This window comes from Henckelia pumila, chromosome 4 (genome assembly GCF_033568475.1).
Source record: "Henckelia pumila isolate YLH828 chromosome 4, ASM3356847v2, whole genome shotgun sequence".
In the NCBI taxonomy this organism is placed as follows: Eukaryota; Viridiplantae; Streptophyta; class Magnoliopsida; order Lamiales; family Gesneriaceae; genus Henckelia; species Henckelia pumila.
In genome coordinates, this window is record NC_133123.1 from 27318021 (window position 1) to 27389084 (window position 71064).

At 36.1% G+C, this 71064-nt stretch overlaps 10 protein-coding genes across 15 annotated transcripts in view; 2 read left to right on the top strand and 8 right to left on the bottom strand.

The window, feature by feature from the left end:
- The window catches only part of LOC140866878 (cystinosin homolog), a 2788-nt gene extending 1022 nt beyond the window's left edge, over positions 1–1766 (bottom strand). For both annotated transcript variants that reach the window (XM_073271941.1, XM_073271942.1), the window contains exons 1-4: positions 1562–1766; positions 1319–1451; positions 1071–1160; positions 225–349 (exon numbers count right to left, since the gene is read on the bottom strand). In XM_073271941.1, coding sequence (XP_073128042.1) covers positions 225–349; positions 1071–1160; positions 1319–1451; positions 1562–1680 — 467 coding nt within the window. In that variant the 5' untranslated portion in view covers positions 1681–1766. The remainder of the gene's footprint in view (positions 1–224; positions 350–1070; positions 1161–1318; positions 1452–1561) is intronic.
- A 21624-nt stretch (positions 1767–23390) lies between these two features.
- LOC140860722 (uncharacterized) lies at positions 23391–28402 on the bottom strand. Its single transcript, XM_073263729.1, has 4 exons — positions 27602–28402; positions 26199–27536; positions 24195–25943; positions 23391–24143 (listed from the first exon to the last, which is right to left on the bottom strand). The coding sequence occupies exons 1-4, from the start codon at positions 28400–28402 to the stop codon at positions 23391–23393; spliced, it is 4641 nt and encodes a 1546-aa protein (XP_073119830.1).
- Positions 28403–35191: 6789 nt separating this feature from the next.
- Positions 35192–35647, bottom strand: LOC140860723 (uncharacterized). Its single transcript, XM_073263730.1, has one exon. The coding sequence runs from the start codon at positions 35645–35647 to the stop codon at positions 35192–35194; it is 456 nt and encodes a 151-aa protein (XP_073119831.1).
- Positions 35648–36257: 610 nt separating this feature from the next.
- Positions 36258–37500, top strand: LOC140867553 (protein NOI4-like). The gene is made up of 3 exons (XM_073272625.1): positions 36258–36384; positions 36752–36952; positions 37112–37500. Exons 1-3 carry the CDS (start codon positions 36376–36378, stop codon positions 37133–37135), a joined length of 234 nt encoding a protein of 77 aa, XP_073128726.1. The 5' UTR covers positions 36258–36375; the 3' UTR covers positions 37136–37500.
- Positions 37501–37724: 224 nt separating this feature from the next.
- On the bottom strand, positions 37725–38246 carry LOC140860724 (early nodulin-like protein 6). Its single transcript, XM_073263731.1, has 2 exons — positions 38123–38246; positions 37725–38029 (listed from the first exon to the last, which is right to left on the bottom strand). The coding sequence occupies exons 1-2, from the start codon at positions 38244–38246 to the stop codon at positions 37725–37727; spliced, it is 429 nt and encodes a 142-aa protein (XP_073119832.1).
- Positions 38247–38838: 592 nt separating this feature from the next.
- On the bottom strand, positions 38839–41639 carry LOC140866401 (protein LOW PHOTOSYNTHETIC EFFICIENCY 1, chloroplastic). The gene has a single exon (XM_073271382.1). The coding sequence runs from the start codon at positions 41319–41321 to the stop codon at positions 39039–39041; it is 2283 nt and encodes a 760-aa protein (XP_073127483.1). The 5' UTR covers positions 41322–41639; the 3' UTR covers positions 38839–39038.
- A 2083-nt stretch (positions 41640–43722) lies between these two features.
- Positions 43723–46559, bottom strand: LOC140866405 (uncharacterized). 2 transcript variants are annotated; one of them, XM_073271389.1, is made up of 4 exons: positions 46081–46559; positions 45601–45985; positions 44199–44372; positions 43723–43924 (listed from the first exon to the last, which is right to left on the bottom strand). In XM_073271389.1, exons 1-4 carry the CDS (start codon positions 46512–46514, stop codon positions 43901–43903), a joined length of 1017 nt encoding a protein of 338 aa, XP_073127490.1. In that variant the 5' UTR covers positions 46515–46559; the 3' UTR covers positions 43723–43900. The 2 variants fall into 2 exon arrangements, with proteins under 2 accessions (XP_073127490.1, XP_073127491.1); XM_073271390.1 differs by having other exon boundaries at positions 43725–43924; positions 44199–44369.
- Positions 46560–48073: 1514 nt separating this feature from the next.
- On the top strand, positions 48074–50044 carry LOC140866404 (pectate lyase-like). Its single transcript, XM_073271387.1, has 3 exons — positions 48074–48374; positions 48642–49524; positions 49648–50044. The coding sequence occupies exons 1-3, from the start codon at positions 48244–48246 to the stop codon at positions 49867–49869; spliced, it is 1236 nt and encodes a 411-aa protein (XP_073127488.1). The 5' UTR covers positions 48074–48243; the 3' UTR covers positions 49870–50044.
- Positions 50045–50428: 384 nt separating this feature from the next.
- On the bottom strand, positions 50429–51251 carry LOC140866406 (uncharacterized). Its single transcript, XM_073271391.1, has one exon. It carries the CDS (start codon positions 51085–51087, stop codon positions 50680–50682), a length of 408 nt encoding a protein of 135 aa, XP_073127492.1. The 5' UTR covers positions 51088–51251; the 3' UTR covers positions 50429–50679.
- Positions 51252–52103: 852 nt separating this feature from the next.
- LOC140866402 (E3 ubiquitin-protein ligase RGLG5-like) lies at positions 52104–56804 on the bottom strand. 4 transcript variants are annotated; one of them, XM_073271384.1, is made up of 12 exons: positions 56669–56804; positions 55555–56092; positions 54596–54680; positions 54371–54511; positions 54169–54282; positions 53997–54094; positions 53506–53585; positions 53317–53422; positions 53107–53234; positions 52794–52977; positions 52596–52652; positions 52104–52503 (listed from the first exon to the last, which is right to left on the bottom strand). In XM_073271384.1, the coding sequence occupies exons 2-12, from the start codon at positions 55996–55998 to the stop codon at positions 52423–52425; spliced, it is 1518 nt and encodes a 505-aa protein (XP_073127485.1). In that variant the 5' UTR covers positions 55999–56092; positions 56669–56804; the 3' UTR covers positions 52104–52422. The 4 variants fall into 4 exon arrangements, with proteins under 4 accessions (XP_073127485.1, XP_073127486.1, XP_073127487.1 ...); XM_073271385.1 differs by having other exon boundaries at positions 56558–56678; XM_073271386.1 differs by lacking the exon at positions 56669–56804 and adding an exon at positions 56213–56305.
- Positions 56805–71064: the final 14260 nt, after the last annotated feature.

Sequence of the window (71064 nt, forward strand, 5' to 3'; positions counted from 1 at the left end):
TCATAATTGAGGAAGCATGGTTGCAGAGGACATATCACATGCACGCCTATCTAAAGAACACTTGAAGATCACTGCTATGTCATTGTTTCTGTTTTTTTTTTACAAAAGAGGTTTCAATTTTTATGGTAAGAATAACAATAACGAGGATGTAGAATACATGTTCTATATGTATCATTTTTTACAATTGTCCAATTCATATGTAAAGAGCTCTTAAAGTATCTTACTTGAAGCAAGACACCAGCCAATACCAAGAATGACTGGGCAGAGCCACAAAAACACAAACTGCTGCCGAAACCCAGGCGAGAGAAATAACAGTAATGGCAATTTTCGATAGTTTCTGGTTTCCACGCTGTAGAAAAATAACAAGAACATAATGTCAACAAAAGTAACTCTATTGTTTAATATAGCAGAGAAGATTATCAGAAAGGGAAGAAGTTCTTGTATACTTGATACTGCTACTCAATCAACAAATTACATCCCTTATCCTAGTGTTGTAAAACCGGTGATGGAAAGGGTTTAGATTGAAGAAACAAAAGAAATTTTGACCGAGTGAATCAAAGTAAATGACTAAAGAGTGTTCTTGTCTTGTCAAAAATAACAACTTGATGCAGGATTAGAAGCAAAACAGTCCCCAATACAAGGTTCCAATAAATATCTCTATGTATTTGTCAATGCTAGCTAGCGAATTAAGAAGAGAGAATAGGAAAAAAAAATCGCAACGGACAAAGAAACACTCATCTTGGGAGAGGGTATCGTCGTGATAAAAGGTAAAGAAAGGCAGAGGATACTCACATGGGAGAGTCTCAAACCATAATATGTATCAAGCAGCACTAATGAGACACAATAACAATAATAATCAATGAGCAATAATAACTCACACTGAACTTGAATGGCTATGAAATTTTTGGGAATCGATATTTGAAATCCACTCAATTTCGACTTTAAATATCCAAATTCAAAGGCATACACCCAGAAGTAGCATCTTCATTAGATTCCAAAACAAAATGGCATTCTCATGACTCATATTAATCAAACAAAACTTTCATTCAATTGTGAAATCCACCACTTACATCATAGATCACAATTTGAAACAACGTTAAAGCAATCAACAGTACAGCGTAGATTGAGAATGCTACATCATTGGCAGCAACAGGTATCATCTGCAATGAAGAAATCAAAATCAAAAGGAAAAAATATTGAGCCCTTCTGCATATTCCATCATGCAATGGAAGAAATCTAATGAACTCACGTCCCAAAATCATAGCAGATTGCCCATTGATCCTCTTTCATAACAAAAACGTAGTTAACAAAAAAGTACCTGGTCAAAGCCAAATTTCAGGTGGTACTGTCTCTGAACGGAGGAGCTAAAGAAGAGGGAAGCATTGTATATCAAGTAAGATATGTGCTTAGTCACAGTAAACCCCACAAAATCGAAATTTAACCCCACCACACTGCAGAAAAACAAAAAAAAAACATTTCTTTAAGCAAACCAATCCAAACCACTCAGCGCCAGAAGCATGATTTAGGAGGAGGGCGGCAAGAAATTGAGAGAAACAATTACCTTTTCCTTCGGAAATTCAAAATGAATTGAGGGTAAAAACAGATAGCCCATGAGCAAAATGCAATCCAACCCAAAACATAGTACGCCACTTCCAGTCCAAATGAATTCCAAGCTGCCATTTTTATTTCTCACTCGAAGATTTTGAGCCAAGCACTGCCCGGGCTGTTCTATGCTACTGCCGGTGACGAGCTTTCCATTGCCTTTGATTGACACCTGTCCCGGTTCTGTTTTTTTTTTTAAAAAAAAATATAAATTTCTTCTTTCCTGTTTTTTTAAAATGTTTTCTTGTTACCCAAAAAGTGTCAGGTGCCCCTAATCAATTTTTTTATTCTTTGTTTTTTTTTTGTTTGCAATTAATCGTTCTCTCCTCCTTTTGTTTATTTTCAATTTTTTTATTTTATCCTTTTATTTTTTATATTATTCTTTATTACTTATATATTTATTATTTACTATGTCTTATCCATGTGTATTCCTACAAATTTGATATTATCTGTCATTTTAGGCACCGTTTGGTTTGAGTGATAGGATAAATAATATATAAATAAGTAATATAATGTAAATTAAAAATAAAAAAAAAATATTAATACATTATTTGATTTGATATATAGATTATAATTTATTTGATTTAATTGATGTAAAATTATTAATTAATAAATAGATAAATAATATGACGAAAATAAGGCAAAATTAATTAGGATAAGTTATACATAGATTAATAATACATCAAACCAAACAATGTCTAATGGTTAATATTAATATTTTTTTGCGATAGCTAATACTAATATATACATACATGGAATTTAACTTTGGATCATGAAACTAAATATCTTAAACTTTATATGATAAAATGTAAAAATTATCAACAAGTTGCATCTATTTTAAGAAATGTTGTAATCATCCACACAAACGGAACTTCATTATAATTACTTTCAATTTTTCAAATTTCAAAATATCTTTTTGTAACCTTATGTTGAAAATGAAAAATTAAAATCAGATATTTAAAATTACAAAGAAAATTGAAAAAAGAAAAAGAAAAAAGAAAAAGGAACTGCACGTTGAAACTATTTGTGAAATTAAATATTGTGCTATGCAAATTCAAGAAATAGTAAATTTAATATTGATCATCAAATTGTAATTTTTTTGTGAAAAATTATTAAAATTGAAATAAGGGAAGAAACAAGTTTATTTATTTTTATTTTTTATGATTTCTCATGAGACATTTTTTTTTTTAAATCCCTTATAAACTTTAAATTGTATTATATAAAATTTTATATTTTATTTCCACCAAAATTTAAGAGAACGGCAAATTTTATAGGAATAAAATGGTTAAAAGGAAGAGTAAATAATAAATAAAAAAATGAAGAAAGAGAAAATATATATATATATATATATATATATATATATATATAAGTGACACATGTCACGTTTTGAAGATAGGGGGAGTATATCTCCTGAATATAGGGATGGGCATCGGCTGGTTTGGTTTGGTTTTACTCTATTATGGTTCGGTTTTTTTGGTTTCGGTTTTCAAAATATTTGGTCCGAAACCGAACCATTTTATTACGGTTCGATCCGGTTTTTTTTGTGATACGGTCTGGTTTTTTTGGTCGGTTTTATACGATTTATGTAATGAATTAAATTTATTTTGCACGACTGCAAATATTAGTTTAGGGACAAAGAAAATTATGAATTTTTTAAAATAATTATGGATTTAAAACTAAAATAAAAACCAAAATATAAAAAGGTTACTATTTATAAAAAATTAAGAACTAAAATGATATCTCACTTGATGCATCTAATACATAATAGAAAACTAATAACAATAAAACATAAATTATTTCATTTGAATTAACAATATGAACTTCAATTAAAACAATAAAGCGACTATCAAATTTTATAAAAATCATATTTAATTAAGATAGACTTACATCTTGTAAGAAAAAAACATAGAAGTAATAAAAAAAAAGGCCCATTTGTAAGACCCAATAGTCAATATCCATAAAATTATTATTTTAATCAAAATTCGACCGATTCGATTTTTTCGGGGCATAAAACCGAAAATCAAATCGAAAAACCAGTTTTTATACATTTTAAAATCGAAACCGGCCGAAAAACTGAAAAAACCGAACCAAATAAACTGAATTTTTCGATTCGATCGATTTTTCGGTTTTAACCGAATTGTGCCCACCCCACCTGGAGGAGCATAGACTCCCCCAGCAGTCACACCGTAAATTGGGATTGTGGGTGAACTTTTTCATGCCACGTGGCAAAATTTACAGCTCGGGTGCGTTTAATTACTTGATTGGATGGAAAAGAAATCTTATGTTACAAATTGATAATGTTACACCAATTACTTCTTGCTATGTGTTTGGTAGAGAGAGAAATTAAATTTTAATGTAGTGGAATAACACACACTTGTCAAAAAATGATTGGTGTAACAGACAATGTTACACCAATTTGTAACAGAAGATTTTCTCTCGATTGGATGGGATAAAATCATATGCTACACTTGGTGCTACAAACCGTGCTACACTTTGCTAAAAACAACCCCGTTTGCACAAATTATTAAAAATTAAATTCATTAAACAACATGGATGAACAAAATATAATTAATCATTGATAAAATGTTCGATTCACCTATTTTTTCAATAAAAATAGGCAATAAATTGTGTCCCAAGCATGATAAATGAGTAAAACAATTTATTGATGATTTTTTTTAATTGAAAAAATAGGTGAATTAAAAATTTTATCAATGATTAATTATATTTTGTTCATCTATATTGTTTAATGAATTTAATTTTTAATAATTTGTGCAAACGGGGTTGTTTTTAGCAAATTGTAGCACGGTTTGTAGCACCAAGTGTAGCAGAGGATTTCGTCCCCGATTGGATGGGGGAAAAAATTATAATTATTTACCTGAAATTACAATTACATTAATTATCATGAATCAATCAAATTAATCAAGAGAGGGTTATTTACACTTCAAATTTTGTTAATCACGTTTCGCCTACTTTTTAAATTCATAAAGTAACCATAATACCCTTTATCACTCTAATTAATTTTTGATATAAATAGAACTATAAAAAACACCAAGAAATACTTTCCATTTTAACTAATATAATTCCATAATATGAAAATTCGATTTTCTTTCAATTAATTTTTTCTCAATTTAATATCAATAACATTTTTTCCTAATTTGACGTGTATGTAATATAATATTAGAATCTACTTTCAAAAAGAAATTTATTATATTACATGATATCATATTCAATATTTGTTTTATATTTTAATATAAAATCACGTCATTTGTGTTTCAGATCTCATTTAAATTTTACTTCGTTTTTTTATTAGCTAATTTATCATAACTACTCAACTTTTTTATTAAAAAAATATTTTTGAAATTATTTGTGATTAATTAAATCATAATTTTTATTGAGTTAAAAAAAAATTCATTTAAAAGAAACATGTAATGGTTCTTCTGAAATAGTTTCAATTTAACAAATTTTAGAATTTTTTTGACATTTTTATTATTCATTAAATTTAATTTAATTTTTATAATTCTAAAATTATTATTCTATTTTTATTGAAAACTAGAGAAATTATTGCACGAGATCAAATAATTTAAATATTAAAATAGATTTAAATAAAATTTATAATATGAAATAATATTGAAGATATTAATATTATTATTTAATAAGTATACATATTATATGGACATAAATATTGGCATGCTGTAAAAAATATTTTTGGTTATAGTTCATTAATGGGTAAAAGTAAATGAAATAAATTAAAAAATCATGTTATGAAATTTTATGAATAAAGTTCACGTATATTTACAAGATTTTTTATTGGGTGTATTTATGAAAAGGAATTGATTAGAATGATAAAGGATATCATGATCATTTTATGAATTTAAAAATAAAGTTGAAATGTAATTAACAAAATTTGGAATGTAAATAATAATCTTCAATTAATAAATATAAAAGTAACTCTGTCTGACTCTGAGTTATTCTGGTTTTTTTATTAAATTATTATAAAATAAAAAATAATAATGAAAATAATGCATTCTACAAAATTTTAGCGATCTATGACGATCCGAGATAGTCTTTCCCGATTCAACTTAATAAAATAATAAAAAAAAAAGCAAAATCGACCGGATTCAACTTAAAAATCGGCTGGACTGCCCAGCCTTGGTCCAACCGATTTTGATTTTTTTTTTATTATTATTAAGTTGGATCAGGGACAGTTTATCACGGATTCAACAGAGATGTCAGATTGTCAGATATTTCTGTTGACTTCGGGACAGACTGTCCCGATTGGAATAGATCAGTAAAAATTTTTAGAATGCACTATTTTCATTATTATTTTTTTATTTTATAATAATTTAATAAAAAAGCCGAATTATTCTGTCTCGATTGTTCCACATTTATAATCTAATTTATGTATTTAGTTGTATTTTTTGTTTACTAATATATCCTTATTAAACTAATTTCAAAAAAACATGCGACAATTTTTTAAGATAATTGAGGGAATAACGTCCAAAAAAATTTTGGGATAGAGGAAATATATTTATTACATCCATTAATTATTGTAATTTCATTTTTTTTCTCAATTTTAATCCACCAAACTAAATATATCATTATTTATCCATTACTTTTTCACATACAACTCAAATATTTTAATAATCATATATACATACATATATACAACTCAAATATTTTAATAATCATATATACACATACACAAATATATATATATATATATATATATATATATATATATATTTATATTTCTACTCTAAAAGAATGAATGGAGGGCAAAGTTTTTTATTGTGTATTGTCATAATTGCCCAAATTTTATTCATTGGAGTGTTAAATGCAAGGGGTGTTTTTTAGAATTGCATGAAAATTATAAGGACATTTGAGGAAGCACAATAATTCCTCTCTCTCCCTACATGGATTAATGGGTTAATAATTGAGTTTGTATTTATTGTTAATAATTGAATTTTTTTTATTGTGTCTTATTTTTATTGGGTTTTAATTGATGAAAAGTTTTTTTATTGTTGTTAATAATTGAATTTGTTTTTATTGTGTCTTATTTTTATTGGGTTTTAATTGAGGCAAAGTTTTTTTATTGTGTATTGTCATAATTGCCCAAATTTTGTTCATTGGAGTGTTAAATGCAAGGGGTATTTTTGAGTGTCTTATTTTTATTGGGTTTTAATTGATGCAAAGTTTTTTTATTGTTGTTAATAATTGAATTTGTTTTTATTGTGTCTTATTTTTATTGGGTTTTAATTGAGGCAAAGTTTTTTTTATTGTGTATTGTCATAATTGCCCAAATTTTGTTCATTAGAGTGTTAAATACAAGGGGTATTTTTGAGAATTGCATGAAAATTATAATGACATTTGAGGACATTTTTGGGTTTTTTTAATTGGATATGCTCTTGTGGATTATGTTATAATTGAATCATTTTTTTTATTATTTTTAATATTAATATTTATAGGTAATAATGATTTTTTTATCTTGAAAAATATAGAATTATGAGATAAATTAAGAGTAAAAAATTGTTATGACTATAATAATATAGTAGTAAGATACTAATAAAAATGATGAATTAATAATATTGAAATAGATAATGAATTACATAAGGATTGCAATAAATATAGAAATAGAAGAATTCACATACTTTTTGTACTATGACAATAAAATAACTAATAATTTAAAATATTTAATCAATATTTACACTTCTACAAAGTTTTTTTATTGTGTATTGTCATAATTGCCCAAATTTTGTTCATTGGAGTGTTAAATGCAAGGAGTATTTTTGAGAATTGCATGAAAATTATAATGACATTTGAGGACATTTTTGGGTTTTTTTCAATTGGATATTCTCTTGTGAATTATGTTATAATTGAATCATTTTTTTATTTTTAATATTAATATTAATATTTATAGGTAATAATGATTTTTTATCTTGAAAAATATAGAATTATGAGATAAATTAAGAGGAAAAAACTGTTATGACTATAATAATATAGTAGTAAGATACTAATAAAAATGATGAATTAATCATATTGAAATAGATAATGAATTACATAAGGATTGTAACAAATATAGAAATAGAAGAATTCACATACTTTTTGTACTATGACAATAAAATAACTAATCATTTAAAATATTTAAGCAATATTTACACTTCTACAAAATTTGTGTATAATATAATATATAGATATATAACATCACCATTAATTTTATGAAGAATAAGTTTCGTAATGTGATAATCTGTTAATAAAAGCATGATATATTAGAAAGAGAATAAAAAATAATATAAAATTTTTTGAACTCTTTAAACACAACATTTTAATTGGTTTTTAAAATATCATATTGCATTTGTAAAGTTAATCATATAATATAGCAATATAAGTGAAATCAAAAAATAAATTATTTCATATAGTTTTTTTGTTATTACAAATATATTATGTCTATTCACCTCTTATTTAATTATACAAATTCACCTTCAATGAATTGGTTTGAATAATTTTCTATCAATTTAAGAATACAAAATTTAAAACACATTTTGATAGGATCGAACACGGTGTGTAGAGGGGGGTGAATACACACTTTAAAAGATTTTTTGAGCTACAATAGCTCGGTTCTTGAAATATTTAGCACCGATGAATTAAATCGAGTTTGGTTTTCAAACCAAGCGGAAGACACTCGAAATAATCCTTCGTAGAAACTAATTTATCATTTTGTAAATCATTTTAAAAGGATGCAAGTTGATAGATGAAAACAGTTTAGTTAAAGCATTTTATCAAACACATAAAATGCTTCAACAATGCAATCTAAAACAGTAGCAATGAATAAATGCAAGAAATAAAGAGACTCAGATTTGTTTATGGATGTTCGGAGATTTCAACAACTCCTACGTCACCCCTTCTTCCTCCTCGGAAGGATCCACTGGAAGACTTTGATTTATACAAGACATTTGTACAAACCCAATCCAAGACTAGGACTTACCATTGCCTATCTTAGAACTCCTAGCCACCACTCGATTGTAGGCCGCAACCTCACAATCCGCATATAGTTTTACGTCTTTATGCCAAGACTACAAACACAATATTTAACGTCTTTGTGTAAAGACTCTCACTCAACTAATCTATGAAATACATCTCTTTTTTATATGTGAGTGTGTTGGGTGTGAAGAACTTGACTTTTCACGCTCAAGAATTTTGATGGGTTCTTCACACCTTGGGTTTTGCTCTCAACTAGCTGATTTCTTTAAGTAGGCTGCCCATACTTTTGATCTCCTTCAATAGCTTATGTTTGAACTCCAAGATGTTGTATTTATAGGCTCCAAGAGTGATATAGCCGTTAGACACAAAAATAGAGCCGTTAAAATACTTTTGTACTGTTTTTGTACCTTTTTCTGGAGCTAAACTGAATTTCACTAAACTGGTCTTAAGCGAAACTGATCTTGCTAAACTGAACTTTGGTGCGAAACTGGACTTGGAGTAGTTTGGGTGTTGTAGCAGTTGAGCGATCTTCAGTTTGGGTGGGTAAACTACTCTTGGTAAACTTCAGTTTAGGTAGTAGTTTAACAACTTCCGAGACATGTGATCAGTCTAGCTCTATATCTCTTGATTCGTTGATTTTTGGGCAAAGTGATGAATACAAAAGTTGTATCCCTTGATCTTAGCTTTCCAACGCCACCAGAATCAATCAATTCAGAATTCATATGAAAAATTTATGCTTGAAACACCAGAGCTGCACAAAATTTCGGTTGAGCACAAAATCAGTTTAGGAGCTAAACTGATTTTGGAGCAGTTTAGTAATCATACAATCAGTTTGGTATCATATCTCTTGATTTGTTGATTTTTGGGCAAAGTGATAAACATAAAAGTTGTAGACCTTTATCTTATCTTTTCACGAAATCAAGAATCACTCAATTCAGAGTTCATATGAGAAAGTTATGCTTAATAAACCAGATTGTTCCAGAAATTATGCTTTGCAGAATTTCTGTTCCAAACCAGTAACTTCAACGTAGTTTAGCATCTCCTTAGGATCCGATTCAGTCTTCGACTTGTCAATATGATTTGTAGATAATTGTCTCATATTTCCAACACATGGTGAATTGCTCCATTCGGATAATTGAGCTGCAAGATATGGCCAAATTACCAGAACTGCTTGAGGTAAACTAATGGTGTGTTTGCTGCTAAACTGATCCGATTCAGTTTGGTATTGCGACGTGAGTTTGGCCAAGATAACATCCGTTTTTGCTCAACTGACGTGGATACAATATGTTTCAAATTGAGTTTTCTTTGTAGTTGCTTTGGCGGCTAATCATTTGGATCACTGAGATGTAAGATATCATTGAAACACTGAAGCTCGCCAGAAATTCAGTTTAGCTAATTTCGAGTTTTGACTTCCATCTTGAGTTGACAATTTCACACTATAGTAAATATGTTAGAAACACAATAACAAGTTTTGTTATCATCAAAATCAAGATTGCTTGTGTTCCAAAAACCCAACAATCTCCCCCTTTTTGATGATCACAAAACTTGGATAAAAATATGAACATTTAAACTTAAGTAATGCAAAAATCATATTTTTATCTAACATATTTCTCCCTTTTTTGTGTGAATCAAAAAGATTAAAAAAAAACTCTCCCCCTTAAAATTATAATTAGCTCTCCCCTATATTTTATAAAGGTAGAGGGGTGACTAACTCATGAAAATAACTTCAATTAAATATGTATGCAAAAAATAAATTTTCATCCTCACTTGATTATTTTGGTAAAAGAGATCGCATTTCGGGACAACAATACCGAAACAAAAAAAAAAAAAAAGAGGGAAGTGTTTGAAAATATCACATTCTATGAATTTTAGTCACTCACAAAGATCAAGAGATAATTAAAAATTGACTTGACCAAATCATCTTCCATATTTCTCTACTTTTGCCACCATATATAGTCAACAAGTATAAGTAGATCAAAAAGTTGTAAAATATCATTGTGATCCCAAAACAAGTAAGCTTATGATGTGTCCCTTCAATGAATGATTCTAAAAAGATTTAAGCATGTAGATGGTATTCACATAGAAAAATAATGATCTCACAATGATATTATTTCTCCTCTTTTTCACAAACACAAGTGATTAGTTATGCAAGTAGAGAAAGTACATTGGAACTCAAATCATTTTTCGAATAAACGGATTTGATATTTGAAATTATAAAGCGCAAGTATATGAAAGATACAATTGCAAGTCAAAAATCATTACTCTCCTTATCTTTATAATATGATCATAAAAGAATTTTAAAGAGCAAACAAAAAGTGTTGTAGTATATGACATTTCATAAATTTTAAATTTTCAAAAATATGAAATGCACAAATAGTTTCAACACAAATAAAACAAGTTGAGCAACTAGCAAACTTCATCAAAAATTGACAAATATAACTCGAACCGCCAAGCAACACAAAGTCAAGATTGATATACCAACTGAAATATTCATAAATCATTTAAGCGTCCCTTTTATATATTTAAGCACAACTATTGATGCAAGGGAATTGACTAGACATGCTTGATATCAACAATATGCTAGCACAAATAGAACATCATATTGGCAGTCAACTCAAGTGCTCTTCTCAAAGCTAATTTAAAAAATGAATGTACCGAGTTTTCTTGACAATGTATGGCTGTGATTCAAGGTAATAAGTCTCTTAAATTGATGAATGCAACATCCTTGAGCTTCTGGACAAAAACACCAACTCATGTCCTATGCTCTGTTTTCTGCGACAGCACACCGGTTTGAATTCAAAGAATAAACTGCTTTTTTCTCGTGCATAACCAGGCTGCAAATTTTATACCGCTGCAATACTATACGAGTCTAGTTTTCAATGCACAAAGCGGTTTGTCGTTTGGAGACTTGAGCAGAGAGTTATGCCATTTTTCCCAAAGTCGCTACAAGTTGCCAGAAAACTCAACTATGCATATATATGTTAGAAAAGTAATGAAAAACGAATTTTTAAGATCAAAATCAGTTTCAAGTTCTATTTCAAGAACAACCCTCTCTGATACCAATTGATAGGATCGAACATGGTGTGTAGAGGGGGGGTGAATACACACTTTAAAAGATTTCTTGAGCTACAATAGCTCGGTTCTTGAAATATTTAGCACCGATGAATTAAATCGAGTTTGGTTTTCAAACCAAGCAGAAGACACTCGAAATAATCCTTCGTAGAAACTAATTTATCATTTTGTAAATCATTTTAAAAGGATGCAAATTGATAGATGAAAACAGTTTAGTTGAAGTATTTTATCAAACACATAAAATGCTTCAACAATGCAATCTAAAACAGTAGCAATGAATAAATGCAAGAAATAAAGAGACTCAGATTTGTTTATGGATGTTCGGAGATTTCAACAACTCCTACGTCACCCCTACTTCCTCCTCGGAAGAATCCACTAGAAGACTTTGATTTATACAAGCCATTTGTACAAACCCAATCCAAGACTAGGACTTACCATTGCCTATCTTAGAACTCCTAGCCACCACTCGATTGTAGGCCTCAACCTCACAATCCGCATATAGTTTTACGTCTTTATGCCAAAACTACAAACACAATATTTAATGTCTTTGTGTAAAGACTCTTACTCAACTAATCTATGAAATACATCTCTTTTTTATATGTGAGTGAGTTGGGTGTGAAGAACTTGACTTTTCACGCTCAAAAATTTTGATGGTTCTTCACACCTTGGGCTTTGCTCTCAACTAGCTGATTTCTTCAAGTAGGCTGCCCATACTTTTGATCTCCTTCAATAGCTTATGTTTGAACTCCAAGATGTTGTATTTATAGGCTCCAAGAGTGATATAGTCGTTAGACACAAAAATAGAGTCGTTAAAATATTTTTGTACTGTTTTTGTACCTTTTTCTGGAGCTAAACTGAATTTCACTGAACTGGTCTTAAGCGAAACTGATCTTGCTAAACTGAACTTTGGTGCGAAACAGGACTTGGAGTAGTTTGGGTGATGTAGCAGTTGAGCGATCTTCAGTTTGGGTGGGTAAACTACTCTTGGTCAACTTCAGTATAGGTAGTAGTTTAACAACTTCCGAGACATGTGATCAGTCTAGCTCTATATCTCTTGATTCGTTGATTTTTGGGCAAAGTGATGAATACAAAAGTTGTATCCCTTGATCTTAGCTTTCCAACTCCACTAGAATCAATCAATTCAGAGTTCATATGAAAAAGTTATGCTCGAAATACCAGAGCTGCACAAAATTTCGGTTGAGCACAAAATCAGTTTAGGAGCTAAACTGATTTTGGAGCAGTTTAGTAATCATACAATCAGTTTGGTATCATATCTCTTGATTCGTTGATTTTTGGGCAAAGTGATAAACATGAAAGTTGTAGCCCTTTATCTTATCTTTTCACGGAATCAAGAATCACTCAATTCGAAGTTCATATGTGAAAGTTATGCTTAATAAACCAGATTGTTCCTGAAATTATGCTCTGCAGAATTTCTGTTCCAAACCAGTAACTTCAACGTAGTTTAGCATCTCCTTAGGATCCGATTCAGTCTTCGACTTGTCAATATGATTTGTAGATCATTGTCTTATATTTCCAACACATGGTGAACCGTTCCATTTGGATAATTGAGCTGCAAGATATGGCCAAATTACCAGAACTGCTTGAGGTAAACTGATGGTGTGTTTGCTGCTAAACTGATCCGATTCAGTTTGGTATTGCGACGTCTGTTTGGCCAAGATAACATCCGTTTTTTCTCAACTGACGTGAGATAAAATATGTTTCAAATTGAGTTTTCTTTGTAGTTGCTTTGGCGGCTAATCATTTGGATCACTGAGATGTAAGATATCATTGAAACACTGAAACTCGCCAGAAATTCAGTTTAGCTAATTTTGAGTTTTGGCTTCAATCTTGAGTTGACAACTTCACACTATAGTAAATATGTTAGAAACACAATAACAAGTTTTGTTATAATCAAAATCAAGATTTCTTGAGTTCCAAAAACCAAACACATTTTTTTAAAAAAAATCTAATAAAAAATAAAATTTGATTACGACATACTTATAAAAATATTTAAAAATAATGATACGTATAATTCAATAGATATATGAACATAAAATAAATTAGAGAAATAAAATTTTATCGAAACATAATTCTTAGAAAAATCTAAAAACAATTAACATAAAAATGATTCAAATGTTGAAAAATAAAAATATGTATTTTTTAAAATTATTAAAAATAATATATATTTATTTTTTTACGGTAGATAATATATATTTATTTTATTATGACTATAAAAGTGTAAATAGAATGACTAAATTTTTCACTGTGAATTTTTTATTTTGCCCTTAGATTGTATATTCATTCGATTAATTGTATTGACATCAGATTTTCTACACAGCATTTTAAAAATATAAAAATTTATGTATAATAGACTTTGAAATAAAATAACATAGAGAATCAAAATTACAAATAAAAAAACCTATATAATCAAAAAAACAATTTTTCCAAAAATAAATGTCAAAATGTAATCCATGCACATTTATCTAAATAAATTTAAGATTCAAACATAAGACTTTATCAAATATTAAAAATTTAGTATATCTTCTAAAAACTAAAACAAATGAATATTATTCGAAATTCTAATTATTACTTATTTTAATTTTATTTTAACAGTGAATAAATTTAAATTTATGACTTGTCTTATGTTATATCTAATATATTTTCACGTGTCTAATGTGCGAGACACGTGTTAATTGATTTTTTAAATATCAAACTACATGTATAAAGTTAATCATATACTATTATAATATAAATGCAATCAAAGAATAAATTATTTTCATATAATTTATTTGTTATTAAAAATATACTGTGTTAATTCGCATCTTATTTAATTATAAAACTTCACCTTCAATGAATTGGTTTGAATTATTTTTTATAAATATAAGAAAACAAAATTTAAAACACGTGAGCATCAAAGTGGTTTTTTCTGAAAAAAAATATATAGCATAAAAATAAAATTTGGTTACGACATATTTTTAAGAAAATTTGAAAACAACAATACATCAAAATTGAATAAAAATTTGATAATAAAAATAAATTAGAGAAATGACATTATATCGTACATAATTCTTAGAAAAATCTAAAAAAATTAAAATAAAAATGATTAGATGTTGAAAAAAAAATATCTATTTATTAAAATTATTAAAGATAATAAATAATTATTTTATTTTATTATGTATTATTTCGATAACATAAAAATGATTAGATATTGAAAAATAAAAATATCTATTTATTAAAATTATTAAAGATAATAAATATTTATTTTATTATATTTTGTATTATTTCGATAACATAAAAATGATTAGATGTTGTAAAATAAAAATATCTATTTATTTAAATTATTAAAGATAATAAATATTTATTTTATTAGAGTGTGTATTATTTCAATCTAAAACAATTAACATAACAAATATTTTCACTCTAAATTTTTTATTTTGTCCTTAGATTGTGTATTATTTCGATTAATTGTAATGAAATTTTCTACATAATGCATTAAAAATATAAAAAATTATATATACAGTGAATATATAGATATATATGTTTGACAAATAAAAAATATTTTCACTGAAATTATTAAAAGAAATTATGTATATTTAATAATCTATTACCTTACCTATCTAAAAGTGTGAATAAAAGGATAAAATTTTACCATTGTGAAATAACAATTTTGCTGTTTTATTTACACTATAAGTAAGGTCATATAAAAATATATAGAGACATAAAAGTAAAAACAACATTTTATTTAGGACATAAAAGTAAATAAATATTTTTATTATACTATATGTAAATATTAATATCCATAAATACATTATATAATTTCATTAAATTGCAACTAATGAGTTCATTAATACCATTATATATTTCATTTTTTAATTATTATTTTATAAAAAAAACTATTTTTTCATTTTTCACAATTTGTTTTTATTTATTTTACACCTTATTTAATGTTAGGCAATATAAAAATATATAAGAATAAGCTAAATTTTAGTTTGTGGCTTAATTGAGTTGCAGTTAATCAAATAGATAAATAAATTTTTAAAAGAACAAAAGAAATAAATTATAACTTACGGTATTAATATAAAATTTAGAATTTAAAAAATATAAGAATATAAATCTTGAAAATAACAAAACTAAAAACTAAAATTTACGGTAATAATATTAAAAGTTAGAGTTAAAAACATATTTTTACGAAATTAATGTAGGAGTATAAATTAAATATATTACCTACCTAAAAATGTGAATAAAAAAAATAAAATTTTATCATTGTGAAATCTATCTATCTATTATCTATTACCTATCTAAAAGTGTGAATAAAAGGTTAAAGTTTTATCCTGAAATCACAAATTTGCAATTTTATTTACACTATAAGTAAAATCATATAAAATTATATAGGAATATAATATAAGTTAAATGAGAAATAATAAAAAATAATATGCAAGTTACATGACTATAAATGAATATGTATATACCAAAACAGAAAAAAAAAAACATGCGAGTTAAATGATCAAAATAAAAACAATATACAAGTGACATGATTACAAATGAAAATGTATAGTAATATGACTAAAAACCAAAACATTAAGTTACAAGATTGAAATTACAAATTCACCATTAACATGACTAAAAATGAAAAAAAAATGATAATTGTATTATTTCAGTTGATTTTCATAATAAATAATTAAAGTCTATATGATTTTTATTATAAGGGCGTGAAAATCTCAATAATTATAAAAAATAATAAATAGATATATTATATAAACAAAGTGTCACCACGTGCATCGCACGTGCTGTTTACTAGTATATATATATATATATTCATTCTAATCATTCTAATCCATCCAAAATGCACCCTTAAATATTCGTGATGACACCAAATGACCGAAATTAGGGAGGTAAATGGATGAAATCGAGTCTAATAATAATAATAATAAATTATGGATCGAGATCGATTCGATGTTCGAAAATTTCAAATATTTAATTCAAGATCGACTCGAAATGAAGTTCGAATTCGAAATTCGGCTCAAAGTATTCGAACCTATTCGTGAACTATTCAAAGATATAAAATTCGAAAATTTCGTAATTACTGCATTATGTATTGTAATTATATGGAAAGAAAATAGAAATTGACACTTGTAAAATTTGTGTGACAATTTGTTTTGTCGTGAACTAATAGTTAAAATATCATAACATAAAATACTTATACGAGTTACAGAAATTTGAGACTTGTATATATTTTATTTTCCAGCGTTCATATATATTACATATATCTTTACTGATCACATGGTATACATTTGTTACTCACAATCAAAGTCATAATTTTAAAACAAAAACACAATAAAATCCATTAATTTACCTTCCAAAGATAAAAAACGAGATATGAATCTGCCACCATGCATATATAAATATATTTCAATAACTCCATTTTTTTATTTTTTTTTTAAAGGAATAACTCCATTTTTTTCCAACCAAAAACTATATCAGTTTTTTAGCAAACAAAGGAGAAGTCAGATAGGCCATACATATGGATGGTTCGATCCTACTCCATGGGATAGGTGGAATTTTTTTATTGGTTCAAATCATGGGGGTCTCATATTAATTATGTGGGGCCCACATAATTTGACCAATCATGTGCTTCCACCTATCACATGGGGTAAAACCCATGGGATAGGATGAAATTTTTCCATATATAGGGACATTTTTCGACGCAAACGCAGTGTGCTTCCCGGAGCAGTAGACCAGAATCCATCTTCTTTAAAAATAAAAAAATAAAAATCCAGCCCATTTTTTTCCCAACCCACAAAACCTTAGCTACTAAAAAAAAGGCAAAATTGAAGGGAAATTGAATTGTGGAGATTTGGTCAATTACCCGTTAATACGATCGACAATTATATATACTAGCAATCATGCATATACATTGTGTGTAACATAATTGTATTCTATAAAATACAACAATGAGTCAATGAGTGATATATATATATATATATATATATATATATATATATATATATATAGAGTTTTTTTCACTTTCAAGTGCCCACCTATCATGTTTACTATCATGTCCATCACATCTTTATCACATTCAATAGAATAGTGTCACATCATTGGTGGGCATAGTAATGGGCATGATAGGTAGGCACTTGAAAAAAACTCATATATATATATATATGCGCACGCTTGACGGCCAAGTCTACACTACACCCATGATTGACGGCCAAGTCTACACTACACTATATTATTGAATATGTTGCGTGAATGTTATAAATTTATGTAAAATAAAATAAAGGAGTTATCATTCAAGAGTTGTCGGCCCTCTATTAGCTTCTAGTAAAGTAGCTATTAGAGTTATCATTCGATCAAGACCTCCGATCCGAACCATTGCTATGATAATCTAATCTTTGCACCGAACGAAATTTGAACCATTAATTAATTATTAAAATCACTAATCATTAATTTCTCATCAGAAATAATTTTATTACAAAATTTATCTACTCAAACTCATTATTTTGATTACTTTGAAAAAGCTGCAATTTTGTTTTGTTTTTTTGTTTTTTGTTTTTATCTTTGTTACTGCGATTTCGATTCTTTATATTTTTATATTTTATTTTTAGTCATGTATGTTTCGATTTTTGGTAATTTAAGTCATTTTGTTTTGAAAATGCTTATGCAGTATACTCGTCAAATCCACATCATTACAGCATTGGTGACACATCAGCGCTACATCAGATAAAAGACTGAAATTGCTAAAATATATATATATATATATATATATAATAAAGATAACGGATAAAAATTAAAATCTAAAAATATAAAATATTAAAATCGCAAAATCACATGACTAAAAACACAAATTTGATCATCTTCAATAACAGCCAGCAGTTGATCTGATCCAAAGACAAAACAAACTCTACCTACAGCTCACAGAAACTCATATATTATATATATATATATATATATATATATATATATATATTGATGTGATTATCACAAAATGACTACCCGGGGATGGGTAAATTCCCGAGCGAAAAAGGTAAGTGAAGATACAAAATATATGATTATCTTGTCCGTTTTGAGACGAAGTTCTACCCGCCTTCCCTCTTTTTTTTTTTTGAGAGTCTGCCATTCCTTTGCCCCCCAGAATGGGCTTTTATACTCGCCCACCCGGGTCCTTAATGATTACTGGGTATGGCCTTACTGACAACTTTTAGGGTGATAAGATGGTTATCACGTGTGATTTAGACCCCCATAATTTTCGGACAGAGCCCATTCCTTTGGCTCGTGTTTAGTAATGATTGGATTTGTGATTTGACCCTGACATACTTCAAATAAACGTGGCCGTTTTATGGCCCTAAAAATAGAAAGGCCGGGGCCCCACTGGTGTTCCTTTCCTTTCCTAATTTCCGAAGGCTTACTCCGGGAGGCTCTAGCTCCCAGGCCCCCTCAATGATTACTGGGTATGGCCTTACTGACAACTTTTAGGGTGATAAGATGGTTATCACGTGTGATTTAGACCCCCATAATTTCCGGACAGAGCCCATTCCTTTGGCTCGTGTTTAGTAATGATTGGATTTGTGATTTGACCCTGACATACTTCAAATAAACGTGGCCGTTTCCTGGCCCTAAAAATAGAAAGGCCGGGGCCCCACTGGTGTTCCTTTCCTTTCCTAATTTCCGAAGGCTTACTTCGGGAGGCTCTAGCTCCCAGGCCCCTTACCCGGGTTCCTTTCGATCTCCTGTATCGGTCCGGATGCTAAGACCTCCCATGTTAAGCCTTTCTTGCAGATCCCAGGTTACTGCCCTCAAGTCCCGGGTTCTTTAACATGTCGTAGTTACACCATCCTCTCGAGTCCAATCCACCCGGGGTATCGTCATCCCGGGTATGTGATATCATCACACTTCCTAAAGATAGTCAGGCTAGGACCTACTCCGCTGTCCCGAGAGGCTAATACCATCTTTCCGGATCCAATCACCCGGGGTATCGTCATCCCGGGTATGTGATATCATCACACTTCCTAAAGATAGTCGGGCTAGGACCTGCTCCGCTGTCCCGAGAGACTAATACCATCTTTCCGGGTCCAATCCACCCGGGGTATCGTCATCTCGGATATGTGATATCATCACACTTCCTAAAGATAGTCGGGCTAGGACCTGCTCCGCTGTCCCGAGAGACTAATACCATCTTTCCAGGTCCAATCCACCCGGGGTATCGTCATCCCGGGTCCTATCTCCCGGGGTATCTACCCGGGAGTTTCTACCCTTACGTCAGCCCTAGACGCTTCGTAGTGCGTCTGTCAGAGAATTTGTCAGACGTCGCTTCAGCTTCTTGAGCACGCTTTGCGTATCTCTGCCATTTATTTCAAAATACATGGCTCTGATTATTTTGGCCCCCTTTTAGTATTTAATCCTTCGCGACCCTTCCTTCTTCTTCTCATCGTCTTTCTTCTCGAACTCATTACCCTTTGGCTTTCAGCGACTGTGCTTTCAGTTCCGTTGTCCGCTTCCCTGCATCCCTTATTCGCTTTAATTTCTGTAAGTTTTATTTCAATGTCTACAAGTACCTCATCTACCTCTGGAGCGAATGCCAAAGGCTCGCCCAGAGACAAGGAGCCAAGCGGTAGCTCGAGCGATGCTCGCTCTGCTTCTGCGCTGCTTTCCCGACCTTCTTCTTTTAAGCAAGCTTCCCGATTCCCGACGAAGCCTTCCGCTGCTTCTTCCTCTCGCCCCAAAGGAAAAGGCAAACAAAAAGTTAAGAACCCAAAACCCCTATCTTTTGTGCCCTCTTCCTTGGGCGGTACACTTACCTTCCTAGCACCCTCTCCCAAGGGGCCGCGGAGGAACTTCGTGGCTCAGGGGAAATCCCTTTATCCTATTCCTTATTCCGTCCTCTACCTTGGAGTACTCCTGATACTCCTCCTCCCGGTTGCTACACATTTTTCCGAGACCAGATTCGGAGTGGCCTTCTATTTCCCATTCCTCCTTTCTACCTAGATGTTGCCGACTTCTTTCACGTTACTGTTAATCAATTCCACCCGAACTCCTTTCGAATAATGGCCTCGACCTATATCCTCTTTAAAATGCACAACTTAGCCATCACCCCTCTGATTTTGCACTACTTTTTTTCTTGTCGTTTCAACGAAGGAGCTTTTTCCCTGGCCGCACGGCTGAATGCTCGTTTTCTTTCCGATATCCCCTCATCTTTAAAGGGATGGAAAGAGCGGTATTTTTTTATTCAACCCCCGGCTCCTTTCCCTTTTAGGACCGGGTTCTTATCTAGTCTCCCTCCTCAACCTGAGCTTCCCGAACATTATAAGGTTGAGGAACCTTATACTCGTAGTTTGACCTTAGTCAAGAATAGGACATTTTCCTCCCCTGCCTTATTAACGAACGATAACATCATAGCCTACGGGTTGGGCACCCGGGTGGAAGATCTCCTTGACCAGATGATCAATGCATACGGCGACCCGGGGGCTCAACCTGGTAATGGCTGTTCTTTGACTTTCTTTACACTACTTTATTATTAATACGTACACGTACTCACATTTGTTCCTTTGGTGCAGAGCCATCAGATATGATCAGGGAAGAGTTCGCCCGGCGGGCAGCCGAGAGGAAGGCTGCTAAAGAGAAAACCCAAGCCCTAGCCGAGCGAAGGAAAAAGGCCCGTAGGGAGGAAAAGAGTCCTATTCATCCGCAAAGTCTTTTGCGTTTACCCACCGTGGTAGTCCCTCCGTCTACAGTGCCGATTCTTTCAGCTGTGCTCTCTCCCCCTTCAAGCGCTGCTGTTGCCGGGAATTCTGTGACGGCGCTATGCCCACCTCGACTTGCTTCCCAAGCCCAGCTATCTTTGTCATCGGAGGACTTGGAAGATGAGGTACCGCTTTCCCATCGTAAGAGAAAAATCGGCCAGGTATCCCAGATGATCTACCTGACGGACTCGAAGGACATCCTGCTGTCCAAGGACCTGGCCTCATCTGCTCCTATTTCTTCTATGGCCCTTCGGGCCCCGGGCTGGGACGCTTCTGTCTCTGCGAGTGACCCCATTTCTCACGCCTGGGGTGACCAAGTGGATTCTACCTCCTGGGGCTCTCGATTTCCTCTGTTCTTATCAGGGACAGCCTCCTCCAAAGTTGCCCAAATCCAAAGCTTGCTCTCCCCGGAAGACCACTCTTTACTGGCAGCTCGTGGTATCACCTCCAAACTATCGGAGGGTGTTTCTCATGCTTATACGGTAAACTCTGCCCTTTAGATACCTAAAAAAAGTGCTTGTGCACGTCTTTATTTAATCCCTTGGCTGCGTTGGATGCAGGGCTTATGCATGCTGACCAATGCCCTTGATGAGGCGAACGCTAGTCTCGCCCGAGAGAGCGAGAGGTGCAGCTCTTTTGAGGATCATATCACCCTGCTTCAATCGCAGGCAACCGCCCTATGAGAGACTCATGAAGCGGAGGTTCGATCCCACCGAGATTTGCTGGAGGGTTTTCGGGCGGATGTGGCGTGGGTGGAGGACAGATGGCAGCGTAAGCTAGTTGAGATCCAAGATCGCCGCTCTTCCGAGATTCAATCTTTGGAGGCTCAAATAGAGCAAATTACCCGGGAGCTTGGTCAAGTTCGGCAGGAAAAAGACCTGGCTTTGAACGCCATGAGTGGGCTTCAGGCTTCCGCGGAGGTGATGCAGAATCAGTTGGTAATCGCCCGTACGGAGGCGGATATGCATCATTCTTCAGCTCTGGATGCTGCCCAGGCTTTGGAGGAGCGGTTTGGCACCGAAGTTGAATGGCAGAATTTTTTCCTTTCCTCCAAGGAGTTCGAGCAGACGGTGATGGATAAGTCCTTCGACTTCTTCACCCAAGGCTTTGACCTCTGTTCTACTCAGTACGAGGCAGCTGGCCTGATGCGGGAAGGAGTTCCAGATCTTAATTTGGCCATTGCTTCTCTACCCTCCGGTACTGAAAATGAAGGAGAAGGGCCCCAGGAAAGGGTAGACGCCAGCGAAGAGCAGAAATTTCAAGAGGGAACCGACCCCTCGGGTTCTTAGATTTAGACTATTCATCGGAGCTTTTAGGCTTGGGCTCCTAACTTTTACACATGTATATTTTGTTTGTTAAGGAAAAAACTTTGCTTTTGATTCACCTCTTTATTCGAATGATTTTTTCTGTATGCTTGGATAAATCCTTTGTTTTGATATACCACGAGGGTGGCCTACTCCCACGGCCATTTCGATGCCCGAGCGCCAGGAATCCTGGGCTTTTTTTTTTTTTTTTGGTACCAGGGTGGTGGATCACCTGGGTTTTTTGGTGTCAGGGTGGCAGATCACCTGGACTTACATGGCTCGTGAATTACCATGGGCCTTTGAGTACCAGGGTGGTGGATCACCTGGGTTTACATGGCTCGTGAATTACCACGGGCCTTTGAGTACCAGGGTGGGGGATCACCTGGGTTTACATGGCTCATGAATTACCATGGGCCTTTGAGTACCAGGGTGGTGGATCACCTGGGTTTACATGGCTCGTGAATTACCACGGGTCTTTGAGTATTTTTGCAATTTACAATAGATCAAAACATACCTTTTATTTATACAAATGGCAGAAACATAATTTATAGGCGTATATGTACTTTTAAGGATAATAAGACTTAAGATGCAGAGTATTCCAGGGCCTCTGTAGGACTTTGCCCCCGCTGTCCTCAAAATACCAGGCGCTCCTTCCTATCCTCCGAATTACTTTGTAAGGTCCTTCCCACTTTGCTTATAGCTTCTTTACCCCTCCTGCCGAGTTAACTTTCTTCAGTACCAAATCTCCTATCTGGAATTCCCTGGTTTTGACCTTTTGATTGAACGCCTTGACTATCCTGCTCCGATAGGCTTCCATTTGAATAGCGGCCCGTTCTTTTTTTTCTTCAATCAGGTCTAATTCTTGCGTCCTGTCCATGGTTTCTCCCTCTTGGTGAGCTCTCACCCGGGGGGAGGTTTGTCCTATTTCCACTGGGATCACAGCCTCGGACCCATACACCAAGCTGAAGGGTGTTTCTCCTGTGGCCGTCCTGGGGGTAGTGCGGTAAGACCATAGCACACCGGGAACCTCCTCCACCCAACTTTTACCGGCACCAAAAAGTCGGGTTTGTAAAGTTTGGATGATAGTCCTGTTAGTTACTTCCGTTTGTCCGTTGCTTTGGGGGTACGCCACGGAAGTGAATACCTGCTTTACCATCATCTCTGTGCACCAATCTTTTATTTTCTTTCCCTGGAACTGCCTCCCATTGTCTGAGACAAGCTTCCGAGGCAAACCAAACCGGCAGACAATGTTCTTCCAAATAAATCCCAACACCGCCTCTTCAGTGATTCTTGCTAATGGCTCAGCCTCCACCCATTTAGAGAAATAATCCACTGCCACCAGTAAGAACTTTTTCTGTCCGGGGCCCACAGGAAATGGTCCCACGATATCCATGCCCCACTGATCAAAAGGGCAGGATGCCCACATCGGTTGTAACTCCGCCGCTGGCTTATGAGAAAAGTTCCCAAACCTTTAGCATCCTTCACACGTCTTGACTACCTGCCGGGCATCCTGCTGCAGTGTGGGCCACCAATATCCCGCCAATAGGGTACGCCGGACCAAGCTCAGAGCCCCTCCGTGATCTCCGCAATAGCCTTCGTGTATTTCCTGAAGTACATACCTCACTTCTCCTTGGGCTAGGAACCTTAGCAAGGGACCCTGAAAAGATCGCCGGTACAACTTTTCATTAATCAGGGTGAATCGAGCTACCTGCCTCCTGAGCTTCCGGGCATGTGCCTCCTCCCCAGGAAGGATTCCTGTCTGCAAGTATTCTACAAGGGGAGCCATCCAGGATCTCTCCGAGGCCTCTTCTTCCCTTTCTTCAATGACTATCACCGACCCGGACTGTTGTATCACCTCCCGGCTATCAATACCAGTGAGGGATGATGCCACCCTGGCTAGGGCGTCTGCCTCCGCATTATGATCCCTGGGAATTTGCTCAATGATCCAGCTAGAAAATTCTTCTCCCTGCTGTTTGATAAGTCCCACATACTCCTGCAATCTCTTCTCTCTGATACTAAAAGTTCCCTGGACTTGCTGTACTACCAGTTGAGAATCCGAATATACAATCACATGCCTGGCTCCCGCCTCCCGAGCCAATTTCAAGCCCGAGATTACTGCTTCATACTCCGCTTCATTGTTTGACTTGAAAGATGATAATCTTATCGCCACTTTAGTTTTTTCCTGAGTGGGAGAAATGAGGATCACCCCCACTCCGCTTCCTTCCAAACTGCTGGCCCCATCCACAAAGATTCTCCACACTTCCTCCTGTCCAAATGTGATGACCTCGGTCAGAAAGTCAGACAAAGCTTGTGCCTTAATAGCTGCCCGAGGCATGTACTCTATATCGTATTCTCCCAATTCTACTGCCCACTTAACCAATCGACCTGAAGCATCTGGTTGAGTCATCACCCGGCCCAAGGGGCTATTGGTCAGGACGGTGACCGGATGCGATAGGAAGTAAGGTCGGAGCTTTCGGGCAGTCAAAATAAGGGCCAGGGCCATCTTTTCCATTTCACTGTATCGGATCTCGGGCCCCTTCAGAGCATGACTTACATAATAAACTGGCTTTTTATCTCCTCCCTCTTCCTTTATTAACACCGTGCTCACAGCAAACTCTGTCATGGAGATATAAACCCACAATCTCTCCCCTGGTTCGGGCTTAACCAGGATGGGCAGATTTTCCATATGCTCCTTTAATTCCTGGAAAGCCCGTTCACAATCCTCACTCCATCCAAATATCTGGGCCTTCCTCAACACCTGAAAGAAAGGATGACTCCGGTGGGCAGACCGAGCAACGAAACGAGACAGGGCAGTGACTCTTCCAGTCAACCGCTGCACTTCCCTAATGGAGGAGGGTGATGGCATCTCCCTCAGGATTTTTACTTTCTCCGGGTTTACCTCTATTCCTCTCTTGGTCACTACGAATCCCAAGAATTTCCTACTTTTCACTCCGAACACACACTTGGCCGGGTTAAGCTTCACCCCGTACCTTCGCAAGGTACCAAAGGTTTCTTCCAAGTCAGGAATAAAATGGTTCCTGGTCCTGGATTTCACCAGGATATCATCCACATATACCTCGACATTTCGGCCCAATTGATTTTTGAAAACTCTGTCCATCATCCTTTGATAGGTGGCTCCTGCATTCTTTAACCCAAAAGGCATAACCACATAACAAAACGTTCCTCCTGACGTAACAAAACTGACCTTATCCTGATCTTCCCTAGCCAGGGGAATTTGATGGTATCCCTGGTAAGCATCCATAAAGCAAAGCAGCTCATAACCAGAGGTAGAATCTACTAACTGGTCAATCCGGGGGAGGGGATAGCAGTCCTTGGGGCAGGCTTTGTTTAAGTCTCGGAAATCTATGCACATCCTCCATTTCCCTGTACTTTTGGGTACCAGCACTACGTTAGATAACCAAGTAGGAAACTGTACCTCTTTAACGTGCCCCGCTTCCAGAAGTTCCCGGACTTGCTCAGCAATGACCTAGTCTTTTTATACCCCGAAGTGTCTCTTCTTTTGTCTGACGAGCCGGGATCCTGAGAGGATATTTAGCCTATGTTCTGCCAAATGGTCCGGGACTCCAGTTAGCTCCTTGGGAGACCAGGCAAACACATCCGCGTTCTGGGTTAGGCAGATCTTTAATTGCTCAACCAAAGAAGGCTCCATCCCCCGAGCCACCCTGGTGATCTTCCCTGGCTGTCCAGGCACTACCTCCACCTCCTCATTTTCTTCTTTTACTTCTTCTACCGCGCACACCTCTTTTTGTCTGGAACCATCTCTCCTCTCCGTCCCTCGTGCCCTCTTGTTATCCACCCGGATGGTGTCCGCATAACACCGTCGGGATGAGTGTTGATCTCCCTTTACTTCGCCCACTCGATCCCCCACCGGGAATTTGATCTTTTGGTGGTAAGCGAAAGAGACAGCCCTAAAGGCATTTAAGGCCGGCCTTCCCAGAATAATATTATAGGAAGATGGGGCCTCCACCACGGTGAAGAGGGCCATGACAGTCTTCTTTATATCGCCCGATCCTAACGTAATAGGCAGCCGTACTTCTCCTTTAGGCCGAATGATATGTCCTGCAAACCCATACAGGGATTTTTTTACAGGGTTAACCTCACATCCCCGCAAGTCCATTTGCTCGAATGCATCCTGGAAAATGACATTCACAGAACTCCCCGAATCCACAAACACCCTTCTTATGTCATAGTTAGCCACCTGCGCTCGGATGAGTAAAGCATCGTTGTGGGGTAAACACACTCCCTCCAAATCCTCGGGCCCAAAGGTAACGACTGGGCAGGGATCTGGTCTCCGGGCCTCGATTCCCAGGACCTCTCTTTTGCTCCAAGATTTTCGAGCCCTATTAGAGTCCCCATCAGTGGATCCTCCCGAAGTCATGTTGATCACCCCTTTGGAAGATCCCTCTCGGGGTCCTTTGTCAGGCCCCCGTGACGCTACCTCCCGTGCTTTCGAGGGGTCAGGCCTATTGTCTCGTGAGATGTCAAACCGGGGTACCCAGGGGCGTCCCCTCTGCTTTTTCTCCACATGCTTTGTTTCCTCGGGCACAGGCTGTCCTGGTTCCACGACGAGCCTCCGACACTTGCTAGTGTCGTGTGTGTTAACCCGGTGTATCGAACAGTATTTTCCCGGCCTTTTTGGAGGCAACAGCTGGACATTCTCCTCACACAAGTGTATTTCCCGATCCCGGGCTACCCTGTGAGGAGCAAAAGCAGCAAGCCTCCCCGGTTGATCCTGCCTTCTTCTTCCTTGACTACCCTGGTTTCCTCTCTCCTTTTGCTCTTCCCTCCTGTCCTTCTCCCTCTTTTGTCGCTGGGCCTCCTCCATATTGATATATTTCTCGGCTCAAGCCAAGAGGTTCTCGAAGTACTGGGGGCCCTCTTGACCAGAGACCGAAAGAATTCTCCTTCTCTGAGCCCTTGCGTGAAAGCAGTGATTTTGGTTTCAGGTGCACATGCAGGCACTTCCAAGGCCACTCTATTGAACTTTTTAATGTAAGCTCTTAGAGACTCCTCGTTCAGCTGCTTTATCTCGAAGAGGCTGAGAGTGGTTTTCTTGTATCGCTTGCTGCTGCTGAAGTGTTGCAAAAAGACCTCCCGGAATTCTTTGAAAGTCTTAATGCTTCCTTCCTCCAGATTTTCGAACCATCTCTGGGCGGAGTCCACCAAGGTAGTTAGAAATACCTTGCATTTGATTTGATCCCCATAACAATGCAACATTGCCACATTCTCAAACCGGGTTACATGCTCCTCGGGATCAGCGCTGCCATCATACTCTTTGATTTTGGCGGATTTGAAATAGACTGGCAATGGCTCCCCAATGATTTCCGGAGAGAAGGGACAGCCCAAACTTTTGATCCGTGCGGATTCCCGCGGGTCAGTATTCTCCAGTTTTTGTATTTTTTGCTTCAACATTTCCAGCTCCCCTGCCATGGTGACATTTGTCGATCCCGCATGTGAATTTCCCTCATCCTCCACGTGTATGCCTTTACTCTTCTCTTTCTCGGGCCTCGGTCCTGGCTCTCCTTCCCCTTCGACTTCTTTTTCTTTATCCTTCCTTTGGCCCTCCTTTTCTCCTTGTTGTATCGCCATGATTTTTTGTAGAGCCGCGTCCACCATAGCGTCCACTTGCTCCTGGATTGAGGCCACTGCTCGACGAGAGCTTTCAGGATCATCGATGATGGTCATATCTACGCCTTAGACTCAAGTTTCCCACAGACGGTGCCAATGATGTGATTATCACAAAATTACTACCCGGGGATGGGTAAATTTCCGAGCGAAAAAGGTAAGTGAAGATACAAAATATATGATTATCTTTTCCGTTTTGAGACGAAGTTCTACCCGCCTTCCCTCTTTTTTTTTTTGAGAGTCTGCCCTTCCTTTGCCCCCCAGAATGGGCTTTTATACTCGCCCACCCGGGTCCTCAATGATTACTGGGTATGGCCTTACTGACAACTTTTAGGGTGATAAGATGGTTATCACGTGTGATTTAGACCCCCATAATTTCCGGACAGAGCCCATTCCTTTGGCTTGTGTTTAGTAATGATTGGATTTGTGATTTGACCCTGACATACTTCAAATAAACATGGACGTTTCCTGGCCCTAAAAATAGAAAGGCCGGGGCCCCACTGGTGTTCCTTTCCTTTCCTAATTTCCGAAGGCTTACTCCGGGAGGCTCTAGCTCCCAGGCCCCCTCAATGATTACTGGGTATGGCCTTACTGACAACTTTTAGGGTGATAAGATGGTTATCACGTGTGATTTAGACCCCCATAATTTCCGGACAGAGCCCATTCCTTTGGCTTGTGTTTAGTAATGATTGGATTTGTGATTTGACCCTGACATACTTCAAATAAACATGGACGTTTCCTGGCCCTAAAAATAGAAAGGCCGGGGCCCCACTGGTGTTCCTTTCCTTTCCTAATTTCCGAAGGCTTACTCCGGGAGGCTCTAGCTCCCAGGCCCCCTCAATGATTACTGGGTATGGCCTTACTGACAACTTTTAGGGTGATAAGATGGTTATCACGTGTGATTTAGACCCCCATAATTTCCGAACAGAGCCCATTTCTTTGGCTCGTATTTAGTAATGATTGGATTTGTGATTTGACCCTGACATACTTCAAATAAACGTGGCCGTTTTCTGGCCCTAAAAATAGAAAGGCCGGGGCCCCACTGGTGTTCCTTTCCTTTTCTAATTTCCGAAGGCTTACTCCGGGAGGCTCTAGCTCCCAGGCCCCTTACCCGGGTTCCTTTCGATCTCCTGTATCGGTCCGGATGCTAAGACCTCCCAGGTTAAGCCTTTCTTGCAGATCCCAGGTTACTGCCCTCCATTCCCGGGTTCTTTAACATGTCGTAGTTACACCATCCTCTCGAGTCCAATCCACCCGGGGTATTGTCATCCCGGGTATGTGATATCATCACACTTCCTAAAGATAATCGGGCTAGGACCTGCTCCGCTGTCCCGAGAGGCTAATACCATCTTTCCGGGTCCAATCCATCCGGGGTATCGTCATTTCGGGTATGTGATATCATCACACTTCCTAAAGATAGTCGGGCTAGGACCTGCTCCGCTGTCCCGAGAGACTAATACCATCTTTTCGGGTCCAATCCACCCGGGGTATCGTCATCCCGTGTAGTGACCCTTACCCGGATCACCTACTAAACAGAACTTATGCATGCAATTAACTTAATAAAACAGATATCAGAATAAAACTACGGAAACCAATAACATTATACAATCCCAAGAAAAGGAATCTGTAATTATCCAATAATATACAACCAAATCGAATAGCTGTATAAACCCAAACAACAGTAATAAAGCCTAGACGAAGCTCCAGCTGGCCAACCACTGACTAGCCCCTCCTGGATCCACCCTCCTCGTCCAATCGCAAACCTGCCCCATGGAATAGGGTGTCCAGAAAATACAGAGTACGAGACGTGAGCATAAAACGCTCAGTGCGAGAGTATGAGTATACATGCATGCAAAGTGAACTCCCTATAGACTCGAGGTCAAGGATCAGATAACAGAGACAGACCGGGCCCTGGTATGTAGCACGTTGTGCCGTCGCTTCAGGAGGTGGCTCCCATACCGAGATAATTGTGGATACGCCGGACCCAAATCGATGGAAGTCCATCCACTAACAGGATAGGGTACAACCCTACTACAGACATCTCGAAGGAGATACAGCAAGATGCAAATGAATGCAGCATAATATCATGGCATATAACTCATGCAGTCATATAATACATGCATACTCAGTCAGGATATCTCGAACAGTACTTTCGTACCTCAAATACCAGGTAGACACTACCAGCTCTAAGTCCAAGCCTAAAGTCCGCCTACACAGCGAAATGATACCACTATCATCAAAGTGCTCTAAAAGCCTTAACTAAGCTATTGCATACTCCTAAATATTTATAGGAAGCAAAAGCTATACCTTCGTCCGTCGTTAGCCCTTTGATGTCGATGCCTCCAGAACTTGGGCACAACTCCGCTACGACTATCGAACGCCTCTCCGACCTCCGGACCAAGCCTAAGAAGACTAGAACAGCTCGAATATGACTAGAAATAGGGAGGAAATCCGGAATTGGCAAGGAGAAATGAAGTCTCGGCCTTCTATTTATAGACAATGATCGGAGCCTCCGATCCTCGATCGGAACGTCCGAACCTGGATCGGAACGTCCGATCCTGCCATCGGAGCTTCCGAAGATCCTGATCTGCCACGTGTCAAAATATCACTTGATGACTCCGGATAGGGGTGATCGGAGCCTCCGGTCCTGATCGGAGCTTCCGATCCAGCCACACGTCATGGATGACGTAATATCATCGGTGCCTCCGATCCTCATCGGAGCTTCCGATCGTCCCTTCGGAGCTTCCGATCCGTCCAATCCCCAATTTATTTAATTAGCATTAATCCTTAATTACTCAATTAGGGTTCGGGCTATTACATCCCGGGTATGTGATATCATATATATATATACATATATATATATATATATATTCCATCATGATCCTCATCAAAACCAAATTCATGATCAATTTCATCAATATCATGATCGTCAGTACCATCCAAATAATCCAAAATGTCCGAAGCAGAAAACCCTAAGAGCGAGCTTCAAGCCACCGAAACCATCGGCGAGCCTCCAATTAATGCCGTATGCAGATCGCACTTTGTAGAGTCCCTTAACTTTTAACAGAAGATAAAGCCACTGAAACCTCAAACCATCATATATGTGGAACAATCGAGACACAAGATAAAGCCACTAAACCTCAAACCATCATGATTTCTACAATTACGTAGTTAGATGTACTTTAAAAATTTAATATTTGAATATGATATTTAGAATCGATAATCAAAATTGTAAAATGATGCTTGTGTCTGAACTTCACTATTAAAAAAACATATATGATCATGGGGTCTGGCACAATACATGTGCAAAAAAAGTACATTTTGAACCTAATTTATCTTCCCTTGGCAAGTAATCTTAGTGACCTAAAGTTTTATCTCAAAAATAAAACATTATATACGCAATTAAGCCGTATTTGTATTCTTCTTGCTCATGTGTTGTGTCAAACCCCATGATCATACATGTTATTTTAATAATGGAGTTTAAATACAAGCATCACTTTATAAATTTGATGAATCGATTGTAAATATCAAATTCAAATGTTGAATTTTAAAAGTACGTCTAATTAATAAATATAAAATTAACTCCGTCTGAGTTATATAAACTTTATCTTCTGTCTCGATTGTTCCACATATATAATCTAATTTATGTATTTATTAGTTGTATTTTTTTTTATTTACTAATATATCTTATTAAACAAATTTTAAAAAACATACTACAATTTTTTAAGATAATTGAGGGAATAACGTCCAACAATTTTTTGGGATAGAAGAAATTAGGGCCGGCAAAATTCAAAAAATTCTCAACCTTTTCCGATTCTCAACTCGTTTTCGTCCCGAACTTTTTTCAATCCGAATGGTCGGAATTTTTTTCGTCCCGATCAATTTCAAGATCGGGATCGGGATAGGAAAATCTATCCGACGAGATTTTCGACCCGACCCGACCCGAATATATTAATAATATTTTTAAATTAAAAAAATAGAATTTTTTTATAATTTTCTGTTTTAATATGAATGTTTTATAATTATCTACCATAAAATTATTTTTTATATTTATATTTATCTTTTTTAATATTAACATTGAGTTATAAATTTTTATTTAATTTTTTTAATTATTACGAATAATTATATATTTTTATTGTATTAATTAAGTAGTTGTTTTAGTTTATTTCTAATAGTTATACACAAAGAAATATTAATTTATTTGAGTTTTTCATAAAAATTTTAATTTATTTCAGTTTCTTCATAAAAAAAAATTTAAAAAATATTTTCATAGAATTTTTTTAAAAAATGTTGTTCGGGATTATCCTCTCTCGACCCGATGGGATCCCGAAAATTCGGGTCCCGACACTTCTCGGGTGCGGGATCGGGAGAAAAAAAATATCACAATTCTTATCGGGACGGGAATCGGGTAAGGGGATTAAGGGACGAGTCCCGACCCAATCCACCTCTAGAAGAAATATATTTTATTTACATCCATTAATTATTGTAATTTCATTATTTTCTCAATTTTAATCAACCAAACTAAATATATTTACAATCAAAGAACATGATTTAAAAGTAGACAGGAAATTGAATTATGGAGGTTTGGTCAATTACACGTTAATACGATCGACAATTTTATATATATATATGCTTGATGGCCAAGTCTACACTACACCCATAATTGACTATATATTATTGAACATGTTGCGTGAATGTTATAAATTTATGTAAAATAAAATAAAGGAGTTATCATTCAAGAGTTGTCGCCCCTCTGATATTAAAAAAAAAAAAAAAAAAAAAAAAAAGGGGGGGGCCTCATGTGAGAAATAAATCGAGGGATGTGTATGAGCGAGTCCTAAAGGAGGAAGCAACATGACCAACCCCCAGAGCATATCCCCACAATGTTTCAGCAGGAATATGCTCCACACGAGAATCTAACTCGCAAAACGCTGGAAAATTTCTTCCTACGTCACCTCATACCTTACCAACTCACATATGCCCATGTGTGCGTTGTCGCCCCTCTAATAGCTTCTAGGTAAAGTAGCTTTACATATAATTATCTAAATTTACTACGCTAGCAAATTCTTCTTCTTTCTCTTTTTTTGGCCGCTGCAGCCAAGTGTTATGCCATTCCGAATAGAACAAAATTATAAAAGATCACTTGAGAAGAAATTTACAAGAAATTAATTAAGCTATATGATATCTAACATCAGTTTGTTTATTTTGTGCACAGGGTTTATTAGGGGAAATACTTTTTTTGGTCCATTAACTTGTCCATGTTTTGGTTTTGGTCCATTAACTTTTTCGATGTGGATTTTGATACACTAACTTTTCATTTCAATGATTTTTGGTCCAACTGCATGCGTGTCAGCTTCTGATTGGTCCACATCATCATTTTGGACCAATCAGAAGTTGACACGTATGCAGTTGGACCAAAAATAATTGAAAGTGAAAAGTTAATGTACCAAAACTCACATCGAAAAAGTTAATGGACCAAAACCAAAATGAAGTAATGTTACTGAACCAAAAAACTTATTTTTCCGGTTTATTAATTAATGATTATTCATAATTAAGTTTATTAAGATTGTGGGTGTGCGAACAATTTCATGTCATGTGGTAATAATCTCTTCGAAAAACTTCATATATGTAGCCCACTTTAATTTGTGGATGGGAAAGCTCAAAAATAGATGTATTAATGAAAAATCAATACATGGGATAAAATAACGATATATAGATATCAATTTTTTTTTAATATAGAATTGAAGTCAAATATTAAATATTCAATAACAATTTTTAATCTATCAATATATATTATTCTTTGCATCAAGAGCTGTTTTAAGGTTCATTAATTTAGTTACGTACTTTGATTGGATGGAATTAAAAATTTATCATCTCTCTCAAATATTTACGTGTAATTAAAACTTATCTCAAATATTTAGGCGCGTAATTAAAATTTATCCATATAATTATTATTTATATTGAATGAATAAAATTGTTTAATATAAAATTATAGTATTATTAATTTAATTACTTTCGTTGTAATTATATTAACTTTCATTTTTCGATTTTTCCAAATATGTAATCTGACTAATATATCTTATTAATTACCAATAAATCCTAAAACGTGCAATATTTCTTGAATGAATCAAATAATAAAAATAGAATAAGAAATATGAAAAAAAAAAACACCCTATTAATATCATCAGTGTTTCGAAAAACACGAAAAAATAACTTTCAATGACTTCGAGTCCATAATTCAAGACCTCCCAACCATTGCTATGATAATCTAATCTTTGCACTAAACGAAATTTGAACCATTAATTATTTAAATTACTGATCATTAATTTCTCATGGGAAATAATTTTATTACAAAATTCTACTCAACTCATTATTCTGATTACTCACGCATATATACAACCAACCAATGATTGAGAAAACTGTAATTTTGATCTTGTATATTTGTTACTTTGCGATTTCGATCTTTTATGTTTTTATATTTTAGTTTTAGTCGTATATGTTTTGATTTTTGGCAATTTCAGTCATTTTGTTTCGAAAATGCTTACGTGCACTATACACGTCAGTTCCACATCAGTACTGCATTGGTGTCACATCATCGCCACATCAGATAAATGACTAAAATTACCAAAAAAACAAAATCAGCGGACTAAAACTGAAATCTAAAAATATCTAGAAGATCAAAATCGCAAAGTCACAAACGTACATTACTAAAAAAAAAACGATTTTCGCAACATACTTTTACTACAAATCCTTTGAAATTTCTTCAACCAAATTAAATAAAAACCAGCTTGATAATTTGATCATCTTCAAGTAGATGATCCAAAGACAAACAAACTCTACCTAGCTACCTCACAGAAACTCATATATATTATATATTCCATCATGATCCTCATCAAAACCAAAATATTCATGATCTGCAACATCATCATCATGATCAAAATTATCAATATCATGATTGTCACCATCCAAATAATCCAAAATCTCGGAAGCAGAAAACCCCGAGAGCTTCAAGCCACGGAAACCATCCACGAACCTCCACATGCCGAATGCCGATCGCACTTTGTAGAGTCCCTTAACTTTTAACAGGGACTTGCAAGGTGGGTTGATATGGCAGCCACCACATCGAGACCGGTGGCGGCACCTGCTCGTGTACTTGGAGTGGTTGTTGGGTTTGGTGGCTACTTTGGTGCACAGCCGGCGGGTCGTGGGTGAGCTGAACACGTTGATAATCCTTCGCCACGGCGGCTCTGGGTAATGGACGTCCCAGGCCTGGACCATGCCATGTTGACGACCCTCCCTCTTCATTTAAATTAATTCAAGAGTTGAGGTAGAGGCATTCGAAGAAGCTTTGAAAGAAGCTCTTGTTCACGCCGCTTCATACGCTTCCCAAACAGCCTCCTCTCACTCTGAGAATTCTTGGTTCAGTTCTCCGCCTTAACGACAGAAAAAGGGATTGATCAAATTCTATTGAGTCTGACTCACCGAACCCGGAACATGCCATTGGGAAGTGATTCAGTAATTAAACCTTCATGAATCCTTCTTCATTTGACAAGTAAATTTATGTTTATATAAAGTTAATTTTGTTGCACCTATAGCTATATATTGTTTGAAATAAATTTTAAAAAAATGAAGTATTTATTATATATATAGCATCTTATATATTTTTTAAAATCATTGATCAAGTAGCGTTTATTATATACATATGCATATATAAGATATAAACTTATCATCATTGATCAAGTAGCGTTTATTATATATTATATTATATACAAGTTTGGATTTGAAGAAAGAAAATTAATTACTCTTAATTTCTTCTGTTGACTCTTCAACTTCTCGATATTCTATTTATAGCATCATATTTTTTAAATTATTATTATTATTATTATTATTATTATTATCATCAATTCTGGCGTGGCTTTTCATCTCCTTCCTGAAGAATCGTTCTGAATTCTCATTCTTTCTTCCAAATATATAAATCTAAGTTCTTTCTGGCTTACGTTCCGATCGAGGGCCAAATCTGCAAAATTTATTGAATGACGTCTGTAAGTTGCGTTTTCATGCATGCATTTATAAGGAATTAATTTGTTGCATAAAATATGTTATTTGATTATTATGATTATATGATGTCACTTTTTTGTGTTGACGTACGTTTCAATTGTGATGATTAAAGGATCGATACAGGGATTAATTGGGTTTGATTTCGTGAGCGTATATTAATATATAGACACATTCTTCAAATATTTCGTACGTCTTGCATGTGATTTAATTATGTATCAAGAAGATTAATTAATTACAAATTAAGAATGATGTAAGGGGGTAGAAGTTTTTGCAAAACTTCAACAAGAGTACTCTATATAAATTCTGAACTTTGGATATATATTTGATTGATTGAAAAATTTATCTATGCAGCACGAGAAAGGTCGGCCTTTGCCGAAATTCGGGGAGTGGGACGTGAACAATCCGGCATCGGCTGATGGATTCACAGTCATATTTGCCAAGGCTAGGGACGAAAAGAAAGCAACCGGTACAGCCGCTGGCATGGCAGCACCGCCGCCACCACCGCCACCTCCCGTGTCTCAGCCACACCAATCATACAATGACCCCCGCAAGGTTTTTCCTATTTCCACTCCTCAGCTATATATATATATATAGTACACATTGTTGATGACTTATAGTTATAGATCGTACGTACAATCGCAAATTAATTGTATCTAAGTTGGCAACATATTAGAAACTTGTGAAAAAGTTGTCCTTTATTTTGTTTTGCAGAAAAAGTGGCTGTGTTGCTTTTGAAAAGTTGGAAGAATTTGTGAAAGATGGCATCGGATGATTTAATGTAAAATTGGAAACGGGCTGTGATCATATCGGTTGCGAAATATGCGTACTGTAATTAATCTATGCTTGTTAATTTAATGTTTATTCGAATATCTTCTTTGTTCTTCCTCAATATATGTATATATATATTGAGGGAATTTGTAAAGTGAGTTGCTTAAATTGCCCGACCGTGCATGTACTTATTCATGTTTGTTGTTTTTGCAATTCGGATTCTTGTTCGCATTCACTGTAAATTATTAGTTTAGGAAAGATTTAAGCAGCTAGCTTTAGTTTTTACATGTTTTCTATCCACTGTACAAATTTAATTATATGGTTTTTTAGAATGATCCATTTTTATGCAAATGCAAAACTAAACATTCAAATACATATTACAATATCGACCAAATTAAACACAGATGCAATATAATTAACATATATAAAACATGGAAAATTAATAACAGTTAATCCCAACAAACTGATGAAAAATCATGAAACGTAACACGGAAACTATAAAATACCAAAAACTAATCAAACAACATTAATCCTAGGAAACAGAAACATCATTCATTCATGTGAAAAACTGAAAAACCGACATGGTCAAGAAGAACGCAAACGAGAAAAGAGCGTTGTTGTTGTTGTGAGCATGAGACTTAGCTGCAGTGGAATCCTCGTCCTGACCGATAACCCAAACGATCATCCTCTGCCCCCTCTCGCAGTGTCCGGTCGCCCCGCTCATGAAGTAGAAGAAACCGGACCGGTCGAGCGTGTAGATGGTGTCCCCCTTGTTGGAGAAGAAGTTGGGGCGACTCGAATTGCATTCGTTATACTCGGTCTTGTTCACTTCCATCACCGAATCTTTCTTGTATTTGAAACCTTACATACACATGAATATGCATGTTATATATAATGAGAATCTAATCTTGAAACCAATTAAAGCTAATTTGATTTGATGAGTGCTGTACTTACGAACGGTGTCTCCAACCTTGAACCGCTCCCGGGAGGCCCATTCGTTGTAGAGATCGGTCTGATTCGCTGGCGGCACGGCCCAGCCGGCCCTGTCGCCCGCTTGAAACTGGAAGCAACTCCCCATCTGCAACGACAGTTCTAAGACACAAACAAATGTAATGAAAAGGAAAGGTTTCATGATGAACTCCGTTAATTTGTAGAAAGCTATATATATATGATATGTATGTTACGCTAACAAGTATTCAAGAAACACAAGGAAGAATCAGGAAGAGAGTACTGCGGATGGCTAGCTGTTGTTACGATACACAGCAGTATATATATACACGTACATATAAATAGAATTAAGAGGACTAAGATGAATGAAAGAAGATAAATGCTATTTACGTGAAGGTGGTAATGGGTGAGTGGGGTGTAACGGTTGAGCGTTTTGGTTTACTGGGTCAAAGGACTTTGATTTTAACTTATTAAACTGTAATATATAACATGTAGTGCTGGGATTTTAACATATAAGTAAGATGTAATTTTTTTCATCTTTTATGAAATAATTTCATTTGTTAACAATATATAACGTAAAATGTTATAGTGTTCAATTATGACTAATATAATAAAGAGGAAAAAGCATAACAAGAACACACAGAAGGCGTGTAAAACATTTATCATTGAGTTTGACGATTGTGAATTTTCATTGAAGCGTAAAATCGTCACATGAAAGAAATAAAGAAAGAAAAAGTTTGAATTGACAACTATTCAGACACAGCATTAAGTCTAATAGCAAGGAGCTGTTAATTTATTCATTCAACATCTTCTACATTTACTTTTACTATACATCATCTCCAACAAAAGAATGCACTGCTTGGCGCTCGCTCTACAAACACTCAAGAAACAACGCTTCCTAGTACAGCACCATACTTGCCTGTTATTTTTCGGCCTGTGATGCGTAAATTTCTTTCCTGTTAAATGGTTTGCTTCTCCTAGGAACATCGGCAAGATTACAGAACCCGGACAAATTCTTCCTGATATGCACTTTTTTCTTTGTCTCCGGTGGTCGAGCACCTAGGTTGCTGATATCAATGGTAGCACCATACGTCCTTGCAGACCGGATGACTGCATCATACGCCTTGGTAGACAGAACAAGGCCCTCTTTCTGAGCTCTCAAATGCAACTCGTAAGCCAGCCTTGGTTTACCATCGTTTGCTAGTGCCTCAATCAATATTTCGTAAGTAATCTCGTTGGGAGTAATCTTTTGAACTTCCATACGCTTGAACCATTCATATCCTGCACTTCCAATATTACTACGAGCACATCCGCTGATTATTGCATTGAAAGTGACAACCGTAGGATCAACCCCTACAGCAACCATTTCTTGTATTATGGACTCGACTATATTGAATTTACCCTGTGCAGCATATATTGAAGCCATGATGGTGTAGGCATATAAGTTCGGTTCGATGCCCACTTTAGTCATATGTTTCCAGACTCGAAGGGCCTCATCGTATAGTTTCCCTTTCTCAAGAGCACTAAGCAATGCACCATAAGAGATAATTGTTGGTTTCTCGCCCTGTTCCACCATACGTTTGAATATCTCGATAGCAGCTGAAGTTTCGGAAGCCTTGGAACAGGCTACAAGGACAGAGTTCCATTCCCTGCTGCCTGGCTTAAGGCCTTTCTCTTCCATTTTGTTGAGCAACCTCACTCCCCATCTCCAAATTCCCTTTTTCCTAGCTGCAGATAGAAGTACATTAAAATGAGAGACCATTAGTTCATATGACAAGTTATTAGGTCTAGGGCCTTTATCCAACAAGTCCTCGTATATTTCTAATGCAGTCCACCATTTTTTCGCCTTTCCCATCAACCAAATGACGTGATTACAAACCGATAAACTAATGCCAGAGTTCATTTCTCTTATCCGAGTATAAAATTCTTTAGCCACAACAAAATGCTCTTCACGAGTGCATGCCCATATGAGGCGCTCATGTTCAGCACGACCAGGCTGAAAACCAGCCTTATCCATCTCTTTTAGCAGTCTCAGCACATCAGCACTTAAGTTCTCACTAGCCACAAGCCAACGCCGCATCACTTGGTAGCAGATTCGAGTAGTGAAGTTCTCAAGCTTCTCAAACTCGCATTTCCAGTCTTCATCAGAATCCTTACCAATCTCGCCTTTTTGGTATTTTTTTACTGTCTCGGTAAAGAATGTCAAAGCTCCAAACCCATCTTCCAATCTACGGTATGCATACAAGACCGTAGAATAAGTTGCAGGAGATGGAGACACTCCCTTCTGTGGCATATCTTTAAAAAGTTGGAGGGCCTCAGATTCTCGTCCTTGTTCTATATATATACCCATTAAAGAGTTGAACGTCACAATATTAGGAAGCACACCATTCACATTCATATCATTTATGACTTTCTCAAAGTCATTGAAATTTCCAGATTGCTTCATTGCTCCCAAAAGGCTATTGTATATAAATAAGTTGGGATGGAGAGGACTATCAGTTTCTCTGCCTTTTCTCTTAAGCCAATCGTAGAGGACCATAGCTGAAGTTAGTTTCTTGTCTTTGCCAAAACCTCTTATTATCGAAGAATAAACCTGAAGAGGAAGTTCACCCTTATCCTTCAGAATTATTTCCACATCATCTGCATCTTTGGCTGAGTGTAAGGTCCATGCTAACGCACGAACATCAACCCTTGCATAATTCTCATCATCTAATTTCACATCAAAATCAATTCCACCATCATATCCATCATTGTTGTCTCCACAATCATCGTTCTTTTTGTGACAACCAGTATCAACACAAGAAGGCGAGTTCCCATCCTCTAATTTCTCAGGAGTAAATTGTGATGTGTCTTCTTCCGAAAAATCAGTAGAGTTCTCTAAATCTACTTCGGCAATGTTATCTCCAATTTCTTGTTCCTCCACTGCCCATGCCATAGAAAAAGAAGTGCCTCTAGAACCACTATTTGGCTTCAATGAGAAATATACTTTGCTCTTGGGGTTCACATATAAGAATCTCCATTTCAACTCAGTATTTGCACTTCTACTCCTAAAGCCTCTAGACAAACACAACAGACCATGGGAAATATTTAAACTTTTATGTCTTGTAACCAAATTATGACTAGAATTTGGATCAAAATCCAACTGGGGTATGGCGCAATTGGGCCAAGATTCACTTGCCGAAGGCCAAATGCTGAGAGCTTGCATAATGAGCTTAGAAAACAGAAAAATTCACAAAGAATTCACAAACTTAAAACTGGAAATCTCTCCGTAGTCATATCAGGTCAGCCACTTTACGATACAAATAAACGAAACCAGCATTTTTCTGCCTATAGATATGGTGGCAACCATCAGAAAAATCAAGAACTGGAAGAATTATACCTTGCGAAAAAGCACGAGAAGTCGAGAATCGAGTTTAGGATTGAATTTTCTGGATATGTTAGCCAAAAGAACCTGACACGGAATCTTTCACAGCCATTCAAATGCTATGAGCTTGGGAAATGGAACATCAACCACGAGATGTGGAAGGACTCTGGGCAATAGCTGGGCGAGAGGCGTAGTGAACTATTGGCCCATTAGGAATTTTGTTTGGATTCTTCTCTTTCTGGATTGTGCTTCGCTAATGGGCTCCATTTTAGCCATGTACCATTCTCAGCCCAATACCATTTGTCGCTATAAAGTCCAAAGTCCAAACTCTCTTCTTTCATAACTAGCTCATAAAATATAAATAATAATAAATTAAAATTAAAACAATGATATAAATGTGTGTATATATATATAGTCTCAAAAAATATATATATATATATCTTATTAGGACCTTTTAAGTAATTAAATTTTAATTAATTGTGAAACTTGAGATAAAATTAAACTTATATCCTAATTTAATTCACAACAAAACCAAAATTATTTGGTAAATCAGTCATTTTATTTTATATGACCTTATTTTTTTTAGCAATCAGATGTTATCTTATTTATCAAAATAACATTAACTTTGTGATATTTATTGCCTTTTTATTTAATAAAATGTCACTCACTTGTAAAATTAATGTATTTGTTGCGTTTTAATGATTATTTATTTACGAAATACTATATTTTTGTTTTTTTATTTTTATTTATTTTTTTCTCTTTTTTCTTTTTTTTATTAAAAAAACACAGACGTTGTTTCGTGCACAAAAATAATAATATATATTAATTAAGAGAATGATGAATTACCATGCAAAAATCTTCCCATATGAATTCGTTATGTATTATGTTAAATATATGATTACTAATATGATAAATCAACATAACTAAATAGTTTTAATTAAATTAAAAAGAAGAAAATTAATTAGATTGGAAAACAAATATCCAATGCGAAGATTCACAAATGAGAAAAACAACAACAACAAAGAAAATAAAATAAAATTTAGGCAGTCGATTTCATCGTATACTTTCATACATCCTTTTCCTTTAGCTCTAGTAATTGAGGTAAATGTTAAGATTGTTGGAAGTAGATAATTAATACTCAATAAGCATAATTACACTAATTTCTCTTAAGCTTTGTCATAGTCACCAAAAAAAATCCAAATATATTTTAAGTGTTACATATATACTTACATTTACTCTCTTCATGTTTGTGAAAAAGTAACGAATAGTTCCAATAAATCTTAAAATTGCAAACATCCTCATCAAAAATTTTATCTTACATACATTTTTACGAGGTTAAAAGTAAGACAATACAAACTTGAGGTGAGTATAAAGTTAGTGGATTTATTTGCTATTTTATAGGGATATGTATATATAATTGATGAATGTGTTTGGAAAAATATTATTTGTGTTTGGATAAACAAATAAAAAGCACTTATTTAGAAATAAAATTATAAAAACACTTAAAAAAGCCACATTTTTTTGCTTCTAAAAAAGCATCAATTATAGCTTAATTAAGTGCATTTTAAGGCACTTAAAAGCCCATCCCAACACTAAAATAATCACAAAAGTGCTTTTTTTAAAAAAAAAAAATACTTTTCTTAAATTATCTAGTGTTCCCAAACGGGCTCTTAGTGAAGGTCAAATAAGGGCCACAACCCCATAAAATGTTTTAATTTTTTTATTATATATTAATTTCTAAGAAACTTAATATACATAATCAAACAACACTTTCAAATAATTTTAATATAGATATATATATATATATATATATATATATATAAATATAAATATATATATATATTTGTTTGCCATTAAGAAATACAAACACACACACACACACGCACATATATATATATATATATATATATGTGCGTGTGTGTGTGTGTGTTTGTATTTCTTAATGGCAAACAAAACAATACCTTACATCCTGATATTGCAACCAAAAACCACAAACATGCTTACAGCATCATCGACGGGAATATTCACAAATCACAACATAAAAAGCTTACTTTTTAAAAAAAAAACAAATCATAATTACTTTAATAAAACAACTGGACACTGCAAAAAGGAAAGAAAAAATATATCATGATCAAGAGTTAACAACTATTTTGACGTAGATATCGAATGTAATTCGTAAATCTAACATCAATATAATATTAGCTTTGCTAAGAAAAAAGAGACGACATTTGTGGTATAGAACAAAATTTAATACCTCAACTTCAAAAAGAAAATATTTTTTTTAATATCTATTAATCAATAATCATTCACCCAGACAGAATGAATCTTTTATTATTTACACAGTTCAATTCCTAGAGGGCAATAACACCCCCACCCCCACCCCCAAAAAAAATAAGAAAAAAAAAAGTAGAAAATATGGTTCAACACCTCTTCACGAACCTACCCTGCAAATAAAATAATTAAGTTAGATTTTAGATATTATGAGTAACAATTTAATTAGCGTTGGCGTTAATTAGTTGTAAAATGTCTACAAATAAAAGGTATAAAACCCCTTTAAAAAATATTAAGAAGGTAATATATCCTTAATTTAAAAAAAAATCAAGTATAGTTACTCAATTTAAACAAGTTTTATGCTTATTATAAAAATTAAACAATGTTTTTGTTTTGTTTTGTTTTTTTTTTTTTTTCGACTTTTCACAAAAAGGTAAAGAATCAAACCTTGAGACGAGGGCGTTTCTCGGCGTTGAGCTTTCGGACTTGGTAACGTATTTTCTTGGAGAAAAGCCTGTTCCGCCTCTTCTCCTTGTACCTCAACACACTGGCTTCCCTTTGTCCCATTTCCGGCACCGTCCACAACCCCACCTTATTACATCCCCACCACCCCATTACCTGCTAATCAATCGCACCATATATATGAGGTGACGTATAACAAAATTAAAACACCAACAATGCAAGAAAAAACACATAAATATTAACGAAATATTAATTTCACGTTATTCTCAGGACAATTTGATGTCACGAAGTCAAGCAACGACCCACTCGATATAACTATATATTATAAGCTCCAAAACAATAAAGGTTCCTATATCAATTCCTCCATTACCACTATATATGTGCATGCATGTATCCCTAAAACTTTCATGATTGAAAACTATACCATAAAAATCGCAGCTCGATTGTCATGTCATCGGACCTAGACCCGACAAATTTCGGGTCAAACTAATTAATGAATCTGGAGTGCCCGTGAATTAATTCGGGGCAGAGGCACACGACAAAAAACTACACTCCAATGATTCCGTCTTGGTCACACTGTACAATTGTACAGCCCCAGTGCTCCTTCTATTCAATAATTGATACCCCTAATTTTAAATATTATTAATAATATTAATATTCATAATTTGATCCGTGAATTGCATATATATCCAACCAAATTTTTTAATTTGTCAAAAAGCCTATTAACATGATGACATGACGTTGAATAGGAGAGTGATAGACTCCTATCTCTAATTGCATGCATCAAAAGAAAAGAAAATTTTATTTATTGAATAATAGTACTAAATATTAATTTTAATCGGTCGGACTCGGACCCATTTCTAGAAAGTTGTTCCACTAATTTTGTTTTATATTTTCTCAAAAAAAAAAAAATACATTGAAATAAAACCAGATTCGTGGAGATTTTTCCAGGCGTGGACACCTAAAATTTGACTCAATCAAGATTCAAAAGCTCTTTCTTTTCACTTGCACTCTGTTATATATATATGATGCCTTTGGACTTAGGTAATTCAAAACATTCAATTCAATAATTCAGCAAGTACCTCATCAAGTTTCTTTAAAAGCGAAAGCTAGACTACATCAAACACTAGACTCCGTACCAAAATTTTTAATAGACCGAAATTTGATTCAAAAAATATACATATATAGACATTAAAACAAAGTAAAAGAGTGGCAGTTGTATGAATTTAATTAATCTAAACTCGGCAAGTCAAATAATCACGTGTGATGATTAAGTAATATATTAAGCACGGAAAGTGCAAAGTAAAGGCACATAATAATATTAATTAATTTAACTATATGATTAAAATTAGGATTGAAAAAATTAGAAGAGCTGATAAAATCTTACGTTATAATATGATGAATTAGACTCTTGCAAGAGAAAATCATCGGAGTAGATGTCGGGGACGATCTGCGAATTCTCAGCATCCACATAAAGCGGGCCTTTGTTGGACCATGCCTTCAAGATTTCTTGATAATCCAGCTTCAATGCAAGACCTTGGATCGCCGCCCGATCTTCGCTCAGCCGCGGATCCACGGCGGAGCTGGTGACCTCCTCCTCCTTTATCTTCTTCCTCTCCACCACCTCCGAGTAGCACACCCACTTCTCCTCGCTGGAGTCCCGCTCCCTGTTCTTCATGGCGTTGCGTACAAGCGCCGCCGACCCGTCTCTGCTGTCGTGACCGCCGTAGGTGTATGTCAGCGAAGCCGACGAAGGGGACAGATCATCTTGCCTGAATTAATAAACCACAGATCAAGAAATTAATTAAATTCTCAAACTTTATCCGTACTCTGTAATTTCAGACCAAAAAATACCTCATTCCATTACCTGGTACTACTGTTGTTGTTGTTGGTGGTGTGGGATGAGATGGAGGGGGTATTGGCGGAATCGTCATCGAGAAGGCCGGTGAGGGTGGTGGCGCCGCCGTCTGTGGCAGAGAAGAAGTAGGCGACGTTTTCTTGATCTTGGGTACTGATCTCTCTGTCTTGAAGTAGTTGATCGCTTTCCGGGTGCAGCGGGAACAAGTCGAGCCCGTGGGACTTATAACTATCAGCTGCGACGACTTCCACAGGTGCGTCGGCGGCGGCGGCGGAGGCAGCTGCTGCTGTACGAGTTCGAGCGATCCGCCGGGCTTTGACGGGTTCTTCGACCGGAAATTGGAGGCGGAGGCTGAGGAATTTGGGTTTCTTGGCCTTGTGTCTGGACTTTCTAGCTATGGGGCGTCGTTTCTTGTTGTTCATGTTATTGCTGCTGCTGCACATAGAGTGATAGTATAGTGATTGAATTAATAATAGGAAGAAAGGAGAAGTATCTAATGGAGGTCACGAAAAAGTGATGAAAAAAGTGAAAAAAAGGGATTGTAGCTTTGTGGAGTGGGGCCACCCAATCAGATGAAGAGCTGAGCTGTTGCTTTCTTTCGACACGTGGATTTTTTTGATTGGGTAGGGATTTGTAGATGGTGCGTTATCTGGATTTCCTCTCTTTCCCATAGATTGGATCCAGCCTTCAGTCGGTGGAATCAACTCATTTGAGAGACGGGTGTTTCGATATTTTCAAAACGTCGCAAATTTGTCAACTTTCTTTTCTTTTCTTTTTTTTTTTTTCCGATTTGTCAAATAAGAAAAATAATTCATGAGAAAAATTTTAATTTTTCATTTAAAAAAAATTAAGTTTACAGTAGTGTTACATACATGATACATAACTCAAATTTAGGTAACTTTTAGACTTAACAAATCATTAATGTGAAATATTAATGTAATCGACTATTATAGGCAAAATGGCCCAAGTTTTTGGATTTTTTTTTTATTTTCAACCGACCATAAGGGTATTATCATAATAAAAGATCTAACAATTCATGATTTATCATGTTAATACTATAATATTAATTATGCATATGTGTTGAGATGTAGACCCTCGAATGAATGATTTGGATACTACCCAAAAGGTTGATCTCATTAACCAATTTTGAGTAAGTCTATTTTCATATTAATGACACCATTAATGTGAAATAAGAGTTAATTATGAATATGTTGGTGGTTGGACACTTGGACTTCTTTGGACAATCCAATACAAAGCTCTCGGTTTTCTGTAAAAGGCCCTTCTCGGAGTTAAGTTCCCGATGTCCAAATTCACTGTAACATTTTGGGTTTCTAAGGCCCAGTTATAAATCTATTTGGGCTCTCCACTGGACCACCAACCTGCTGAATTCTCCTATGATTCACTTAGAATTTTTCTCCTTTATTTTATTTTCAGTCATTATACAATAAAAAACGTCTCCTTTATTCGCTGTAAGTTCTAGTAAAATAAAAAGTATATAACATTTAATTTCTTGAGAAAAAAAAAATTCAAATTCAGCTAAATTACTTGGGTCTTGGGTGGGCCCGTCCTTATATATTATGGAGTCCCACATGTAGAAATACTGTAGCCGATTGCACGCACAAGTTATTTGTTTTTTTTTTTAAAATTTATTTAGGAAAGCACAAGTTATTTGTAATACTGGTAAATTAAGTAGCTAGCTACAAGTCTATATTATATTATAACATTACCAAACATAATAATGGGGTTTGCACTTGAAAGTCAAAAATCTCTGCGAAAAACACAAGCCATTTAAAGTTATTGCTACGGGTTCCAGTCTTAAATTCATCACAATGGTCTTTTATCACGCCAAGAAATATGGATACGTACAAACATTTAATTTACTAAAAAAAAACTTGAACAAATTGCTAGATTAATATAGTTCTCCGTTGCAGTAGAATAAGATGAAATGACCATTAAAAATTAATATTACATTCTTACAAAACAAAACTAACTTAACCACCAACCAAATGTAAACCGGATCGAGTTTGAAAGCAGATAAATTGGTCAGAGAATTAGGCCAACATGCTGAATCAAATCACGCCATTTATCCCGGGCTTTTCCCCTTTATAAACCACACTTTGTTACCACTATCATTTATCCAACTACCTTTCCACACTTCACACCAAAACAAATATGTCCAATATGGTGATCACCATTTCCTCATTCTTCTTCTTCTTCTTCTTTCTACACTTGATATCTCATCCAGCCGTCTCCACATTCTCTCATGTTCAAGACCCTGATCTTGTGGTACAAGATGTGCATCAGTAAGTAAAACATTAAAATTAAGATATAAATTTTATTATCGGCATGTTTCACATTTGGTACTTTTCTAACATGATATATATACAAGAAGAGTATGAAATTCTAGAGTTCGATCGAGGTTTTGAAAGCAGATAATTAATTGGTCATATGTATCGCCAATAAGAAGTATATATTAAACAATAAAAATGCATGTTTGTTACCAATTAAATTCCATGTTTTGTTTAATGTTTATTGTCTCATGCAATTATATATATTTCAAAATCCTGCAGGAGCATTAATAATGCGTCAAGAAGAAACTTAGGCTACATCTCCTGCGGTTCCGGCAACCCCATCGACGACTGCTGGCGGTGCGACCCCAACTGGGAGAACAACCGCCAGCATTTAGCCGACTGTGCCATCGGCTTCGGCAAGAATGCAGGCGGCGGCAGAGGCGGCCGCATCTACGTCGTCACGGACCCCGGTGACGACGATCCGGTGAACCCACGGCCCGGCACGCTCCGCCACGCAGTGATCCAAAGCGAGCCACTGTGGATAATCTTCAAACGGGACATGGTCATACGCCTGAATCAAGAACTGGTGATGAACTCCCGCAAAACCATCGACGGCCGCGGCGCCAGCGTCCACATATCCAACGGCCCATGCATCACCATTCACTACGCGAACAACATAATAATCCACGGGATCCACATACACGACTGCGTGAAAGCTGGGAATGGGATCATCAGAGACTCCCCGCAGCATGCGGGGCACTGGGATGTCTCGGATGGGGATGGCATCTCCGTCTTCGCGGGTAAAAACATCTGGATCGACCATTGCTCGTTGTCGAATTGCAACGACGGGCTTATAGACGTGATCCATGGGTCGACGGCGGTGACGATATCGAATAATTACTTCACTCATCATGATAAGGTGATGTTGTTGGGACACAGCGATGGGTTCGGGGATGATAAGAACATGCAGGTGACCATTGCTTTCAATCATTTTGGAGAAGGGCTGGTACAAAGGATGCCTAGGTGTAGGCTTGGGTATTTCCATGTGGTGAACAATGACTATACTCATTGGGAAATGTATGCGATTGGTGGAAGTGCTGATCCTACCATTTATAGCCACGGGAACAGATTCCTTGCACCCAATGATAGATTTAGAAAAGAGGTAATTAATATTTTTTATATATTATTCAAATATAATCATATATATAGAGCTAGCATGACGTTTTGTTAATATATATATATATATATATATATATATATATATATATATATATATATATTGTAGGTGACGAAGCACGAGGATGCGCCGGAAAGTCAATGGATGCACTGGAACTGGAGATCGGAAGGCGATCTGATGTTGAACGGCGCCTATTTCCGGCAATCGGGTGGTGGAGCTTGGGCTGCGCATTCGAGGGCGTCGAGTTTAAGTGCTAGACCAGTTTCTCTTGTGGGTTCAGTCACCAGAACTGCCGGGGCACTTAATTGCAGGGCGGGATCTCGTTGCTAGTTAATTAATTAATTAATATAAGATATATATACAAATTAATATACTCCAATGATGATGCTTTGCTCTTCTTTTTTTTTTTTCCCCCTTTAATTTGCATCTAGTTGAATCCCATAAGTACTTCTTGCGTGATTGATGCTAACATTATATTCGCAGCATTAATTCAAGTTCAGTGAACGATAGGGACCACTAAAGTTTGATTTTTGTAGTGTTATATGTATGTCAAAGCCTCAAAGGCTCTTCGCAAAACAAGTGTGAACTGTCCGTGCAATTAATATAGAGACTCAAAAAACATAAATAAATTAATTAATGACAAGAAGTGCATGGTAAATTAATTATGTGCAAATGCACAACGTACCAAATGAAAGAATTGAAGTTATATATAGAACTTGAAGCAACACTACATCTTTATACATTAACATTTAGGTTATGCTATATTTACAATGTTACACATTGTACTTGTAATTACATAATTATCTTTCATGCATTTTTGAAAGATTATTTTCAAATAAAGTGCAAAAATAATCATATAATTTCAAATACAATATATAACCCAACGTGTAATATTTTGTATATATATAGCATTACCCTAACATTTATTACTGGCGATCGAATCGTGGAAGAGTTCCACAAAATTATATATATAATATTGCGTGTGGATATATATTTTAATAGCTAGTAAATAAAAGATTAGTAATAATTCTGAGGATGTCTCACAACGTGCCTCTTAACAAAACGACAAGCTATATATATTCATTTTAATTAACGAACAAATTAATGAAATTAATAAATCAGAAGAACAATCAAGGAAATTTAGAAGAAGAAGAAGAATCCAGCGGCAGCGGCGGTGCCAACAGCAGCGGAGACCTTCAAGGTGGCGGCGCCGCTCTTGGGTTTATCAGCTGCGGGTTCGTTGGGGCTAGGTGCTGCGGCAGCGGGACTGGGAGCAGCATCGGCGGCGGCGGGGGAGATGGCATCGCTGGCGGGGCCAGGAGGAGACGAGGGCTCCTCCTCGGGGGAGGCGGCGGGGAAGGATTCTGGGGTGGCGGCGGCGGTTGGCCCAGGGGCAGCTTTCGGGGTGGCACTGATCGAGCTGGGGGTTGGCTTCGATGGAGCGGCGGCCGGTGATGATGAAGGAGCGCCATGTGGTGATTGGGCGGAGACCGCCACCGCGATGGCGGCGACCAAGACGAGTGCGAGAGCAACCATTTGACGTGCCATTTTTTATTCTCTGTTTTGTTTTATTTAGGAAGAAATTGTTTTGGTTTTGTTTGAAATGATTGTCCTCTTTTGCTTGATTCTTGTAGGCTTTTGCAGTACTTCTCAATATATATTTCGAGAAACACTGCGACGCTAAAGAATGGGGAAAATGAGAGCGGAGGCGGAGGGGTTTTATAGGGCGGAGGGGTGGTGGGGAAATGGGTGGCGTACATCGGAGCCATGCAAAATTGTTGGCATATAATTTGTCCGAAAACAGGGGAGGCCCGAGATTAATGGTCAACGCCTCATATTACATAATGCAAAGGCACTCATATTTGTGATTCTAGTGATGATAGCGTCATTATCTCACGGCCTCAACTATTTGTCCTATAGTAAGTAAATGTCATGACAAAGTTATAAATAAATTTTTTTTAAAAAAAACTTTTCTTGATTTTTTATTATTATTATTATTATTATTATTATTATTACACTATCAATTAAATATTGGCTTATGCAATCGATTTTATTGTATGTCCGTGGTGTAATCAATGTGCGTAAAATGTGTTCTTTTACTGAGTGATGATATCACAAGTATTGCATGGTTTTACGATAATAAATAGAAATATAATGATAAATAATTATTTATAGTTTTATTCGTTATATTTCACAACTTTTTCCACATCACATCGGGGCACAATTAAGTGGCCTCGCTCTTGATTTTATGATTCTTATCCGGTGTCGATTGTTGCATTTAAGTCCTAATAATTGCTAACCTTATTAGTTAAGCAAGAGATAGTTCCACTCTAATCTATTGACCTTCGTTGGATTAGATATTTCAGCATTTCTTGAATAACAATTTGCTTCTATAACTCTGAATGTTTGATTAATCTTTCCTTAAAAAAAAAAAAAAGCATGTCCAAACATTAGATTTACTGTTTTTTTTTCTCATGAGAAACAAGTACTCTCTGGATATTAAAGTCATAACAAACAATGTCAGCAAGTCAGTTTATTCCCTACCCAACAAGCATATTATCAAATGAATATAATAGAATACGAACTTTATACAATTCCAACCACAAAATAATCCCATTCGGTTCACAACAATCTTAACTCCCACACTTTCAAACTGTTTCAATGTAAAGCCTTGCTACAGAAACTTTGCAACTTCACCAAGACCTCTAATATCGGTCTCAAAATATGTACAAGATACAACCAAATGATACTGATTACTTGATTTGTACAGTAGTATAAAAACCACTCTCAAGAAGCTACGACCTTAAAACGTCGAGAAACCAATACAAAGAATTTGATATTATATTAATAATATAGAGTTGAGATTCAAAGGATGAGAGCTACTTAGTAGAGCTTGATTCTGGTTTCAATTCGACTCCGGCAAATTGGACATAGTTGAAGGTCTTGTCCACAACGGCGACATGTCTGTGAAAAACGAGGTAAAAAACCTATTAGTCTGGAAATTTATAGAACTCGTAGCACTATGTCACAACAGATCGTGAAATGGAGTTAGTTACCTGATGACCACAACCGAAAGCCATGTCCTTTGGGTCGCTAAGGCAGACGGGACAAATCTATTGAACCCAGAAAGAAGCCACGGTTAGTTTTCACTCGCATAACTCATTCAAGAATTTCTCTTACAGAGGGATGAGCTGATAAAGGAAGGAAACACATCCTCTACAACCCAATATTGATTCATATGCACAAAACTATACCTGGTAGTCCAATGTCGAGCTAGGAGCAGATGGAGTAACATTTGCAGCAACATTGTGCTCATAAAATGAACTCGCGCTGTGCTGAAAACTAGCTGGTTGTGAGGGTTTTGAGCCGCTGGCATATGTTGTACTATAGACGGGAGGAGGAAGAGGGATCCTTCCAGGGGCATTTCCTCTTGATCCACTAAACCATCAAAAAAGTAAATGCATGCGATTAGGTCTACATATGCACCCAAGGAATACCAGTGTGGTCCCAACCCTGACCAGACACACACACACACACACACAGAAGTACAGGTGAAGCAAGGATTACCTTAACAAATTGAGCTCCATTGTTGCTTTATATTGAGCGGGAATTTCCATTAATGCAGAAAGAGCAAATTCAGTCTCCTTTCGAGATTGGTGGACATTTTTAGACATAATCTCTGTAAAATTAACAAACTGAAGAACAAAGGAGTAAAGAGTCACCAAATTTATCCAAGTAGGTACTGGTAGAAAATTAATACATCTAAAGCAAACTGACCTGGAAATTATCAAATTCCCGAGCAGGAATGTTGTCATCAAATTCCTTCATCGTGTCCCAAGGGCCATCCCCAACCCCAACCAAAATAATAGATAAAGGATATTTGCTGCAAATAAGGCAGAAACATTACCAGAAGAATGAGGAAAAATGACCAGCATATCCCAAAAAATATTGTTTAAAAAAATTCACCTCGCTTCAACAATTGCTTGAACAGTTCTATGCTCCTGTGGACTTAACTGACCATGTCCAGTATCAACACTTCTGGTAACCTGAGAATATGCATAATATTGCTGACACATGGTATGAACTATAAAAATCATAAGAAAAAAAACATCAAACAGATATTGACATTATCTGAGAATCAGATTTAAATTAATCTTCTTCCAACCATGTATATTGACATTGATTGCCAGATAAATTTTAAAAAAACAAGCAGTTGTGCACGCATAAATATAGAGTTAGAATGGCAGGAAGATTGGAAAAACAGAATGGAATAACTTTGTGATACCCAATGGTTCGGTCAATCAAAATATGATGATTTATGACACAATTAAAGAACTTCCTACCTGAATTTTTAAAAAAGTTTTTAGATTTGTCAGAGCAGTTCCGACTCGCCTAGAATAGATTTCACCAAAACATATGAAGAAAAAAACCTTGGCATTGTTTATAGCAAAATATACCTGTCCGTCTGCAATAATCAGTAAAACATGGTACTGGCCTCCACTATGCTGAACAATAGACGTTGCCATTTCGATAATAGGTGCAAACGACGTGGGACCTGCAGCAAGATGATAGAGAGTCTAAGCTATCATTCAAATCTAGCTTGACAAAGAAGGCTGAAAAGTTATTGACCTGCCAGTTTTAGACTAGGAACAATTTCTCGATAACGACTTAAAACCTCCTCAAATCCATTACAAAATCTCTCCTCGGGGTAGAAACTGAAAACATCTTGATCATGGGTTGATGCTGCGAGATTAATTAGGTGAATATATACATTTATAATTTGAGAAAGAAAATTACAAATTACAGAATAACAAGAAGTTTCATGTAATACCATCTCCAAATCCAAAAGTGGGAATCAAGTTATCATCATCAAACGCGGCCATTGTCTTTCCAATGATAGATATTGCTTGTTCATAGGGATTAAGACCATTTCCAATGTAATGTAAGCTTCGGCCATGAAAGGAATTCTTGCCTAAACATTGAATCAAGCTCAGCTTCTGCTTCTAGTCCTCAACTGAGGCATCTAACTAAACAGAAACTGAAAATCAGACCCTACCTGTCCATTCATTGCTCTTAGTGAAATCAATCCCAACAATTAGATTGGAGGACTCCAGTCCGGCACGTGCAAGGGCTTCAGTCACCTGAAAAGCCCTCAACTTTCAGATCTTTCATGAAGATTGAACATTCAAAGAACACAAGAGGGTATCATATCACCACTCCATCAAATTTTGGAACAGACGAACATGGAGCTAAAAGTGTAAACATATATGTGATAAAGCTATTCAGGACAGGCTTAAATTACAGATCTAAGACTTCAAAACAATTCCGGCCACGCCAGTTCAGATTCTGGTATTCATAGGTCACATACGGTTAACAATGACTAATCTATTTTCATTATGGATCATGTTCAGATTTTGCTATTTTAAACATTAATTTTAATTCAAGCATCTAGGCCTTTCACAACAGTCTATTTAACGGGGAATTCTTAGCCGCCCCATGGGTAGTGCCCGATCTGGCAGATCCAATGGCCCGGGCCATTTTGCACATCACATCATTGTGATGTGTCATGGCCCGGGGCCGTTGGATTGCCCTCCGGGCACTACCCCAGAGGGCGGCATAGAATTTCCCCTATTTAACTATTCCTTCTCAACTCCTCACTTGCAGACAAATCATATCGTGCTAAAGAACTCTGTTATAGCAGAAATCAGAAATATATGTATAATCTCCAAATTTTCTCCCTATAAAGATACCCCACCAATTACAATAAACTAAAAGTGATTCAACCAAGCCTTAAGAACTATTTTAGTGAAAAGTTCACAAAAAATCCCGCAAGTTACAACTATATCAATTGCCTGGCATTATCCAATTCCCTTCACAAGATTGAATAAATTAATCATTTAAAACACATGTTTTACATGCTCATTAATTGTAGCTCATTTTCGATGTTTCGCATTGCCTACTATCAAGAAAAAACCTATGATTCAATAGTTCTCTCCCAATATCCACCACACATACCTCTTCCAATGATCTATAATTGTCTGCAATTCTTGAATACCTCCTGTCAAATTTTTTTTGTGGCACGTGTGGTTGCGTCGGAAGCACGTATTGTTGAGGAGGCGCATATGATTCTTGCGGACCACCGTAATTTTGAGGCAGCGCATGTGATTGAGACGAAGTATCGTAATTTTGAGGCGGGGCATGTGATTGTGACGAAGTACCGTAATTTTGAGGCGGGGCATTGGATTGTGACGAAGAACCATAATTTTGAGGAGGAACGTGGTCCTGGTCTGAAGGTGGATAACCAGCTGGATAAGGATGCTGCACAGGATAATTCTGAGCATATGAGGAATATGACGATTGAGTATGATCATGATGCCATCCAGACGACGAAATGGACCGACCAGTTGAAGATGGCCTCCCATTCCCTTCACCTCTAGGGCTAGAGCTCTGATTTCCCATTAGATCAATTTATCCACAAAAGTATATCAAAATTCTAATCACGGGCCCGAATCTTCACCACAGAAAATTGATTCAAGTAACCTCTCAGATTAATCTAGGGTCCAGGCAAGACAAAAAGAATCAATTACTCCAAAATCCAAGGAAAAAAAAAAGCCGTTGACAAAATTAGCAAAGGGAATCAATAATATAACCCAGATTTTACACAGATTGATACCCCAATCAGAAAGCAACTAAAAACTCTGAAATCTGGATATTGTAATTGCCTAGTTATCTCAAACCTAATTTCCTACTTATTCTCACATATAACAGAAAATTAAACAAGTGCGAATTTATCAAAATAGGTGGCTTATTTGACAAATGAAGGAAAAATGTATACGAAACACTGCGCCGACTTCACGTCGACCCTTCAACGCCAAGCCTCTTCCACGTAGTATTTTTTTTCAGATAAACACGCATCAACAAAATATTTCAATATAGTAACACGCTTGTTTATCTGAAAATTCAACGACAATGCATAGTAAAAGAAAACAAAAAACGTGAATTGCTTGGTAACTCGAACCGTATAAAAGTCGATAATTCAAGTTAAACAAAAGAAATTTGAAAACTGCGTTTCCAGAATCCAGTTATCAATTCCTCCTCCATATGCAGAAATTGAACGAATAGAGGATACCTCGGAGGCAGAAAACAGCAGCATTTCTCTTCTGCCTGGATGGATCAGTGGAGAGTAAATCTGGCGAGAAAATTATTGTTAGTTCCACCATTTGGCCTTAGTCAACTTTAGTATATACTAGAGATCAGAACCGGAGCAGGAATAAATACTGTGCATATGCAATAAACTTTAAATTTTTTGTTTAAACTTTAAATTTTAAAATAAAAGTTCTTTATTTTTTAATAACTTGAAATGGTCAAGAAAAAAAAAACATGTAAATAAAAATGTTATTAAATTTTAAAATAAAACTTCTTGATTTTAAAAATTGAAATGGTCCAGAGAAAAATAAAATCTAAATAAAAAACTATTATATTATATTATATTATAGTAAAACCATGTAATAGTCATTTACCCTTAGTGTAAAGTGCTGTGAATTGTATATAATAAAAGATATGATTTTTTTTGTGTTTATGCAGTTGAAATATGTTTCTATACGGTTAAAACATTAATCTAGATATGAGTATTTTATTATTTTAAATTAATAATTTTTATATTTTTTATTAAAATTTTAAACTATAGATAAATATACAATTGAATTTTAAATTATAAATAAATATAATATTACGGATTTATAAAGATTATTTTAGAATAATGACTAATAAGTATGAATTAAATTATAAGCATCAAATTATTTGTGTAAAAATAAAACAATGGGTATTATTGTATTTCATTGTGATTTCATTAATTTAATTAAGAATTAGTTTTTAAAGATTTATATTTTTAATTAGATAGTCAAATATACCTGATTATTAAATACATTACTTATTATATGTATAATTAAAACTTAATAAAATATGAGATATTTTTATATGATTTGCTTATTCAATAATATTTGTGTGAAAAATAAAACAAACTTATAAATTTGGGATGGGTGAAATAATATTTTAAAAATTAGCTTAATCGATTATTTATTATAAATAGCATATTATCATAAATATTTAAACTATGATTATGATGAAAACAAATATTTTTGTAAGTATATGTGAATAATTCAAATAATCAATCATGATGTCGATCAACTAATTATTTAAATCATGTGGACCGAATATTCTATGATATTATCATTTTCGCTGGCCGTGTACTTTGTTTTTCAATAATACAAATATTATTACTAACATATCCAGATTCCTGAATAATTATATTGGAAATTAAAGTAAAAGACTCTGACTTTTTAGTTATTCCTCCCGGCCTGTTACAGAAACAGTCTCCCTCAATATTTGTATGGGCCCGATCTATGTTACACCGAAAAGATGGATGAAGATCACTCAGTCCAGGATTTACCCTTGATTGAGCACTCAGACCTGTTTCAATGGGTATGAGGCCCACACCCAATGAAGGACAGATGCAGCACCACGTGATCTTTCACCCAGTGTAGCATAGTATTTGCCATATTTGTGTGTGTGGGTTTCAAATTCAGTATATTTCTGAGTTTTTTTAAGTTTTTAGCCGTATTGCAAATTTATTAGTGTTGATATTCAATTAAATTATAAACATTCTATTTTGTAGAATGGATTTGAAGGATTAGAATTTGCAAATACTTTTAAGTTTTTGGAAAAAAATGTAATTTTAAAATGAGATTAATATTTGATAAGATTTCATGTAACTAAACAAATTATAAAAAATGGTCAAATTTCACGTGATTTCATGATATAAACATCCGATTTGAAATCTAATTCCAAATCACGTTTTTCTGCATCCAAACACACTGTTCATGTAATTTTATGTTAGAAATTGAATCAATGAACTTAATTATCTATCATCAGTTATTAAAATAATTAAATTAATTTTGAAGGTGAAAGCGATAGTAAGAAAAAGAAGAGATCAGGATTATCACTCGTAATTTACAAAATCCATAATTGAAATTTAATACGAAAGACGACTTGTCACAATGTCACTAAATATTTAATTATGTCCAAACCAAGACTTGACGTGGACCTGGGCGTTCATTTCATAATAAATAAAGAGTTAATTGTCAATCACTTCCTAAACCAATTTATAACTTATTTATAAATCCCTACATAAATAAAACTTACTTTTAATTCCTTGGAGAGAGAAACTTTTGTTTATAAATATCAATTATACTCTTATCTTAAAATTCATAAAAAAAAATGAGAGAATGGATAATAATAAAAACAAAACCAATCCAAATAGTATATATATATAAATTCAAATTAAAATCAAAGAACATAAACCATATCATATACATGCTTATGTTGATACAGGAGTAAGTATGTGTTTAGGAAGCAAACATATACTTCCAAATCATTATTGGAAGAAATATGATAAAGGATTAAAAGTTTGAATAGGAGATGGATCAATAATCATGCTTGATACAGTATCAGAAAAATTAAAAATAGAAATTGAGGAAATAAAATTTGTAATACCCATTATATACCAAATAGAATCAGGAATGAACATTATAATAGAAAATAACTTTTTAAGAGAATGTCTTCCTTTTACACAATTTGAAAATCACATAACTTTAAACAAATGATCATCAATGATTTATATTCCTAAAATACGAACAGCATTTCGTGTAGGAAATGAAGGATTTAAAAAAAATTTTCATAAACGAAATACAAATCCAATAGAACTAAAAATAGAAAATATTTTAACAATTAATCATGAAAAAGAAATCATGAAGAAATTTCATGATATTTGTTCTGAAAATCCTCAGGACAAAATTAAAAAAAGAAAACAATTCATTGCTTCAATAAAACTTAAAGACCCTAATATCACAATCCGTGAAGCACCAAGAAGATGCAACATGGATGATGTAAAAATATTCGAAAAAGAGGTTCAAGAATTACTAAAACTTAAGATAATCATCCCAAGCAAGAGTCCACACTCTTCACCAGCCTTTTATGTCAGAAAGAAAGACACTGATAAGAAAAGAATGGTAATTGATTATCGAAAAATGAATAATGCAACAATTATGGATGGATATTACATCCCAAACAAGAATGATTTACTATCTTATATAGGAGGAATAAAATATTTCTTCAGTTTAGATTGTAAATCAGGATTCTGGCAAATTCAGCTAGAACCACAAACACAATTACCTACATCATTCAGCTGTCCAAAAGGACAGTATCAATGGACTGTATTACCTTTCGGACTTAAACAAGCACCAAGTATCTTTTAAAGATATATGGATGAATCTTTTAAATCATATGTAGATTTTTGTTGTGTTTATATAGATAACATATTAATTTATTCAAAAATACTAGATCAACATTATAAAGACCTCATGACAGTGTTAGATATTTGTCATAAAGATGGAATTATACTTTCTGAAAAGAAAGCACAATTGTTTAAAACAAAAATAAATTATTTAGGATTACAAATAGAAGATGGAAAACATTGTTTACAACAGCATATACTTAAGAAAATTCACGATTTTTCTAGTGAAATCAAGGATAAAGATCAATTAAGAAGATTTTTAGGATTATTAACTTATTCTGGAAATTACATTAAGAAACTTGCAGAAATCAGAAAACCTCTTCAGATAAAACTTAAACAAGACTACAAGTGGAAATGGTCTAAAGAAGATACTAATTATATAGATACTATTAAAAATAAAATAATTAGTAATCTTCCTGAGTTATATTTTCATTCCAATAAAGATATAATAATAATTGAAATAAACGCTTCAGATGAGTACTGGGGAGCATGTTTAAAAGCTTATACAGGAGAAATAAATTTAGAATAACTTACTAAAATAGTTACTAGAAAAAATGAGGAATTATGCAATTATACATCAGGAACTTTTCAAGGTGCACAATTAAATTATCATTCAAATGAAAAAGAATTAATACTTTAATATTCACAATTAGGACTTATGAAATTTATCTTATTCCTAAACCATTTTTAGTAAGAACAGATAATATGAATTTAACATATTTCAAGACAAGGAAAATATCAAGAAATGCAGGGAGAAATGCAGCAAGACTAATTAGATGGCAATTGGAATTGAACCATTATCAGTTCGAAATCCAACATGTCAAAGAAACGGATAATTCATTACCCGACGCATTAACCAGAGAACTTCATCCAAATTATACTATCCGTAGTAACGGAATAACAAAAGAGATCCTAAGTGATCCAGAAAATGACCACGAGTCATCCGAACATGCCTTAGAAAGCATGGGGAATATAAATTGATGAAATGAGATTTATATTCAGAGACATGAATTATTTTATGACTTTCAGTCATCCGAACATGCCTCAGAAAGCATGAGAAATATAAATTGATGAAATGAGATTTATATTCAGAAACATGAATTACTCTATGAGTAAAGACAATCAATCTCATTTATGAAGATTGATTCAATTCTTGCAAAAGAATTTCATAAATGCAATAATACGCATAATAAAACTATCCGAGTTACTCAAGAAAAAGAGTTAAATTTCTAACCAGTTATATATATATATATGTTTTATTGTGCAGGATGGAACAATTAAATCAATTAGAAGAACAATTGATTTACATAGATGAAGAAATTCAGATTCTTCAACAAAGAAAAAAGAATATAAAAGGAAAAATTCAGAGGATTAAAGAAAAGATGACAACATCATCATCATCATCCTCACCAAAAACTCCAATCAAGTTAGCAACTCCATTTAACAAAATAATGGAGATGAATGAAAAACAGTCAGTGGTCACAGCCAACACTGATAACCAAGAAAAAGAAAAGAAGAAAGAACCAGTGGTCACAGCCAACACCAAGAAAAATGAAAAAAAAGAAAAAGAAATGACGTTTAAAAGTGCCCTTGAAGCAAGAGAAAGAAAGATGGTCAATCTGCGACCACAAAAACCAATTTTTGAAAAAACAAATGTTCCAGAAAAACTCAAGACTAAATTCTTTGAAACACTAAACTATTTAAAAATAGCCAAACCATCTGCAGAATCTTGGCTACAAACTTGTGACACACATAACATATCAAGAGCAAGAACACTGCAAGGTGCTCCAGCGCATGAAGTCGCAAGATTCTTTTCAAATGGATTATTAAGTGGATTGGAAGTCAGTCCCAACAATCAATAAATAGAACTATTTTCATATCAATTGAGAAATAGTATCATCCAGTTCAAGAAAGCAGTCTTTAAAGACGATCCAGTATTAACATTGAGTATTCACTCAACCCTTCCAGATTGGGATGATAACAAATTCTATCAACCAATGGTATATATTCAATGTCGAAAACAAAAAGACAAGTTCTTATTCGAAGGATCAAATGAAGAGAAACCAGTAATGGATATCTCAAAACTTCCTGAGATAAGAATAAAGACATTGATTGACATGATCTCAAAGACAGGAAAGATTGATGGAAACTCAAAGGTTAAAATAAATTTTGCAACCAGTAAAATTTTATTAACCACTGGACACAAGGAGACAATCCAAAAGAAAGAACAAGCCATGTTAGCTCAATTCGAAGCTCCAATCTATGAAGCAAGAGTTGACATGACCCGAAAAACCCAACAAATGCTATGTCAAAAACTAAGAAAAATGATTTCCACTCACAAATGTGGACATTGCCAACCCATTCAGACAGAAGAAACATCAATCAAAGAGGACAAACCATGTAGTAGCCCGTAACCAAAATCAGTAATTAAGGAATTAATCATAATTACTTGGATAGAGTTCGGAAGCTCCGAAGGTGAGTTCGGAAGTTCCGAACAGGATCGAAAGCTCCGATGGTATTACGTCAGGCATGACGTGTGGCAAGATCGGAAGCTCCGATCACCCCTATCCGGAGTCAACAAGTGATATTTTGACACGTGGCAGATCAGGATCTTCGGAAGCTCCGATGGCAGGATCGGACGTTCCGATCGAGGTTCGGACGTTCCGATCGAGGATCGGAAGCTCCGATCGTTGTCTATAAATAGAAGGCCGAGAATTCATTTTCAATTGCCAATTCCGGATTTCCTCTCTACTCTAGTCGTATTCGATTTGTTCTAGCCTTCCTAGGCTTGACCCGGGAGTCGTCGAGGCGTTCGATAGTCGTAGCAGAGTTGTGCCCAAGTTCTGGAGGCATCGACATCAAAGGGCTAACGACGGACGAAGGTATAGCTTTTGCTTCCTATAAATATTTAGGAGTATGCAATAGCTTAGTTAAGGCTTTTAGAGCACTTTAATGATAGTAGTATCATTTGGCAGTGTAGAGCAGACTATAGGCGTGGACCTAGAGTTGGTAGAGCTTGCACTGTTTTGAGGTACGGAAGTACTGTTCGAGATATCCTGACTGAGTATGCATGTATTATGTGACTGCATGGTTTATATGTCATTGATTTATGCTGCATTCATTTGCATACTGAGCTATCTCCTTCGAGATGTTTGTTAGTAGGGTTTTTCCCTATCCTGTTAGTGGTTGGACTTCCATCGATTTGGGTCCGGCATATCCACTTGTATTATGGTATGGGAGCCACCTCCTGAAGCGACGGCACAGCGTGCTACATACCAGGGCCCGGTCTGTCTCTGTTATCTGATCCTTGACCTCGAGTTTATAGGGAGTTCACTTTGCATGCATGTATACTCATACTCTCGTACTGAGCGTTTTATGCTCACGTCTCGTACTCTATGTTTTTGGACACCCTATTCCATGGGGCAGGTTTGCGATTGGACGAGGCGGGTGGATCCAAGAGGGGCTAGTCAGTGGTTGACCAGCTGGAGCTTCGTCTAGGTTTTATTTCTGTTGTTTTGAGGTTGATACAGCTATTCGATTTGGTTGTATATTATTTGGATAAATTACAGATTCCTTTACTTGGGATTATATAATGTTTTTGGTTTCCGCAATTTTATTCTGATATCTGTTTTAATTAAGTTAATTGCATGCCTAAGTTCTGTTAGTAGGTGATCCGGATAAGGGTCACTACATTTATGGTATCAGAGCATGCAAAAGTATTCTTGGGATTTAGTCTTATCATGAGGTATTTTTGTAGATGGCAGATCGTGATGACCAGAGTTCTCATGGCAGTATTGGTGGGCGTTGGGGTGATGCCGACCGGGAGCCTCGTCGAGAACGGCGTCATCGTCATCATGACGACGAGTGTTTCACTGTACGTCGATTCTTAGCTATGAGTCCTAAGCCCTTAGTTGGAGGTGAGTCTCCGGAGGATGTGGAGAACTGGTTAGACCGCATAGAGACGACTTTTCAGACTTTCCAATGCACCGAGGAGCAGAAGATGTAGACCCTGGGTTATCTTCTGGATGGACGTGCGCGCAGGTGGTGAAGGTTTATTTCTGCACCTTTTGTTGCAGCGAAAGGAGTGGCCACCTGGGCCGAATTCCGCATAGCTTTTCAGAAGCTGTATTTTCCTCCCGCACTCCGTCAGTCGAAGGCAGGCGAGCTTCTGAGTCTGCGACAGGGAGCCATGTCTATTGATGAGTATCAGCAAAAGTTCTTTGATCTGCTATCCTATTGCCCCGAGATTGCTGACAGCTCTGGGATGAAGTATAATCTGTTCCTTCAGGGCCTTAACCCTGAGATCCATGACCGTGTGGCGGTTGGCGACGACATGTCCTATGACGGTTTGGTGAGCCGTTGTCATCAGGCGGAGGACAGCATTCGGCGGAACAGGTCTTTCTCTCAGTCGAGACCTGCTAGTTCTTTGGGTCCCCGTGCCCAATCTTTCAAGAAGTCTGGATCTACTTCTTCTTCCTCTGGCTCTGCTGGTGTTGTCCGTTTCGGTAAGAAGGACAAGTGTGATCACTGTGGGAAGAACCATCCATCCGACAAGTGCCGTAGAGCTTTTGGAGCTTGTTTCCGTTGTGCAGAGACTGGTCATATCCGGAGGGATTGTCCACTATCTGGGGGAGGTGGTTCTGGTTCTGGTTCAGGATCTAGTTCTCAGGCCACCGTTCAGCAGAGGTCGCAGGGACAGCCTGCTGGGAGTTCTCATTTGAGGCCACGAGCTTCTGGCCAGGTGTTTGCCCTGAGACATGATCAGGCAGTGGAGGAGAATGAGAAAGTCATCGCAGGTACATTTCTGCTTTATGGTATACCTGCTCTTGTACTTATTGACACTGGTGCATCTCATTCCTTCATTTCTGCACGTTTTGTTAAGAGGCATAAGTTACCATGCATTGCACTAGACGTAGTGATGTCTGTTTCTACTCCGACGGGCCAATCTGCTTTGGCTAAGCGTCTAGTGATGGGTTGCCCTTTAGAGTTTGAAGGGAACATTCTGTTAGCGAATCTCATGGTCCTGGCGATGGACGACTTTGATTGCATTCTGGGAATAGATATGTTGACTACCTATCGAGCTTCAGTGGACTGCTATCAGAGATTAGTACGCTTTCATCCGGAGGGGAGTGAGAGCTGGTTTTTTTTATGGTGAGGGAGCGCGAACCCCGATGCCTTTGGTATCAGCTTTGAGGGCATGTCGAGCTCTAGAGTCTGGCGGGGAAGGCTACCTTATCTATGCAGTTGATTTGTCCGCTGAGAGTATTGGGATAAAGAGCATTCCTGTTGTGGATGAATTTCCAGATGTATCTCCTGATGAGATTCCGGGTTTTCCTCCTGTTAGGGAAGCCGAGTTTGGCATAGAATTGATGCCGGGTACTTCGCCTATTTCTAGAGCACCGTATCGTCTGGCTCCATCAGAGATGCGTGAGTTGAAGAATCAGCTACAGGATCTTTTGGACAAGGGGTACATTCGTCATAGTGTATCTCCTTGGGGAGCTCCTATTCTCTTTGTAAAGAAGAATGATGGGTCGATGCGGTTGTGCATTGACTATCGGCAGCTGAATCGAGTCACTGTGAAGAACAAGTATCCTTTGCCTCGTATTGATGACTTGTTTGATCAGCTGCAGGGCACGTCAGTTTACTCCAATATTGACTTGAGATATGGGTATCATCAGTTGAGAGTCCGTGATCAGGACGTAGCCAAGACTGCATTCCATACTCGCTATGGGCATTACGAGTTCCTAGTGATGCCATTTGGTTTGACTAATGGGCCGGCTATATTCATGGATTTGATGAACCGTGTCTTCAGGGAGTATTTGGACAAGTTTGTGTGGTCTTCATTGACGACATCTTGGTGTATTCGCGTAATACAGAAGAGCATGTTTCTCACTTGCGGTTGGTACTGCAGACTCTTCGAGATGAGCAGTTGTACGCCAAGCTGAGCAAGTGTGAGTTCTGGATGGATAGAGTGGTCTTTCTTGGCCATATCATATCCAGGGAGGGGATTTCTGTTGATTCAAGCAAGATTGAAGCGGTACTTAATTGGTCGCGTCCGACTACAGTTGCTGAGATCCATAGTTTTCTGGGTCGCTTCATTCTGAACTTCTCTCAGTTAGCTCGACCGTTGACGCAGCTTACCTGCAAGGGTGTGGATTTCGAGTGGTCCTCCGAGTGTGAGGAGAATTTCTGTGAGCTTCGACGGCGGTTGACTTCTGCGCCGGTGTTGGCATTACCGTCAGGATCTGGAGGATATGTGGTATACACTGATGCTTCTCTTCAGGGGTTAGGTTGTGTTCTGACTCAGAATGGGCACGTGATCGCATACGCTTCTAGACAGTTGAAGCTTCACAAGGACAACTATCCAGTCCACGATTTGGAGTTAGCAGCCATTGTGTTCGCTTTGAAGATCTGGCGTCATTATCTGTATGGCAAGAAATTTGAGATCTTCACCGACCATAAGAGTCTCAAATATTTTTTCACTCAGGCAGATTTGAACATGAGGCAGAGACGTTGGATGGACTTGCTTAAGGACTATGATTGCGAGATTAAGTACCATCCGGGAGCTGCTAATCTCACTGCTGATGCTTTGAGTCGCAAGGTGCGACTATCCGCACTTTAGACTTGTTCGATGTCTAGTGCGATCAGTGACTGTTGTACTTCGGGATATACCTTCAAGCATAAGAAAGGTATGCAGAGTATCCAGATGTTTGCGATACTATCTGAGCCAGCTTTGTATTCGCGGATTCGAGATGCTCAGATATCTGATTCGAAGACCGAGCGTTTAGCTCGTATAGCTAACGAGGGTAACTCGTCTGGATTTCATTATCAGTCAGATGGCTTTCTGTGTTTGTCTGGTAGGCTTGTGATTCCGCAGGATGAAGAATTGCGAGAGGAAATTTTGTCTCAGGCGCATCGCACTAAGTTGAATATTCATCCTGGGAGCAACAAGATGTACAAGGATCTACGTACTCGTTTTTGGTGGAAGGGTATGAAACGCAGTGTTTATCAGTTTGTTTCGAGATGTTTGGTGTGTCAACAGGTCAAAGCAGAGCACCGACGATCTGGAGGATTGCTTCACAGTCTGCCTATTCCTGAATGAAAATGGGAGTTTATCACAATGGACTTTGTGACCCATTTGCCGATATCCCCGAGGAACTGTGATGCTATCTGGGTTGTGGTGGACCGACTCACCAAGTCAGCGCATTTCATTGCCTATAGCCAAGAGTACAATGTGGATCGTATGGCTCGGTTGTACATTCAGGAGATCGTTCGACTTCATGGAGTGCCTGTGAGCATTGTCAGCGATCGGGACCCCAGGTTCACTTCTAGATTCTGGGGGAGTGTTCAGCGTGCGATGGGTACTACTCTCAGTTTGAGTACTGCCTATCATCCGGAGACTGATGGTCAGTCGGAGCGCACTATCCGTACTTTGAAGGATATGCTTAGAGCGTGTGTCATGGATTTTGGTTCAGCCTGGCAGGATCATTTGCCGTTGATCGAGTTCGCGTACAACAACAGCTATCACACTAGTATTGGGATGGCACCTTTTGAGGCGTTGTACTGGCGACGTTGTCGTACTCCACTCTTCTGGGAAGAAGTGGGGGAGAGACAGGCTGAGGGACCGGAGTTTATCCAGCAGGCGATAGACATTGTTGATCAGATCAAGAAACGGATTAAGACTGCACAGGATCGTCAGGCCAGCTATTCTAATATCAAGCGTAGGCCTTTGCAGTTCGATGTCGGGGAGAAAGTGTTTCTGAGAGTGTCACCTTTCCGCAAGATTCTCAGATTCGGACTTACGGGCAAGTTGTCTCCCAGGTTTATCGGTCCGTTTGAGATCTTGGAGAGCATTGGCGATTTGGCTTATCGACTAGCTTTGCCACCACATCTATCCAGTATTCACGACGTGTTCCACGTATCTCTGTTGCGACGGTATGTGGCGGATGAATCTCATATTCTGCAGCGGTCTGAGGTTCAGGTGAACAAGGATTTGACCTATGTTGAGAAACCTATTCGTATCCTGGATTATAAGGATAAGGTTTTACGGAACAAAGTCATTCCTTTGGTTTTAGTTCAGTGGCAGCGCCGAGGCACTGAAGAAGCTACTTGGGAGCTTGAGGACAGGATGCGTGAAGACCATCCTGAGTTGTTTTGATTTCATTCTTAAGTTGTATTCAGTTGCAAACTCTGTAAACGTTTGATTTGAATAAAGAATGTTTCTGATTTCTGTATTGCATTCAATACTTAAGATCTGATTTCGAGGACGAAATATCTTAAGTGGGGGAGAATGTAGTAGCCCGTAACCAAAATCAGTAATTAAAGAATTAATCATAATTACTTGGATAGAGTTCGGAAGCTCCGAAGGTGAGTTCGGAAGTTCCGAACAGGATCGGAAGCTCCGATGGTATTACGTCAGGCATGACGTGTGGCAAGATCGGAAGCTCCGATCAGGATCGGAAGCTCCGATCACCTCTATCCGGAGTCAACAAGTGATATTTTGACACGTGGCAGATCAGGATCTTCGGAAGCTCCGATGGCAGGATCGGACGTTCCGATCGAGTTTCGAACGTTTCGATCGAGGATCGAAAGCTCCGATCGTTGTCTATAAATAGAAGGCCGAGAATTCATTTTCAATTGCCAATTCCGGATTTCCTCTCTACTCTAGTCGTATTCGATTTGTTCTAGCCTTCCTAGGCTTGACCCGGGAGTCGTCGAGGCGTTCGATAGTCGTAGCAGAGTTGTGCCCAAGTTCTGGAGGCATCGACATCAAAGGGCTAACGACGGACGAAGGTATAGCTTTTGCTTCCTATAAATATTTAGGAGTATGCAATAGCTTAGTTAAGGCTTTTAGAGCACTTTAATGATAGTAGTATCATTTGGCAGTGTAGAGCAGACTATAGGCGTGGACCTAGAGTTGGTAGAGCTTGCACTGTTTTGAGGTACGGAAGTACTGTTCGAGATATCCTGACTGAGTATGCATGTATTATGTGACTGCATGTTTATATGTCATTGATTTATGCTGCATTCATTTGCATACTGAGCTATCTCCTTCGAGATGTTTGTTAGTAGGGTTTTTCCCTATCCTGTTAGTGGTTGGACTTCCATCGATTTGGGTCCGGCATATCCACTTGTATTATGGTATGGGAGCCACCTCCTGAAGCGACGGCACAGCGTGCTACATACCAGGGCCCGGTCTGTCTCTGTTATCTGATCCTTGACCTCGAGTTTATAGGGAGTTCACTTTGCATGTTGTATACTCATACTCTCGTGCTGAGCGTTTTATGCTCACGTCTCGTACTCTGTGTTTTTGGACACCCTATTCCATGGGGCAGGTTTGCGATTGGACGAGGCGGGTGGATCCAAGAGGGGCTAGTCAGTGGTTGACCAGCTGGAGCTTCGTCTAGGTTTTATTTCTGTTGTTTTGAGGTTGATACAGCTATTCGATTTGGTTGTATATTATTTGGATAAATTACAGATTCCTTTACTTGGGATTGTATAATGTTTTTGGTTTCCGCAGTTTTATTCTGATATCTGTTTTAATTAAGTTAATTGCATGCCTAAGTTCTGTTAGTAGGTGATCCGGATAAGGGTCACTACAAACCAGCTGTCAAAGAAGACAAACCAATAAAAAAATGGTCCGAATGTACCAGTGATTCAGAAAGTGACACAATGTAAAAACAAATGAAATCGTGGACCACACCACATGTGAAAGACATCCACTCAGATGTAAAATGAGCTGTTTTCAATTATGTAGTATGGTCCCCCTCTTTCTTTATTTTTACTACTGTATGCGTTTTTCCATGCCTATAAAAGAAGATGTTTGTGTTGTAAATGAAGAAGTGAAGTTTGAAAATCTCTCTCTTCTCAAGTTTCTTACAATCTGGTTCATACAAGACGTATGAAAACTATCAAAAACTAAGAAACATAAAATCAGAAAAAACAATAAGTCTTATGGCTAATAACTAAACAAGCAGGGCGTAAGGAGGATAAGGTTGGAAACTAACCATTGAAGATTCATGGTTAGAGTAAACCTGGAGATCCATAGAGCAAGTACCAGTTGATCAAGTGATCGTTAAGGAAAAGCAAGGATTTGGCCTCTGCTCAAAACCAAGATTCATTCAAACAAGGTAACCTTTCTAAATCTCCTGCAGCCCTTAATTTAAAGAAATAGTCAAAATACATTAATCATGTCATCATCCTTTATAAGAAATGGAAGATTGATAATAAAAAACTGGTTTGAAATAGAAGATGATCATGAATATGATATATTTCATGAATATCATTTAAATACTTCTGATTTAACCATATTCGAATCAATTTATCAACTAAAATTTGTAATTATAACCTATGAATGGAACCAAACTAATCTGAAAACATTTATCTGTTATAAATGAATCAGATCTATAAAGCCATGAATGAGAAAATTCATAAGAATTTGAAGAATTCCGCAACCTGGTATCAGAGCAAGGTTAAATAAAGCAGATTATTAATGCCTGAATATACTTTAGATATTGAGATTAAAAATTTATTTGATAAAATAATCTTACTAAAAGGTTTACGTCAAATAGATCAATTATGGAATAAAATAAAAGATCTCCAAACCTTTTATTTCAAAAATCATAAAAAAGAACATTTTTCAAGCAACTGGAAAATGATAATTCAAATTTCTGAAAATGATGAAATTGAAGACATAACAATATATTATGAATAAGAACAAACTTTGTTATCGAAATCCGATCAACAAAAATAAAATAATAAAAGTAACAATTTTTACTAAATGGAAAATGTATGAAAATACAAAAATAAATATCTTTAATTTATATTCTCAAAATATAAATTTTGATATAGAAAATTGTGAAAACAATTTGAAACATCTTAAAAATTGTCAATCTTCAATTGATAATTTCGAAGATTTTCAGAATTTATTAGAACAGATAGATTCAACAAAAAGGCTTTTAATAGTCTTAAGAAAATTAAAAAATTTTATCATCTGTTAAAATGACAGAAGTAACAATTCCAAATCAAAATAGTCTGATTGATGAATCTGAAGAGAACCAAGAGTATAATTTGAATATTATATTTAATCAGAATAAGTTTGCTGAGATACAGAAAATAGGGTTTTTTAATTCAAAAACAAATCTAATAGACCAACCAGGAATATTAAGCAAGAT

Bases quoted from the DNA above. Each gene is read 5' to 3' on its own strand.
- LOC140860722 (XM_073263729.1), bottom strand. From the start codon at position 28,402: ATGACCATCATCGATGATCCTGAAAGCTCTCGTCGAGCAGTGGCCTCA. The intron at 25,944-26,198 runs GTATAAAAAGAC...GATGCTTACCAG, and splicing joins AAAAGAAGAGACACTTCGGG to GGATACCATCAAATTCCCCT. The intron at 24,144-24,194 runs GTAGTCAAGACG...TTTTCTCATAAG, and splicing joins TGCAGCAGGATGCCCGGCAG to CCAGCGGCGGAGTTACAACC.
- LOC140860723 (XM_073263730.1), bottom strand. From the start codon at position 35,647: ATGAAGAGGGAGGGTCGTCAACATGGCATGGTCCAGGCCTGGGACGTC.
- LOC140867553 (XM_073272625.1), top strand. The intron at 36,953-37,111 runs GTTTTTCCTATT...TTTGTTTTGCAG, and splicing joins CATACAATGACCCCCGCAAG to AAAAAGTGGCTGTGTTGCTT.
- LOC140860724 (XM_073263731.1), bottom strand. From the start codon at position 38,246: ATGGGGAGTTGCTTCCAGTTTCAAGCGGGCGACAGGGCCGGCTGGGCC. The intron at 38,030-38,122 runs GTAAGTACAGCA...TGTGTATGTAAG, and splicing joins CAAGGTTGGAGACACCGTTC to GTTTCAAATACAAGAAAGAT.
- LOC140866401 (XM_073271382.1), bottom strand. From the start codon at position 41,321: ATGCAAGCTCTCAGCATTTGGCCTTCGGCAAGTGAATCTTGGCCCAAT.
- LOC140866405 (XM_073271389.1), bottom strand. From the start codon at position 46,514: ATGTGCAGCAGCAGCAATAACATGAACAACAAGAAACGACGCCCCATA. The intron at 45,986-46,080 runs GTAATGGAATGA...TTATTAATTCAG, and splicing joins AACAACAACAGTAGTACCAG to GCAAGATGATCTGTCCCCTT. The intron at 44,373-45,600 runs GTAAGATTTTAT...GCGATTGATTAG, and splicing joins CTAATTCATCATATTATAAC to CAGGTAATGGGGTGGTGGGG.
- LOC140866404 (XM_073271387.1), top strand. From the start codon at position 48,244: ATGTCCAATATGGTGATCACCATTTCCTCATTCTTCTTCTTCTTCTTC. The intron at 48,375-48,641 runs GTAAGTAAAACA...AAAATCCTGCAG, and splicing joins GTGGTACAAGATGTGCATCA to GAGCATTAATAATGCGTCAA. The intron at 49,525-49,647 runs GTAATTAATATT...TATATATTGTAG, and splicing joins ATGATAGATTTAGAAAAGAG to GTGACGAAGCACGAGGATGC.
- LOC140866406 (XM_073271391.1), bottom strand. From the start codon at position 51,087: ATGGCACGTCAAATGGTTGCTCTCGCACTCGTCTTGGTCGCCGCCATC.
- LOC140866402 (XM_073271384.1), bottom strand. From the start codon at position 55,998: ATGGGAAATCAGAGCTCTAGCCCTAGAGGTGAAGGGAATGGGAGGCCA. The intron at 53,423-53,505 runs GTGAATTTTTTT...CCTTATTTGCAG, and splicing joins CAAGCAATTGTTGAAGCGAG to CAAATATCCTTTATCTATTA. The intron at 52,653-52,793 runs GTATAGTTTTGT...TGGGTTCAATAG, and splicing joins GCTCGACATTGGACTACCAG to ATTTGTCCCGTCTGCCTTAG.